Source organism: Oreochromis aureus, linkage group 14 (genome assembly GCF_013358895.1).
Source record: "Oreochromis aureus strain Israel breed Guangdong linkage group 14, ZZ_aureus, whole genome shotgun sequence".
NCBI classification, from domain to species: domain Eukaryota; kingdom Metazoa; phylum Chordata; class Actinopteri; order Cichliformes; family Cichlidae; genus Oreochromis; species Oreochromis aureus.
Window position 1 is genome coordinate 29,191,316 of NC_052955.1, and position 68,069 is coordinate 29,259,384.

The 68,069-nt window shown below is 41.3% G+C and overlaps 8 protein-coding genes across 13 annotated transcripts; 3 read left to right on the forward strand and 5 right to left on the reverse strand.

Moving 5' to 3' along the window:
• The first annotated feature begins 754 nt into the window (after positions 1-754).
• Positions 755-4,695, forward strand: phox2a (paired like homeobox 2A). Its single transcript, XM_031752618.2, has 3 exons — positions 755-1,426; positions 2,434-2,621; positions 2,759-4,695. The coding sequence occupies exons 1-3, from the start codon at positions 1,204-1,206 to the stop codon at positions 3,251-3,253; spliced, it is 906 nt and encodes a 301-aa protein (XP_031608478.1). The 5' UTR covers positions 755-1,203; the 3' UTR covers positions 3,254-4,695.
• A 1,268-nt stretch (positions 4,696-5,963) lies between these two features.
• On the reverse strand, positions 5,964-33,918 carry inppl1a (inositol polyphosphate phosphatase-like 1a). Of its 3 annotated transcripts, none has more exons than XM_031752670.2 (27): positions 33,392-33,918; positions 25,918-25,981; positions 25,298-25,445; positions 25,122-25,203; positions 23,118-23,264; positions 22,392-22,482; positions 21,389-21,478; positions 20,040-20,141; positions 18,470-18,620; positions 18,186-18,292; positions 17,377-17,479; positions 17,083-17,279; positions 16,249-16,366; positions 15,738-15,834; positions 14,915-15,053; positions 14,724-14,823; positions 13,782-13,870; positions 13,607-13,688; positions 13,420-13,509; positions 13,078-13,191; positions 12,510-12,686; positions 12,266-12,421; positions 11,987-12,071; positions 9,585-9,671; positions 8,751-9,462; positions 8,318-8,451; positions 5,964-8,202 (listed from the first exon to the last, which is right to left on the reverse strand). In XM_031752670.2, exons 1-27 carry the CDS (start codon positions 33,571-33,573, stop codon positions 8,103-8,105), a joined length of 3,744 nt encoding a protein of 1,247 aa, XP_031608530.1. In that variant the 5' UTR covers positions 33,574-33,918; the 3' UTR covers positions 5,964-8,102. The 3 variants fall into 3 exon arrangements, with proteins under 3 accessions (XP_031608530.1, XP_039453896.1, XP_031608529.1); XM_039597962.1 differs by having other exon boundaries at positions 11,996-12,071; positions 22,386-22,482; XM_031752669.2 differs by having other exon boundaries at positions 22,386-22,482.
• A 4,469-nt stretch (positions 33,919-38,387) lies between these two features.
• Positions 38,388-42,017, reverse strand: folr (folate receptor). Its single transcript, XM_031752759.2, has 5 exons — positions 41,759-42,017; positions 39,602-39,732; positions 39,281-39,469; positions 38,927-39,062; positions 38,388-38,720 (listed from the first exon to the last, which is right to left on the reverse strand). The coding sequence occupies exons 2-5, from the start codon at positions 39,728-39,730 to the stop codon at positions 38,446-38,448; spliced, it is 729 nt and encodes a 242-aa protein (XP_031608619.1). The 5' UTR covers positions 39,731-39,732; positions 41,759-42,017; the 3' UTR covers positions 38,388-38,445.
• A 2,284-nt stretch (positions 42,018-44,301) lies between these two features.
• Positions 44,302-46,605, forward strand: anapc15 (anaphase promoting complex subunit 15). The gene is made up of 5 exons (XM_031752697.2): positions 44,302-44,412; positions 44,634-44,755; positions 45,338-45,397; positions 45,502-45,642; positions 45,817-46,605. Exons 2-5 carry the CDS (start codon positions 44,636-44,638, stop codon positions 45,862-45,864), a joined length of 369 nt encoding a protein of 122 aa, XP_031608557.1. The 5' UTR covers positions 44,302-44,412; positions 44,634-44,635; the 3' UTR covers positions 45,865-46,605.
• A 272-nt stretch (positions 46,606-46,877) lies between these two features.
• On the reverse strand, positions 46,878-50,074 carry tomt (transmembrane O-methyltransferase). Its single transcript, XM_031752641.2, has 5 exons — positions 49,957-50,074; positions 48,240-48,509; positions 47,937-48,133; positions 47,648-47,770; positions 46,878-47,518 (listed from the first exon to the last, which is right to left on the reverse strand). Exons 2-5 carry the CDS (start codon positions 48,499-48,501, stop codon positions 47,321-47,323), a joined length of 780 nt encoding a protein of 259 aa, XP_031608501.1. The 5' UTR covers positions 48,502-48,509; positions 49,957-50,074; the 3' UTR covers positions 46,878-47,320.
• sfrp2l (secreted frizzled-related protein 2 like) lies at positions 49,683-54,441 on the reverse strand. The gene is made up of 3 exons (XM_031752748.2): positions 53,490-54,441; positions 51,561-51,641; positions 49,683-51,384 (listed from the first exon to the last, which is right to left on the reverse strand). Exons 1-3 carry the CDS (start codon positions 54,001-54,003, stop codon positions 50,969-50,971), a joined length of 1,011 nt encoding a protein of 336 aa, XP_031608608.1. The 5' UTR covers positions 54,004-54,441; the 3' UTR covers positions 49,683-50,968.
• A 3,055-nt stretch (positions 54,442-57,496) lies between these two features.
• lamtor1 (late endosomal/lysosomal adaptor, MAPK and MTOR activator 1) lies at positions 57,497-61,053 on the forward strand. 2 transcript variants are annotated; one of them, XM_031752700.2, is made up of 5 exons: positions 57,497-57,758; positions 58,538-58,677; positions 58,771-58,848; positions 59,066-59,189; positions 59,309-61,053. In XM_031752700.2, exons 1-5 carry the CDS (start codon positions 57,711-57,713, stop codon positions 59,399-59,401), a joined length of 483 nt encoding a protein of 160 aa, XP_031608560.1. In that variant the 5' UTR covers positions 57,497-57,710; the 3' UTR covers positions 59,402-61,053. The 2 variants fall into 2 exon arrangements, with proteins under 2 accessions (XP_031608560.1, XP_031608561.1); XM_031752701.2 differs by having other exon boundaries at positions 58,541-58,677.
• Positions 60,865-64,734, reverse strand: lrrc51 (leucine rich repeat containing 51). Of its 3 annotated transcripts, XM_031752607.2 has the most exons (6): positions 64,518-64,734; positions 64,170-64,262; positions 63,270-63,475; positions 63,039-63,187; positions 62,843-62,919; positions 62,395-62,490 (listed from the first exon to the last, which is right to left on the reverse strand). In XM_031752607.2, coding segments are annotated over exons 2-6 (486 nt in total). In that variant the 5' UTR covers positions 64,222-64,262; positions 64,518-64,734; the 3' UTR covers positions 62,395-62,488. The 3 variants fall into 3 exon arrangements, with proteins under 3 accessions (XP_031608466.1, XP_031608465.1, XP_031608467.1); XM_031752606.2 differs by lacking the exon at positions 62,843-62,919 and having other exon boundaries at positions 60,865-62,490; positions 64,170-64,281; positions 64,518-64,733; XM_031752605.2 differs by lacking the exon at positions 62,843-62,919 and having other exon boundaries at positions 60,865-62,490; positions 64,518-64,730.
• Between the last annotated feature and the right edge of the window lie 3,335 nt (positions 64,735-68,069).

Here is a 68,069-nt window from a genome sequence, read left to right on the forward strand (position 1 = left end):
CTTCACTAGAACCTCCCAGAACAGCAAGGATGTCTATCCCGAGGGTGTGTTTCTCAAGAACGGCACACATTTTCTTTATAAAATCAGCTTCTTTGTATTCACGTATTAAAAATAAAATGCTTCCAAGCTTGTAGGCCTGATGTGTCGTTTGACTACATTCGTGCTTTACTTTAGTTCCTAGAAGACCCATCCTAAATAAATAAATAAATAAAAATCACAGACTAGGTTTCCAAAGCGATCGTGCATATTCTGTATGGTCCAAGTTTTTTCAGAGCGAGTGAATGGTGGCTTCAAAATATAGCTAGGAGTAAAAAAGGAATAAAAATTCATTCATTTAGTTGTTCTAAAAATTTCCACCAGTAAACTTTATTCACCAGCTGAATTTTTCATTTAAACAGCTGGCATGAATTAAGCTAAGCACCTACATTAATTTCATTAGTAACACCTGTTTTCGCCCAGGCGACAGGTAGGCCATTACTATGACGTAAACACCGATTAGTGACGCGTCAGTAAAACTCTGAAACAGTGACGTTCGGTTTTGGTCACATTACAGCTGAAAGAAAAACTCTGAACTCACCGGAACCACAAACCTCCGATAAAGGATGCACGCGCGTTATAGCGGGTTGTAATTGTTTTTAGACGCGCGCGATTTAACTCCACTGACACCTGCTAGCTCGCGATGCTGTGGGCCGCGTGGGCGGTGCAGAGAGCGGTGGGAGGGGAGCAGAGGGGAGGGGGGCCGTCCGTGTCCGTGCTCGCTCACTGGTGGCATTGTCATGGAAACAAGACCACCGCCTTCGCTATTGTCTCGCGCTCTGCCAAGTTTATTATAAACAGCGCGCGAGCCGCTGCGCGCTGTCAAACGGAGCGCGAGCGCAGAGCGAACCTCAGTCCAGGGAGGGGAGCCGAAGAGACGGACAGAGAGAGGGGAGAGTCGGGAGAGAGAGCGGAGCTGCAGAGAAAACATCTGGATTACTTACCAGCCGCGTGACGGCGACATACAAACCTTAAAGCCCACAAAAGCCTGGAGAAACAAACCAACCGAGTCGGGAGATTCTGGAGAAAAAAGTCCAACTCTGACTGGTTTAAACGACTCACAGCAATCACAGAAACTAACAGCAGCCGCAGACCAGCCTGAAGCCGCCCTTACCCGAGTTTCCAGCGCACTTCTTCACAGACCGGTGTCTGCGCCGGCTGACCTCCATGTATAAGATGGATTACTCATACCTGAACTCCTATGACTCCTGCATGGCGGCCATGGAAGCGTCGGCCTACGCGGACTTCAGCTCCTGCAGTCAGGCCAGCTCCTTCCAGTACAACCCGATCCGGAGTGGCCCTTTCTCCAACCCTGGCTGCACTCCCCTCAGCACGACCAGCTGCACGCTGGGAGCCCTGCGAGAGCACCAGCCCACACCTTACTCCTCAGGTACAGGAACCTCTTCTTGTGTTCCCGTTTCAAGGTCTCCGCAAGATTTCATTAAGACACCAAAAGATCAGCAAGAGAGGGGCGAAATATATAATCATATTTAACTGTCAGCTATGTTTAAAAAATAATAATAATGATAATAAAAAAATTCTATGTGACACCAATTTTAAACCCGAGGCCTTTTTCCAAACTATCTTTATTTTAGTGGAAATGACTAAATTAAATATCATGCTTTTGAAGGAGATGATGATAATAATAATAGTAATAATAATGATAATAATAATAATAATAATAATGATAATAGAAAAGGCGAATCATTCTTTATTTTTAGCGGGGATAATTATATCATTATTTAAACAAGTAATTCATGTTTGTTGTTCCGCAGTGTCTGAGGATTTTAACTGAGTGAAGTGCTGGAGAATCTTATAGTTTCTTTTTGTATTAAACAAACAATCTTAGACGGCGAATTATTTTTGTGGCAAAACTCTGTATAAATTAATCCAATAACCCGGCTTAGTTAAGCTTATAACAAGGCGATTTTGAATTTTTTTTTAGTAAGGAGGAATGGTTAACAGTTAAAAATGGGTAATAATAAGTTGGGGTTTTTTTGTTTGTTTTTTTGTTTTGTTTTTTAAAGAGAGAATAAACAAACAGTTAATGGATTTTTCCCACTAAAAATTTGGCTGGTGTGGTCAGATGTCAGCTACGGATGGTTAAAACTATCAATTAACCCTCCTCATTCAGTAACCTTACAAGAGCTATTTATTTTTATTTTATTTTTAATAACTATTTTAAGAACAGAAAATTTCCCAAAAATATTTTATTAAAAAAAAAAATACATAAATGATTTTTTTTTTTTAAGTTAATAAAGAAATGCGGCGAGATGAGGCGTGAAATGTTTGGCGGCCTCTCCGCAACTCACTGCTCGGCCTCCGCAGTTTTACGCGCCAGTTTGGCCCTATTAAAAAATAATAATATTTCTTTTATTAACAATTATTCCCTTTCAGTCCCTTACAAGTTCTTCTCGGACCCATCTGGCCTGAACGAGAAGAGGAAGCAGCGGCGCATCAGGACCACGTTCACCAGCTCCCAGCTGAAGGAGCTGGAGCGCGTGTTCGCAGAGACGCACTACCCGGACATCTACACCCGGGAGGAGCTGGCGCTGAAGATAGACCTGACCGAGGCCCGAGTACAGGTGTGCCGATCAGGCTTTTAAATCTTCAGCACGACTGAAATGAAGTGAAAGTCAGGACGTCAGACACTTATATAACAAATAAAACTGTGTATCCGCCCAATGCCCTGTCTTCACCTGTGTGTGTGTGTTTCTGTCAGGTGTGGTTTCAGAACAGACGTGCCAAGTTCCGTAAGCAGGAGCGTGCAGCCAACGCCAAAGCCAACAGCTCTGCTGGCACCACAGGCAGCAGCACCAACAACAGCTCTGGAGGGAAAAAGGGCGGGGAGCCAAGATCTTCATCAGATGATGATGAGTCTAAAGAGTCCACCTGTAGCCCCACACCTGACAGCACGGCCTCCCTGCCTGGTTCAGCCAATGGAAACTTGGGGAGCCCTGCCAGTCTGAGCCCCAGTCCGGCTCCTGCCAACAGCAGCTACACCAACACCTCCAGCTCTCCGGTTCTCCAGGGGCTGAAGCCTCCCAGCTGGTCCAGTCTGGGGCCCTCCAACCCGGCTGTGGCGCAGCCCGCTGCCCAGACTCAGGAGATTCTGAAGGCCTGGCAGCCGGCGGACAGTATGACCGGGCCCTTTGCCGGAGTCCTGTCCTCCTTCCATAGAAAACCCAATCCCACCATCAAGACGAATCTGTTCTGAAGAACAGAGGAAGACAAATGAGAAACAAACTGTAAGCGAGAGGAGTTTCTAGCCTTTGTGGAGAGAGACAAGACTTGCCGATTAAAACACTGAATCTGCTGCTGTAGTCTGCTGCGGTCCAGCAAGGTTCTCAGTTCTTCTCTAACCGACTCACAAAATAAAATCACAGGTCTGCTCACCATCTGCCGTCCAAAAATATTATGCAACAGTGCACACTGTACCTGTAAAACCTACCTTGACACGGGCAGTTTCCTCCCTTTCCTGCAATGACTCCACTCTCACTCTCCAATAAAACAAAGAGAAATACTTTACTTAATAACGGTAAACCATACAGGCCCTTAAACTGTCCACATTTGCGTCGTCTTTTCGGTCTCTCTGGTGCACTTACATTCCCACACTCACTGCACTGCAGCAAACTCGGTGGTGCATGGCAGCAGCTCTGATGAGTATGGCGGTCAAGTACGAGTTTAAAGCAGAAATCTAAACATCACACTCCGAAATCTGCTGGGGAAGCAAACTTTCACCCTCAAGCACAACTTCCTCTAAGCCCCCCCCACACACAGGCTTTCACCAGTCGGAATAGGTTCCCCCCTAAATCTCTTTGCCAAGCAGAGCAGGGGCACCCAAAAATCCAATTAGACCTGCCGGGTCTAGACCAGACATCCCCAGTTCACCTCACACTCCCCCCTCCTTGTTTACTGTATCAGAATCCCACACTCTCGCCGTCCCATCATGCCTTTCTCTATCAAGCAGTTTGTCAGACTTTTGCAAGGCAAAGAGTTGGAGACTTTAAGGTGTTTTGACTCCATTTTTAGTTCACGTGCTGCTACTTCCTCCCCCGTTCTTTGTTCGGAGTAAAGCAGATTGTAGCCTGAATATTTATCTGATTATATCTGACGTCTCTGACCGGACTGAAGCGAACAAACGAGTTTGTACAGCAGGTCGCAGTCCGAGTTAGGGTCTTTAGCAGGCTTACGAGTCATACGTTTCTCTCTCATAGGTGACACATGTGGGGTAATCTGGCAATACACTGAGAGATGGAGTTTTGTACTGTATCCGCATTAATACTCAGATTTTGTTTCTTCTTTCCTTTTTTTTAGCTTGCGAGAGTTGCTTGTAAATCACCTCTATTGCATTTTGATGAAACTCACTGGTTTCTGAGGAAGAAAAAAAAAAGTATTTATTAATATTTTTATTATGTCAGTGAGAAACCTGCGCATTTATTTGAACTGCCCCATAAAGTTTTGTGACTGTAAATTCTGTAATTAGTAATATAAATATTAGGTAGGCTTTGTTTTTGGTTTTTTGCTTTACAGATCCATTTCATTGCAGAGCGCCTGTCTCACGGACCAACACGTCAACAACAACTACGGACTGACAGAAAGCTCGAGTGAATGAGATGTTATAGCACTACTCTGAATATTCTAATAAATCTACATTATGGAGGCATTACCTGGTGCGCGTGGTGGTCTGGCTTCTTGTGCGTGGCATCACCATAACGGTGTTGTGTTTTATGTGCAAACATATACAGGTTGTCATACAAATCCAATTCCAAAAAAGTCGGGATGTTGTGTAAAATCAGAATAAAAACAGAATAGAAAAAGGAAACAAACATATGAAATGTTTAAGTTGTGACTATTTTATAAAATATGAGCTCAATGAGAATTTGATGGCAGCGATGCATCGCAAAAAATTTGGGACGGGCAACAGAAGGCTAGAAGAGTCAGTGGTGCTAAAATAAACAGCTGAAGGAACATTTTGCAACTAATTGTGCTAATTGGCAACAGGTCAGTAATAAAAGATGATCAGGTATATTAAAAAAAGCATCTTGGAGAGGCAATTCTCCAGTCTACAAATTACAAAGTTTTTTTTATAATAATCTTCCTGAACATAACATTGTGAAGACTACTATTCATCTCATCATTCACAGCACATAATATTTCCAAAAGATTCAGAGAATCTGGAGAAACTTTGGATAGCACCACATTAAAAACAGGCCTTTTTCACTGATGGAGATCACAGCATGGGCTCAGAAACACATCCATGAGTCATTATCTGTGAGCACAGTTCACCGTGCCATCCACAAACGCAGGTTAAAGCTCTATCATGCAAAGAAGAAGCCACACGTGAAGACGATTCAGGGGAACAATGCACATTTAAAATGCACTCTCATCAGAAACTGAAATGTGAAATGCTGCACCCTCTGGATGAAAGAGAGGAAGATATTTTCCCATCTAAATGACATCCTTTTCTGAGAAGGCCTTGCATATTTCAGCTGGATGATGTTAAACCACATACTGCTGCAAGACTGCAGGTGCTGAACTGGCCTGCCAGCAGATGTTTCACCAAATATTAAAAGAAAAAACAAAAACAAACAAACATCAATGAAACAAAAACAATGAAACAAAAATTATGACAGAAGAGCCAGGACTGCTGATCAGCCAGAATCTGATATCAGACAAGAACGGGACAGCATTCCCCTCCCAGAAGTCCGTCAAGGTTTACAGACTGTTGTTAAAGGAAGAGGTACAGAGTGTTAAACGTGCTCCTGCCAAAAAATCAGAGTGATCTTTTTTGTTCTTAAAATGATGATTTTTTCCCCCCTCAGTTTAAATAGTTGATATGTTGCCTTTATGACATTTGTAAACCCAGGCTGAAGCAGGTCTACAGCTTCCAGCTTCCTCTGCTGACGACAAACCAAGAGAATGAGTTCATTTTTAAAATATGTAAGGGTATTACAATTTAATTGAATAAAAATACATGGGTGAACAACTTACATTAATTTAACACAACTGACGTAGACTGCATGAAGAAACAACATGAAATGGAGTGTCAGATAAAACAACAAGTCTCTTTTTTCCACTCTCTCTCACACACACACACACACACACACACACACACACACACACACACACACACACACACACACATCACTGAGAACACTGAAAAGGCTCAAAAAGACTTAAATTTAACACAACTGAACGACAGATCCAGATCCAGAGTCTCTGTGCTGTGACAGTTTGGCCGTTAAAGGATTAGACACATTGTAAAAAACAAACATAAGAGGCGAGTAGAGTCAAAGGTTATAATTCAACAGTGTATTTGGGTGGGAGGGGGCTCTCTTTGAGGCGTGAATGAAGGTCTCATTCACAGAGTTAGAGATGAATGCTTTACTATGTTGACAGCAGTAAACACACATGACATTCACATCTTAGTGTTGGTGATCCACCTTAGAAGGCGGCAGGTGTCAGGCATGTGGAGGTGAAGTCACATCTCTTTAAGGTCTTTTCTTTTTTAAATTGAAATTATGAACAAATAAAAGTATCCGACTTTTAACTGCTTGAAAACTAAATCTAAAAACAGATTTGACTAAGGAGTGTAACCGCTTTTACTGGCATATTCGTCCTGTGTTCTGCAAGTTTCCACGGTCAGATTTGTGGCGCAACAGCGCCATCTGCTGCTCACATCCAGAAACAGTCGCCCTCGCGTCGCACCTGACCTGCAGAAACCTGAGTTTTCTGTTTTCAATCAGTTGACAGCGTCTCCCATAAGACTAAAAGGTGCCATGATCCTAAAGCTAGGTAATGCGTTGAGTAATTTAAGAAAAAAACAAACTAAATGACATCAGTAAAATATCAGAGAGAAAACAAATGTTTTGGTAATGAATTAGTTCATGTATTTGGCTACGTTAACCAATTCCCTGAACACTGCTCCATTTATATATTTGAAAATGAAACGCAGAAAATGTGCTGACATGTTTTAAAGACAACAAACAACAACATAAATTTTCTTCTGTGAATTCAAATTCAGCATCTTCACAGTCAACATGTGAGAATGAGAAATGTACTTTGCTAAAATCATTTACATATTTCACCTTGGTACAGCATTAATTACACCATTTAGCCTCCTAATTTTATTGGCCTATACTGACTGTTTCAATAACAACCAGCTGCAACAGGCCACTTAAATAAAAGAAAGGGTGAGTTGACAAGTTGATGGCGAACACAGTCACCTAACATGCTGCACCCAGGTGGAATACACCTTTAGCTCTAACGGGGTTAATTTGGTTTGCTCGAGATTCCCTTTATCATTAAAAACATTCATAAAACCATAAATACAGACAGACACTCAGACAACACAGGCGTCCACTGAAACAACAGCGGCCTGCACATCATTAACTGAATACACAAACTGAAAAAAAAATGTGTTTATCTCACTTTAGCCTGACTTTCTAGTTTCCTTTCCATCACCACTTCCTGCTCTCCTCCATCACACAAGTGAAAAGGTTCCTCCGCCTGAGCTCTGGGGCGGATGTTACTCTCGACTGTTCTAATTATTCCCACTGATGTCTTGTTGTGACTACGAGTGGGAGGAAGAAAAATCTTAGACTTGGAAGAACCCAGTGTTGTTAAGAGTCCAAAGCGAGGGCGTGCAACACAGGTGGTGTTTTCAAAGCCCTCTTTTCTCTTTCTCAAAGTCATCCTCTGTTGGAGGATTCTCAGGCCGAATGGAAACAAGCTTTAAACGCCAGCTTGAAACTGCAGGTTGGGTCTGATCTGGTCTCCTCTCTGGATTCAAAAGCCAAAGTTATGTAGTGATGCTCGAAAGACTGAAATGATTATCATTAAATAAGGCCACGTGTATGACGACAACACACATACAGTACATGTGAAAATCAAAGGACGTTGGTTCAGAAAGTGTTTTTGAAAGTACAAATGGAGTGCAATTTCTCTCAGAAGGCACAGTCTGGCATCGATTGGTACGTTCCAGCTCAGTTCAGTTGAGCTGAGATTGAGCCCGGTGTGGTACCAGGCCGGTTTGGACTAATCATGGACCAGTTTGATGCAGTCTATTTCTGCTGCTGCTGCTGCCTGAGGCTCTCAAGCAGGATTCGCTTGTGGGCGGGGTCGTGCACTCCCGCCTCCTCCAGGTCCTCCTCAGTGATGTCACTGGAAAAAGGAGGAAAAGAAAAAAAAAAAAAAGGGAATCTAATGATGAAGAAGCACTTTCATTTTATTTATTGTTGCATTATCAGAGGAAATAAAAGTCTAGATCTCCATGTACCTGAGGAACTCCAAATCGTCCCAGCCGTTGTGTAGAAGACCCTGCTCATACCGCTCCAGGCCCAGCCTCTGCAGCCACTCGCCCACTGACGATTCCCCCACAGACAGAGATGAGCTACTGCTGCCCCAAAGTGCCTGCGGAGGAGAAATGCAATGCAGGAGCCACTAAATGCAGGAGCCACATCATTTATGCTAACAACATTACTAAGAGCTTAAGACTGCCTCTACTTTTCTTCACTCTAATAAGGTGACACATCTTACAGTAAAATGCTTTGATATTTAACATCAAAGTTGAAGATATCTGTGTTTTTGTGAGAAACTGTACAAAAACTGGAGTCACCTGAAAGAAAACTATGCAACAATCACAGCATTGCTTCGTCCAGCCCCCGAAACTGTTTTACACTGAACAGAATTACTTCCCATGAACCGCTTACCTCCTCAGGCATGTCCTCTGCTATACTTTCTGTGATGGGATTTCTCGGCGGGAAGGTGCGGCAGGCATCCAGACCCAAACCCATCGGCTGCCCTCTGAGATGAGGCGGTGCTGAGGGGGCACGAGGAGGCTGTCCAGGAAACTCACTGTCACTCAGTGTCTTTGCCATCTGGAGCACAGAGCACGACTGGTCGTCCAGTGCCCCTGCTCCAACTCCAACTCCTCCTCGCCTGAAAGCATCTCCGTGGGCAGCGGGGCCAGCTGCGGGGATCCTGACCTCAGCCAGGTCCGGGTAAAGGGTGCGAGGTTTGGTGAAGGGGGCCTCGGGAACCATCTCCAGGGCTCCCTTTGGTAGAGGAGGTGGGGGGAAGTCAGGAGGAGGTCGATTCAGTGTGCTTCCAACACCTCCTCCCTGTGCCCCAACAACACAAGCGCCTCCATCGTCTTCTGAGGAGCTCTCCTCGCTAATGGCACGAACCTGTCTGCGTGGGTGAGGGGGTCCTGAGGCTGCGCCGGGGGGTTTGGAACGCGCCCCGGCAGAGGGAGGAGGCGGTTTAGCTGCCTGGGGGTTGGCTGAGGTAGGAGAGGGCAGAAGCTCAGGTGAAACGGCTGCAGCTGACTGGTTGGGAACGCCCTCCAGGATGTAGTAGGCAGGATTATTGTAGCTGTTCTTGCTGATAGATGGATCGCTGTCTGATCCGTCCTGTTTAGGTCTTCATAATAAACACAAAAACAGTTGTAAAAACTCTTTTCATCTGCCCACATCAACAATGCATCAGACGATTTAACCTAACATGATAGTCAAGTGTTAAGTGAAAGTGTCTGTCATGAGTACCTTGCAGCCGTCTCCTCCTTGCTGTTCCTTTCTCCCTCTTCACTGAGCTTTCCCAGCTCTCCGAGTGGCTTACGAATCACAGATGGCCTGTTTTCAAAACACATCGTAACAAGTCAGCAGGCGGGACAAAAGAGAGAAGTCATGACAGTTTCAGGACATTCCTAACACGATGTTTGCAGGATGTTCGAGTAGATAAACGCACATATGGAGAGACTGCACCCTACAGGTGTGTTTAGTTGCCATTCTGACTCAATGTTATAGCGTGTGACACAGCGGACTATCAAAATGTGCGACGTCTGTTGACACAATCTTTTGTTGCTAAGGGCAAACTCTTCTAATAACTAATGTTCAATAACTAATGAATGTTGTTTAAAGATGCCATAGTGGTATTTCTGAAGACTGCATAAAGATTCAAAGAAAACATAAAAGACAAATTTTTATAGTAAACAAAACAAAAACATGAACATGTGGTTTAAAATGTGTTTTGTGTCGTTCTCATTAAGTCACACTGTGCAGGATAATCAAGCGTCATCTCTATCAGTGCTTTTTTTAATGCAGATATTCAATATAATGCATAAATACATCTAAATAGAGATAAATACTAGGCCACCTACACGCTGCATGTACAGGATTTGCTCAGGTGTGGAATCCCATGCACTGAAGCTCCTGGCGCATATTTTGTATTGTGATGGTAATGCCAGAGGAAGTGTAGAGTTCTGAGTCAGTAAAGTGTGTGTTTTACGCACTCTGTGCCTCAACACTTGGAGATGTGCTCTGTAACTCAGTCCCTGGTCTGAGTTGCTGTGGATTCTAAAAACATCCCCACTGCATTAACACCGCTTACAGGTGACTGTTTAATCTCTACAAGGGAAGAAATATCACAAACTCTGGTTTGTCTCTCATTTGACTCAGTCACCACATGCCCCTAGCTGGGGCACCTCGAAGCGCGTCCAAAGCGAACTGGTCGCACTTAAAAATATGCAATTTTCACGCGCGTGAAGCAGAAATGTGGGAGGAAGTAGTGCCAGACGGTATGTTTGCAAGACGGCAGCTGTTGATCTAGCGTTTGAAGAGAGTCTCCCTTCTCTATTCACTGTGGAGAGCAGAGCAGCGGTGTAAAGGACCCTTTACACATTAGTCATTACAAAAACTTATTTGAAATAATATTAAGATGCTCAAACAGAAAAACATTAAACATAAATATATAAAATATAACTATTTACAGAGAGACAGGAATAAAAAGGACCCAGCTTAAAGTGGAAGAGCCTTAGGGAGAAGGAGGAGAAAAATAAGAACATTGTTTCTGCCCTGGAGAGCCTGCTGCCTCATCAGAAAACTACTGATTGCTAGAATGAATGGCTTTGGCTGGACCTGCCCCTTTGAACTAGGTCAGAGCATCACGTCACCAGGCTCCTGATTGGTTGTCGCGGCGCGACTTGACGACTTGACGGAGTTCAGGTTTTTCCAACTCGAGCGGTAGACGCGATAAGCGCGAATGCACAAAATGCACCACACAAACTGCAGCACGTATTTTACTTCACGCTTCAAACGTGTCAGTCGCGCTACTTGGTTGCGCGAATCAGGCAGAAAAGTGTTTTCGCGACGCAAATCTGCTTCTGAAGTTTCATCGCACTCGTTCATTGACTTTACATGTAAACCTGAAGCTCTGGTCGCGTCTATCGTGTTCGGTGTGAACGCACTGTAAGTAAACCCAGGGTTTCCCGAGCTAGGTACCAGCACGTTCACATGAAAAGGTTGGTGTTGGCAACATCTGACCAATCACACTCATTATTGTATCAGCAGCTGAGTGGCTGATTTTGCAGAGTAAACCATAATATGATAAATCAGGAAAAGCACCAAATATGTGTGCATGCTATAAATCTTTTGGTCAGGAATGCTTTAAAAGAGCTACTGCGTTAATAAACATTAGCCTATTTGAAGGAAGGAAGAAAAGCCTCAATCATTAAGGAGAATCTGATGGGTTATAATCAAGTGTTTTTTAAAATAAGGTTCAAATTTGCATGAGACAGTTTTAGTTTTTAATCTTTCAGCTGCAGCCTTGACTTCAGACACTATTAAAAATCTTGATACCATCCTAGTATCTGCACACAGAGGTGTGAGAGATCTTTCAGGATTGGTGATGCAACTAGATCTGTCACCAAGTGGTGATTTCATACCTGTTGATCTCTAATCGGTGCAAGTTACCCACTCAAGAAGAAACCCACTCAAGGTTAGCCCTGAAGTTACCCGGCTCAGCTGTTCAAACACATTCATTAACAAACTCACAAAAAGACCTGACTGCTCCGACTCAATCCCTTAAGGGTTTTAAGCACTGATATTTAGGTACACGCCAGCACATCATCAACAAAAAATCAAGTGCAAAAAAAGTAGAGTGTACTGACTTCACATACTCATGCCCCGATCTGCATACCACAGCAGATTTCCCTTTAGGTCCACTCGTCTCATCCTTATCCACACTGATCCACTCTGAAACACAGCAACAAAATCAGTTTTAGAACTAAACGTGACATGCTTGTAACCTTAGATCCATCACTTGTACAGTTCCTGTCTGCAAATTTGAAAAAATGCAGACAGGAACTGTTCAAGTGATGGATGCGGCAAGCTTGAAAGACATTTAGTATCTTCTCTCTCTGCAGGTAACTGGTGTTAAGCTGTATTACCGTATAGTCGCTCCCTGGTTCCCATTCTTTCAGAGGGGACTCTGACCCTCATTGACCCTCGGATATTTCCTGTTTCCTCCCCACGGTGAGACAGGTAGGTGTGGAACTGTTGTGCTGTGCTGCCAATCATTGACTTCAGAGCCAACACGCACTCGCCTAAAAATAGCGGGGAGATTTGTTAGATTCCAGGAAACTAGATTGCCTTTAAACTTCAAAGAACCACAAGCACAGACAATCTTTATACCGTAGGACTCGTATCCATCCAGTGATTTCACTGTTAGCAAGAGATGCTGATCCTGCAGGTACTCGATCTCTGACAGAAGAGGTTTGAGTGTTGTTAACTGCTTGTTGGACCAGCCCACGCGCAGGAAGTTGACGTTATCGCTGCTCTGACTGTCGTTCTCGTAACTCTTCTTAAACTCTAAGGATGAGAGACAGAGAGAAAGACAAAGAGAGAGAGATGCAGGGACGAGAGGAAGGGGAAGAGGATAAAGGGAAGACGGTGGGGAAAAGAGCGGGGAGAGGTTTCAGGTACCCATTGCATTTTAATTTAAAAGTACATGGTGGACAGGTGGCAGGAGCACAACACAGGTGAAAAATGGATTTTATGGATTCTAGTTTAAAGGTAATACTGACTGCCTGAGACCAGGAGGGAGGGAGAAAGACACAAATAAGAAGAAGCAAACACAGTTTTATTGCATCCATTCTGGCTCACGTTGCTGTACTGCAACTCCTCCTGTCAGACTGCTCTTTATATTTATGTCTATGAGCATGAAAGAGTCACTGCAAAGGTGCATTCACATTCACCTCACCTTCCAGACAAGTGGAGTAAAACTCAATGAAGAACTTGGTCCTGCTCGCCGTCTTTACTATGGCCTCGATGCTCTCAAACTCGATGTAGGCCTGCTCTGAAGACTTTGGCAAACCTGCGCAGAAGGAAGATGGAAAGAGACAGAAAGATCTGTGTGGGTTGTGCAGACAGGCATGTATTTAATTACTCACTTTTAAATGTTACCTGTTGAACACGGTGCGCTTAAATAACATGAACAGTAATAATACGAATTCCAAAAAGATTGTGGGAGGAAGAAAAGTGAGATAAAGCAAGAACAGGAAGTAGAGGAAGTGACAGAAAAGAAACAAAATAAAATTTGTACCTTTTTTGGAGACAAACTGGGAGGTCACCCCCACCTCAAATGTAGCAAATACAGGGGAATGATCACTGGTCACAACATCGTCTGTACAGCCTGGCAAAAAAAAAAAAAAGAAGCTTTAATTTCTGTCCACTTAGCTTCATTATGAGGTGAAATTATGAAGAGATTTTCTTCTTCTGATGATCCTCACCATAGGAGTTGCAGACTATGTGTGTTTCTGGGTAAGACTTCCATAGAATCCTATCGCACCACGATGGAACATTAGTCCTCATCTGGGACAGACGGAAAAGCAGAATTATCAGGATGAGGCACAAGAACAGAAAGAATGTATCAGAGGCGGGTCCGATGTAAGAAAGGGAACGTACCCCTGTGGCCTTCTGCTTCTGCCAGACATACGTGTCTCTTGATCCTCGTTCGTAACGGTAGGTGGGCGGAAACGAGATCTCTTCCTCCGCTGCACGCAAAGAGACATCACCCACTTCAGCAAAGGTTCGAAGTGTAGCATTTCATAACAATATTTATAATTCTGATACAACAACAGGTGCGATTCGCAGTATTTATGACCCCGGGTTAGCAATCATGACCAAGTTCTCAGTAATCGGTTTGTATTTAAGGATTTATTACATGGCATTATGGATCACTGGATAGCATTGCAGGACAACAGCTGATTTTTAGTTACCTACGAAAACAAATAATCCCAGTGATATCACACACTGATCACAGTGTTAGTCCAGATGTCAGTGCTTTGAGTTAAGATGAAATAATGTTTAAAAGTAAAAAAAGGCTTCAGCAGTGAATGACTGAAATTACTCACTTCAGAAGATAAAACAACTCCACACACCCACTCTATCGTTTGGATTAATCATTAACATTAAAAAAAGGGTCCAAGTTCAATTCCAGTGTAGTAAATGTCAGCAAACAGCCAACGTCTGTTCACTTTCTCAGTAAAAATCATAATTATCCAACTTTGTTTAACTCCACATTCCCCCCCCCGGTTGTTTACACCCCCCTGCAGTGGCTCTGTGCCCCACCACGAGGGCACGGCCCACAGTTTAAGAACCACTGAAGTCTGGAAAGAAAAACCAGAGCTGATGTTGAACTATTCAGGGAACAACAAGAGTGCTGAGCAGGTGCTTTTGGTAAATGTGAGTCATCCCTTCAGTTGTGTTTATAAAACCACTGAAACTCTGCTTTAAGGACAGGAGTCTTTTGTCAGTGTTGATTTTTCACTGTTATTACTGTTATATTTCTGTACACTGAAACACATCCTCCTCTGACTCATGAGGATATTCATAACCAGCACTAACCAAAGCGTAAAAACACTTTATTCTTCTCTCTCTCCAGGTTGAGCTGGTCCACTTTCAGCAAGGGATCAAACTCCTTCCTGTTAATGTAGTTTAAAATCTCCTGCACACACAAACACACACGCAAAAAACAGGGTCAGACAGAAAAGTTTCATCCACGTTTTGGAGGCTGTCTGTGTTTATTTCTGCTTCACCTGTATGTCCATATCCAGCCTGTAGTTGAGGTCTCCCAGCCAAAAGAGGTGCGTGAAGCGCAGTGAAATGTCAAAGGAGCTCAGCTGTTTGTCTCCTAGTGAAAGCAGCCGCAGGATATCAAGGTAGTTCTGGTTCCTCCTGCAGAGGTCAAAGGTCACACATAAGAAGACGTTTAAACAAGCTTTCACTAAATTATAATGAAAAACCAAACCAAGTTCACACTTATGGCAAAAAGACACAGCCTCTTTCAATTATTATGATTGATTATTAGATTAAATATTGATTAATATTATGAATATTACCCAGTGTCACTATTGATTTGACAAGAAAGACAAAATGCAGAAAAAAACTAAACAAAAACTAAACGCATCTCTGATTCAGAAACTTGTGGATCCACTTTTAGCAGCAATAAACTTGCAGTAATTGTGTTTGTATGATTGTACACGTATACGCTCATCTCTTTAAGGTCCTGCCACAGTATTTAAGTTAGGTTGAGGTCTAGATCTTGACTGGGACATTGCAGCACCTTCATTCTTCTCTTTTTCAGCCATTCTGATGTAGATTTGCTGCTGTGTTTGGGATTTTATCTTGCGTTCCAAAATAAATAATCAGGGTGTAATATGTCATGTGCTGCTGTTCAACTAAGGTTGTATTTACCTGATTCTAAGATGTGCTAAGGACCGGATGATTTTTTTGAATTATTTCCTGATATGTAAAACCTTAGAATTTAAAGGGGGTGTGGTTTCTTTTGCTGTAGGAATTCTCTGTTGTTGATATTGAGAGGTTTAAAAAAGAATAAAAAAATAAGAGCGTGTTGGGCACCTGGCAATCTTTTCATTCCCTGATGTCAAGTGACAGTTGACAAAGCCAAACGACGTCCCATTGAACATGAAAGACACGCCCACTGCTCCTTTGTTTCCTAGAAACCATCAAAGCAAACATTAAATCAACATACAGCAAATTAAGTGCAATTACAAGCATTACTTAACAGAAACGTTTAAAGGGTCATCGGGGATCTGGCTGTGATCAGTTTTATATTAAAATACGAGAAACAATGAAAGGTTTCAGTTTGCTGAGCTGAAGTAAATCTGTATTTTTTTCTCTTACGAGTTCAAGATTTTTGTGAAAGTTTAGATTTTAATTCACATTTTCTTACTAAAACAAGTCACACAGTTTTTAATCCTAGTGCAACTAACAAGTGATGCAGTCATGAACACTGCTCAAGGAGGCCATTGTTTAGACAGGAAATCAGGGCTATTTCCTCCTACATTTGAAGCAGGAAGCAAGACATAGGAAGGAATAGCAAAGACTGAATACAGAGTAGAGCCGTTACCCAGAGTATTGGCGATGCCCGTCTTGACACTGGACATCCCAACGTGGCTTATCCGATTCTCGTGTTCAGGTTTCACCAACACAGCAAGTTTTATGTTCCACAGAGTCTGCACGGCGATCTACAGACGAGAACGAGACGCAATGAGGAACCTACAGTCATCATTTCTGCATTCGCATCATACAGAAATAGCTTTTTTCCCTCCTCATCTTCAGTTTTTTCCCCCTTCAAACGGGGTCATTTTTATGCAAACCGCAAAAACTTCTGCTTGTATAGAGACAGTCCTAGTTCTATGTTTGTTACAGGAACTAAAGTGTGGACAGGATAAAGCAAAGTTGTGTGGGGTCATTTGTAACCTCAAAAATAACTGTGTTTTTTTAAGGCTTTGAAGTTATTGTATTTTCTACAGCAATTCTTGTATAACTACGCTCACAATAAAATAATTTTCAGATATTTCAGTAATTGAAAAAGCTGAATCAGAAGCAGTCACCAGTTTTATATTTTGGTGATGAAGTCATACAAGCATACAGTTTTAAAAGTTTTAAAATGTTGCTTTTCTGATATTAGTGAAACATAAAAATGTAGTTCTGAAAAAAGGGTCAGAAGAGAACTGTCCCATGTGGGACATTTGTCTTTTTCTAAACATGACCACATTCGCATAATAAAACCAGCACTCAAATAAATAAATAAACTTTTTTCTCATCAAAAATTCAAGTACAACAACAGTCAGTTGAGCACCTAAAACAGCTTGGTCACCTGAGGGTTAAACCACAACACCTCCTTGTGTTCTTCATACACATTCATCAAGCCATAAATAAACTGGTTTTCTTTCCTTACCGGCTTATAATCCAGTTCTGTCTGTTCTTTCAGCAGCGCGCGCAGTGACTCCACCCACTCTCGATCGCACACTGAATTTTCCTGGCTGCCAAACACATACAGGTCATGAGGAATGGTGACGGTCATCTCGTCCAGTGTCTTCCCGAGACCACGACACAAAACCCATGAGGCCACGTTTTTGGGTGCAGGTACAGAGCCTAAACGACAGGAAAAAAGGTCAACCTGTTCACTTTCTCTTGGAACATTTTCAGATGTATTTGTAGCCATTAAGGCGAGTCATTCAGTGTGACTAACCCATATTCCAGGTGCCTATGAAGATGGAGATCATGTCTGGCTCGTCCTGGTTGGAATGCTTGTTCTTCATCAGCTGCAGCAGCTGGCAGAACGCCTCCCGTTTCTGATACAAACACACATCAGTGAGTTTATGATGCCACTGAAGTTCCTCTGAACACTTTTACATTCTATGTGCTTACCAACCACGTCACTGGTTACACTCTGCTAATAATACCAGCTCGGACCCCCTTTTGCTTACACAACTGACTTAATTCTTTGTTCTTCCCTTTTTCAAACCATTCTCTGTAAACCCTAGAGATGGGTTTGTAGGGAGAATCCCAGCAGATCATCAGTTTCTGAAACACCTAGATCAGCCCATCTGGCAACAATAATCACACCATGTTCAAACTTCCTTAAGTCAACTTTCTACCTTACTCTGATGCTCACTTTGAACTTCAGCAGGTTGTGATTATCATATCTACATGTATAAATACTATGAGTTTCTGCCACATGATTGGCTGATTGGATATTTGTATAAACGAACAGCTAAACAGGTGCACATTACAACATTAGCTCACTGATTAACAGCAGGTTGTTTAATTGTGTACAAAGCGTTTCAGTGGAGACTGAATTCATAGCAGAGAAATGCATATAAGCCTGTGCAATAAATCTGGCATTGTTACTGCAAATCTGATTACGTAGTCAGGCAGAAAAGGGATATGAGAGAGTATTTCTGCCTCAGTTTGAATGCTGCATGTTAACTGTAAGTCGTCTGCAAAAAAGCTGTAAAATGGCAGTTTTATGTGTCCATATGTTTCTTGTGTGCAGACCTTGGCACTAGCAAAGATGAAGTCTTTCCTCTGGCTCTTATCCTTCTCCTTCTCAAACACAATGCCCAGTTTATTTTGCACCCGCTGAGACTTGATCAGCTGACGTACTGAAAGACACAGAGGCGAACAGACAGCGGGTTAGAGATGGGAAGTTGCACATAAATTCAGGGAAGAAAAGGTCATGTAACAGATTTGGAGGGTTAAAGAAGGTTCAACTTGGACGGTGAGATTAAATCCTATAATGGACATCCTTTTTTCTGTGTGAGTGGTGCCCTAATCCTTACTTTTGTCATGCGTGTAGGTGATCCAGTCCTCTTGATTGTCCTTCACCTTCTTCATTACAACCAGCCTTCCTCCCTCCACGTCCACAGACAGCGTGTACTTCTGACTCTTTCCGATCTTTGTCAGCTCTGCCAGGTAAACGTCGAGCTTCACCTGCAACGAGGCACAGGAGAAAGTTTAAACTCACTTAAACGCATACTGAGCATGCTTCTGTAAACCGTATGTGTCTACTGAGATAATCTACCCTCCACCAGGGGTCTCCAAAACGAAGCACAAACGAAGCACAATACTACAGATGCTGCTTCATCTGTAGTATTAGATCTACGTTAGTCATACGCAGCCTCAAAGATGAGAAAACGCATGAATAAAATGTTGATGATCAAAGTAAAAATCCAAATTCTGTTTTTAGATTCATATCCACAAAGAGAGGTGATCTGATTCTATTCATAGAGAACCTTTCTTTCACACATCAGTTATCTGGGGCAATTTGAGGTTCAGTGTAATGCCCAAGGACACTTCAGCATACAGACTGGAGGAACTGAGAAAGACAGGCACCAAACTGCCAACCTCAGTTAGCAACCCACCAGCTTCTTTGCACGCGTATTTTGACAAAGTGCGCTTTTTTTTGATGTATAGGTCTTACTAAGAACCGCAAGACTGGAAAAAAGTTTAAACAGATGGCGTACACTCACTCTTACTCTGAGTCACTGAATGCCTCTGTGTTTGGGTGTCACAAGGCGGATCAGACACCGCATCTCCTTAGCGTAGCACTTGTGTGCAACAGGAAACTACTGAAAGGATGTCGCCACAGAGAATGCAGGCTTAGCCAACAGCCAATATTTCAATCACGCATCTTTCGACTCATCTCTCAACTCTGTGTCACCTCCTTCCCCCACGCCCTCCCTGACATTTTTTCCTTCTACCCTTTTCACACTTAGTTCACCCCTTTTCTCAAAGTGAAAGTCATTTATATCATCTTAACATGTTCCTTTTTTTCCTTTTCTCAGTCTTCCTTCAGCATTAACAATTGCATTTCATACAGCTGGTACTTTTCATAATAAAACTGTTCCAATCTTATACACAGCACATCATAACTGTGGGCTAGCCTCACTTAAATTCATGCTTTTACAAGGAAATGTGATAAAATGCTACGACAGTGATGACGTAAGCTGGAAATTCATTTCAAAAACATTCTTTTGGCCTCACATCACAGCTGCTGCTAAAATTCCTGTGCTGAGAAACGCATGCCTTTTTAGCCCACTTTACTTCAGTTTATGCCTGCCACTGCCTGACAATATCATTTCATAAATTAAATACAGAAAATAAATCTCAGGGTTTCCTACACACACAAAAAAGAAAGAAAAAAAAGAGCAGGAAATATGAAAGATTTAGGATTTTAAAAAAAGATGCTTACCCAAATTGGCAGAAGGGAGCTTTAATGTCCACAGAGCTATTTGACTTTAGGCGCAATACTTAATTTCATTTGCCATAATATTGACCTACATCACTTTGCAGTGAGGCAGCTGGTAATATGTATGTAGGCGTGCATGTTTGGTGGATGTCAGTGCGTACCTCGAAGGCCTGCACAGGAATGGATTTGCTGTGACGCATGGAGTGCAGAGGGGGGGGGGAGCATGGAGAGGTCAAACTCATGTCCTGTAGCGCTTTCAGGGCCTGAGGGGTATCAGAAAGAGGCAAACACGCAGGTGGAGAAACAATTCATATAAAGAACAGAATAAAAAGAGAGTCAGACGATAAGAATAAAAAAGAAGAAAACTAACATTTTCAGTCTCAGGGTTTGTGTCAGCAAAGAAAAGGTTTCCTATTTCCTGGATGTGATCTAACAGGAGCAGGGAAGGTGGAACCAGTATCATCATCCGGACATGCAGCCTTACTACACTGAGGCTATTTCCTCCCGAGGCAGTGAAAGCCCCCCACCCTCAAGTGAAGACAAAGTAGAAAACAGAGCACCCTATAAACAGGAGGTGAGGTTTAATGTGCAGCTGCATCTGAGACAATTGTGGACCTATGTGCTTTTCTTTATTTTCATTTATTATTAATATTATTATTCTCTTCTGGCTTTTTATAATGTGAAACAAAGGCATTATCTTTAATACAAGCATCTCAAACCTTGTGTTTTTAAATGTCTGCCAATCAGAAGAAACTTGGCTTAAAAGGGGGAGGAGATAAAGCACCTTGTTCTAGACAGAGGAGGAATTTAGTGGCTGCACCAAGGGCCTGTGTAATATAAATAAGGGTTATTTTGAACTGTGAATCATGGAAAGTTACTCTAGCCGACTCCAAGAATAAAAACAGTAACCTGAACATGAGCGTATTGGGTCCACCTTTCTACTTGTAAAGTCTCAGACTCTCATTAATACATCAGGTCTTTGCTGACTTGTAGGAGTGCTGAGGGAAGTCAATATATCCCAACCCTGTCTTTCTTTCTGGGTGGTTTACATGTGCTGTGTGTAAAAGCCTCAAAAGGAGAGAACGTCACATGCTGCGCTACAAGCACACCCTGCAGGGCTTCTAGACAGATGATCCATCATATGGAGAGGGTTATCTAAACAAACCATCTCCAAACTACTAGACTAAGTACATAGAGAAAAAAGAAAGTAAGGTGATACGAGATCAGATCAGACCACACCGATCTTCACACTCAACACTCACTTTTTCATTTATATTTTTTACTCTGATCTCAACTACAAAGCAATAAACTTTCATGACTTTATCTGGCCCCACTGAACTCTACTGTGCTGACAAACTCTTGTTTACAGACTGTAGAAACACCTATCAGAGGACTCAGAGCCGTGGCAGATCCTGCTTCTGTACCACATTTTTTCCTGATGACTCACAAAGTGAAAACAATAGCCGCCATGTTGTCCATCACAGCTGTTAAATGTGCCGTCTGTGCGTACCTTCTTTTCTATGGAGGACAGCAGGTCTTTGAGAATTGCCAACTTGGTCACAAGGTTCTCCAGTTCCTGGTCTCCACCCTGATTCACTGACTGATGGAGACAAAAAAAAGACAATTAGAGTCCATGTAATCTGTAAAAAGAGTGAATGTAAAAAGAGCAGCCTTAAAACTGCACAGCAAACACACTTACTTATATACAGAGTAGTCTTAAGGCTATTCAGTCTAAACCAGTCTAAAATCTGTTTTTATTCAAATTTTAGTCAAACTCATTGTCAGTCCTTACTTGATGACTAAAGTGACTCCGGAACTTCAAATCAAGGATTTTGCTGGGCCACTAATCGGCCCTACTCTCTGTCCAACCACACGAAAATGTTTTTAATTACAAAAAGTAACACATGCATGCAAAATATTAGAAGAACAGCATGTGTGATTCAAGTGTGTTAAAGTTAGGTGCGCGAAACCAGATTATATATTTTATTTGCCTGTTCTGTATACAGAAGCTTTTCCTAATACCAAGTTTCTAGCAGAAGCGCTTCCAGGATATTTAAAGGACATCATGACTCGCACTCTATCTTCTCTGAAATGAAGCGTAAAGCACACCACAAGCGAGCAATCCTCAACTTTACGGGTTGTCGAATATAATAATTTTGGCTATGGTCTGGAAGAAGCTGGATAATCAGGGCTTTAATAACAACACTGTTAAGTGTTAAGAAGTTACCAAGGCTCTAGAATTGGGAGTATGTCAGGAGGGAGTGCTGCATTTTAAATTGTTGTTTTTGTGTGTGTGTGTGTGTGTGTGTGTGTGTGTGTGTGTGTGTGTGTGTGTGTGTGTGTGTGTGTGTGTGTGTGTGTGTGTGAAAGTAAGGGAAAAAATAATAAAATCACAGCGTGTAACAGTTTGTTACTGGTTATAGGATAATAAAAAAGAGTGTAAGGTTATGTGATTGTGCAAACAAAGACACACACAACCACACACTTAAGAAAAAAGCGAAGAGTACCTGTACCTGTTGGATCATTTTGGAGACCATGAAAGCGCTTTGCTGATCAAACACTTTAGACAGGATCTCCAGGCCTGACAGAACTTTATCCACCTCTCTATTTGAGGGAGCAGAGAGAGATTCACATATTTATCTCACAGCTTCTTTCTGCACTTATGTCTCATACAGTAACATTTCTGAAATCAAGCTGATTTCCTGCAGATCGTCACAGTGTTTAAACGTGCAACAACAACAACAACAAAAATAGAGCTGATTTAAGGAAGCAGACAGCTCTGTGGGCCGAGAGGTGTGAATCTTTGGAAGACAGTCATCAAGGAAACAGAACATCACACTACATAATGTACAGTGCTTTACAAATGCCACAGATGCCCTAAATTAATGGCACTCATAACTGCCAAAATCCTTTTTATGTGTCTTTTAATCCACAACCCACCAGTCTGTACAAGCTCTTTAATTATAATGATATTTTTAAATAACAAAATGTAAAACAAAACAAAGACAGGAACAAATATTAAGCAAATTATTACATTTAATGCCAAATTACAGATAAAGGTGTTTTTTAAAGTTTTCAATGTTATATCTGATAAATTTCTGACTTCTTGGAGAAGTCCGCTGTGATAGGTCAAATTCAGTGTGTTACTTGCCTAATAAATACCAGTATGATTTGCAGTTTTAAATTTGTTTTGACAGCTTTCTAAAATATTGCACATGTGCAGATGTGCTGCTGCTTACCCATTAAGGCGTTTGCAGGAGGCCACTAGTGTCTTGTTGAGATGAGGCAGAGATGAGGCCCCCTGTTTGACTGCTTCGAGGTCCAAAGCGTAGCTGCCCTTCAGATACTCGTGGGAGATGGTGCTCAGGCCATTAGCTGCAGGAGTACTAAAACATATTCAAAGAAACCATTTATAACCACCACATGAACATGATTTCTAAATGCTGGTATGTGTATGAAAATACAAGAAAGCTTCAAATAATACACAAATGGTTTTGGTGTGTTCAGGGAAAAAACAACAACAACAAAAAAAAGTTTTAGTGCTGTTTATTTCAAGTGATTGAGAGAAAGCTAGACTCTTTGACGTGTCTCCTCTGGGCTCCATTTTCTGTTTTTTTTTAACAATATATTAGGTGAGAGGTATAAAGTAGCAGTGAAAGAGCAGTAATACAAACAGGAAACCAATGTAGGACGCAAGCTGCAGTGGAAGAATGACTTATTTTTATCCATACCTGTGGGTAGGAGGGAGAGCTTTAAGACAGGCCTGTATATTTCCACATTATCTTATCTTATTTTGCCTTTTATAAACTAACACCTACTACAGCTTTGACGATGGGCTGCACATTTTATACACACGTTCTCCGCTGCCTTCGGCAAAGTTGCACCATAGTAATTCTGTAACAGCATGACATGAGCATGAAAACATGTCACGTACTTCACATGTTGGGGCTTACTTTGACCTTTTTACCGTTCATTTTTTCGTCTGCCATATTTCTTGATTTTGTTTATTTGCTCTGTAGTATTACATTGACGCATTTACTGCTAGAAGTCACACGGAGCTATTTAAAGTTCCAGGTGATACTTTAAAAAAAGAATTGTTGCTAAATCTGCAGATGCTCCAGACTCCTTATAAAGGAAAATAAAGATGGACGTCACAGTTTGCCAGAAGTAGGATGAGTGTGTGTGCCCGTCAGCGAGAGAGTAGGCATCTGTGCAGTCGTGACTTTTTTTTTTTTTTATAAAGAGTCACATACTTCCTCTGAGCTAAATTATGCCCGCCTGAACACTCATAGACACCCTGGACCACGTGAACTGGCAAAGAGCCAACCTATAAAAAAAATAAAACACCTTTTACAGACTAATTTTCTGCATTTACAACCCTTTCATACGATCCACACCGTGGCTTCCATGTAAGCTATATTTTGCTGTACCACGCAAAATCTGCAAACCTGAGGATTTTTAAAGGACATGCATGTGTGCTCCCTTCACTTCCTCTAAACTGTAATGCATTTTATGCTCATTTTGCATTGTTGATTTCCTTCTATGGCAGCTCGACAGATGACAACTAAAATAACTGAAAGGAAGATACTGTTTCACTGGCTGACACTTTAACCAAGGTTAGGTAATGCATAATTTTCTGTTACTTCACCAAATGTTGTGTGAAGTGGTTTGGTCCCCACTGAAAAAAATTGTAAAAGTGTATTTATGTATCACACGAGGGAAATGTCAAAAATAGTGCGCATTAGTATTAGTATAGTATTAGTAACTGACAGGGATTTGAAATGTATGCATGTGTGTGCGCCCGACAACTACAGCCCGCACCTCATCAAAGCCGCACACCATCTGTGAACAGCGTGGTTTCTAGCAGGATGTGGTTTACCTTCGTAATGCAGACAGAGGGAAGAAATATGTGTAAATGAGCGTGCATGAAGTCGTGTGAACGAGTGCTTTTAATAGTTGATAATCTTTGTGCGTGTGCGTGTGTAGGCATATAAACTGGAACAAAGAAAGTCACTGAGTTACGTGTGTGTTCATATCACCATAATAACGTTTCCTTATTATTTGTGTGAGCATGTGTGAGATTATGAGATTTTTTGCAATACATAACTCACAATGAAGCGACATACTTCCTCTGTGTCTGCTTAAAAGAGCGACGCGGTTGGTGGTTGCAGGTAGTTTGTGATTAAGCTCCCTACAGCTGTAAACAGGACACAATCAGATGCTTCTCTCTGTGGACTTTGTACCTGTCTGTGGGTGTGTCTGGTCCAGGGGGAGTGGAGGTGGAGGAGGAGCGAGGGGGGAGGGGCGGCTTCTCATCCTCTCCATCTACCAGTCAGAAGTACACAGAAGGTCACAGTTAACATGCGATGACGAGGACACCCCATCTGGGCACGTGTGTCTGCATTTGCTCTGAAATTACCGGAATAGTCCCTGTCGTCACTGACAGCTGTCTCCTCTCTCTCCACGGGGTAAAGCAGGGTGGTGACCAGGCCCTGGCTGGGCTGCAGGTACAATGACACCAGCTCTGGCAGAGTCTTAAACCGCTTAGGCTGCACGCCCTGAGAGGTCTGAGAGTGAGAGGAAGGAAGGGAAAGAAGAGACAGATGCATTAAGTTCATCCAAACACCGTGGCTACAAGAAGTCACATTGCCCAGCCTTCTGGTGGCCTCCATTGTTCCACAATGAATGTTCTGTAAGCAATTGCAGCCCTGTAGGCTAAATATAATTCAAACCAAGAAGAAGCCACAAATTCAATCGCATGAATTAAAATGAGACTTTTCAGCGTCACAGCTGAAGACCCTAAAACTCATACAAACGTGAGACAAGACAGCTGTGCTGTGGCCACATGATCTGAAGCCCCATGTTGTGTTTCGTGTGTGTGAGGTTGCTGGTAGCCGGTACTTCACAGCTGCTGAGCACAAGGCACAAAGACCCTGCTGTTGGTGTGTGTGTATGAGAGAGGGAGCTCAGAGCCAACAAAAGCATCTCTGCCTGCCAGCTGCTGCTGAAAGCACGAGTGTGAGAGCGTCTTTACTATACCTGCACTGCCAGAAAACCTTCGTCATCTGGTAATATCCTGTATGTGTGGACGTGCTTCTGAAACCTACAGACAAAGAAAGAGAGTAAAAAGAAGTCAGGGGAGCAGAATCAAAGACAGGACAGGGGCAGAAAGTGGCAGCAAATGAAGTGGAAATAAAACACAGGCGGACGCAGAAGAACAGAGAATCTTTTCTATTTTTTATGACTCTACGTAAATATGAACACACACACACACACACACACACACACACACACACACCACTGTACTCGACCTTAGTGGACAGTATGTGTGATTGTATGCATGGGAGTGAGGAGGGTTTAGACAGCGTAGCTTAAACCTGTTGCTGTCTGTCACAGTCAACATGCTTTATACTTACAGTAGGATGGTACAGTAAAGCAGAGCTGAGTGTTTGTACATCATAAAGTATTGACAACAGTTAAAAAACACAACTAAAATGGAGTAGACGCCAGAATCTAAATAATAAATTAAAGTACGTCTCTGTTGCATTAAACCACTGCAAATCAGACTGATTTGACTGAACCCCAGGCTCCTTTTTCTCCCCCATCAACCAATCACAGATCAATGTTCTGACACTGCGGCTGGCCCAGGCGTGACTCCACGCCCACAGCCACAAGCTAGAGCTTAATGATTTTCATGCCTGCGCTTCTGCCGGTTCAGTGGACCGACCGCAAAACTTTGCCAAGCAAACATTGTGGTTTTTGGTTCATTAGTGTTCTCAGTTCAGAAGTTTGGAAAAGTTTCTATCCTAACACCAAAGTCTTTTTTTCCTAACTTCTGCTTCAACGCCATGCTTATTTACAGTATGCCTGTGTGTATAAATGGAGGGAGGGATAAATCCATGTCGGGAATTCAACACCCAGCTGCTTTTCCGGCTTTTCCAGGTCAGTGTCCTGCAGGAGCTAAAACACGGACTGGAATAAAATATAAAATGATCTCAACAACAATGTAGAGGAAAGTTTTCAAAAACAAACAAACAACAAAACTAAACACACATGCTATCCCAGTTTACATATCTGTGCAAAGATGTCAGTGAACTTTGTATTTGGTGATGCTTCTCACATCCCTCTCAGACCACCACGGAAATGTGTCCAACTCGGCCACCACAGGTCATCGACCGATTCACAGTTTTGATCATGACCAGATCCCAACGTGGGTCACAGTCTGCTTTAGCTGTTGGGTGTTTAACTTGGTTTTTAAATAGCATTTGTAGGAAAACGATTGGGCCCGTATTGAACTTTTAATGGCATCTTAAAACAAATCATTTTGGGAGCTTCATCGTTGACATGCTGCAGAATTAACTAATGATTTTTGATTTGCACTTGCAAAATCACTATTAATTCAAACTTATGGACTTGGTTGTTAAATAAGCGATTTAACTTTTGTCTCACAGCAAGAGAGTCCTGGTTTGAACCTGGCAGGACCGTCCTGTGTGGATTTTGCATGTTTGCATGCTTGTGCAGGTGTTCACTAGGACATTCATTTTCTCCTGTTTATAAAAAACAAAAAAAACATACTAGGTTAATGCTGCTTATCACGGAGCAGGAAGCTCTTGTAAAAGAAATTCTTTATCTCACTTCCTGATCAAAAAATAAAAAATTATATAAGCACTCCATTTAAGATAGACTTTAGTAAAACAGATTATTTTACACCCAAGCGGAAAAATGCAGAGCTATTCTAGTAATGCCCAAGAATTTTTAAATTTAGGAGCTGAAAATGAGCAAAATGTTGAACCGAGCACAAGTTCCCACGTTGACTGCATTCATAAACAGCGCATTTGTTTGCAAATTGTTGCAAATAATAGCTCCATATCAGCTCAAACTAACAGGACCAGATAAATGTTTGCTCCTCTAAAATCAAACCCACATTCAATCCTTTCACATTATAAACACAATAGCACGAAGACCGAGTGGCACAAAATCCATATGCAAGCGTCACTGCAGTGTACAATATGTTTGTGTGCCTCTGTGTGTTTGTTTTCCTGTTGGCAGCTGATGAGATTCTCTGCAGGTCTGTGAAGTAAATACTATTGTTTCAGCGGCCGCAAAGTTAACAGAGGGGAAGGGGGTCAGAGAAAGAGAGTGAGGGTTGTCGTGAGCCAGAGATAGGCTCGCAGTATACAGCTTATGAGTGTTGTCAACAATGGCCTGTGTGAAAGGATAAGGACTACCCTACTGGCTCCCTCTGTTCTGTTAGTTTAGAGGGAAACCTCTTCTAAGAATATACACAGCATGAAACTGTCTTCAAAGCTCAAACAGAAGCCTATCTTGGCAAAACCCAACTAGGTTTTCCTTGAAATGCAACAATCAAAAGCTAAGATTACTCCTTACAGCCTACTCCGTCCTTGTCGTCATGTACTGCCATCAGTGCAAGAGGCCATTCCTGAACAAGCACAGTAAATACTGTGTGTATTACTGCACTACAGTGTGACTTACAATGACAATTCTTTTCCTGATATCACTGCATTGCTAACAATAGCACTATGGAGAGGTTGTTTTTTGATTAAGACACTTCATGGAGAATGTGATTAACAGAGAAAAAAGAATATTTGCATAGAAATATTTGGTATGAGCACAAACAATGCTCTCCCGGATATATGCATACTGCTTTTTTCCCCCTTTCATGTATTTGGCAGGCATGTTGCTACAGCCAACTTGGGAAATTACCATCGCTCTTCTGGATTTAGAAGAGCAATGAATTTAGATTTAGGATTTAGCCTCGGTCTCTTCTGTCTATTCACGTGACCGCTAAATACATAATTAATACCCATTCATGCACCGCAGCCCTGAACTACCAAACAGAGACGTATGTGAGAATGCAAATGTCCTACTCATTCACTTTGGACATTAAATGGCCTTTAAATTGCCGGCTAGCTACTGGAAAGTCTGTGTCATGTCCAGTTGCCTCCATGTGAGAAAAGTGGAAGTAATACTGCGGTCAATTCACAGCTAGCGAGAGGGAAACATTCAATTCAATTCTGTTTTATTTATATGGCACCAATTCACAAAAGCCACTTCAAAGGACTTTACAGTGTGAGGTGAAGAGCCTACAGCAGCGGTCCCCAACCCCTGGGCCCCGGACCGGTACCGGTCCGTGAGTCGTTTGGTACCGGGCCGCGAGAGTTGAGGCTCAGGTGTGAAATGTATGGTTTTCAGGGTTTTTATCGGTTTTCAGCGTTATTTTGTTATCGTTTTTATCGTTAACTCAGTTTTCCTGGGTCTTTTCACGTGTGTTATGAATAAATCTTCTTTTTTTCGGTACCGGTACTAGTTTTATTTTGTTGTATTTATCCGCGACACCTTAAAGGCCGGTCCGTGAAAATATTGTCGGGCATAAACTGGTCCGTGGCGCAAAAAAGGTTGGGGACCGCTGGCCTACAGGATTGAGAGAGAAACCCCAACAATCAGACGACCACCGATGAGCGAGCGCTAATCAACAGTGGAAACTCCCTTTTAACAGGAAGAAACCTCTGGCAGAATCTGGCTAAGGGAGGCTTCTCTCCTGAGAAGTGTCTGAAGCAGACCATCTCCTTTCCATTCCACTGTTGCCAAGTGCTCACTCAAAGGACGCCGTATGATTGTTGGGGTTGGGGTTTTCCTATTATTCTAGGGTCACTACCTTACAATATAAAGGCTTGAGGCAACTGCTGTTGCATGCATGACATGCATGTTAGGCTACCTGTAGGTGTGAATGGCTGTCTCTCTGTGACACCAGTGTTAAAGACTGGGGTATACCCCACATCTCGCCGCATGACAGCTGGGATTTGGGACCCACACTTTTTTTTTTAACTGGCTTAGCAGGAGAAAATTAATGGATAGATGAATGTGCGCAGCCATAGTCGGTAGTAATAGTAATGATGGTTCACTTGGCAGGCAACAGCAAGTACAAACTGATGAACATAGCAAAACAGAAAATACATGTGAAAGTGAACTTGAGTCTTGTTTTCTGAAGAAACTGACAAGCTAAATACATTTTATAAAAGAAGAAGATGTGGTTAAGGAGAAACGAGCCTCTTTCAGAGAGATTTTTCACTCAATGACAACTGACATAAGGACAGTAAAAACGAAACAGCAGATATTGTTTCAAAGTACTTAGATAGGCAATATCAGACTAAATGGAGAGGCATTTTCTGTGTACTGGAAAGAAGTTTAGAAAAAAAAAGGAGAGATTTGAAAAGTCTACAAAGAGCAAAACACAGACTTTGTACGTGAGGAATGTCTTCACACAAACCTGTACGTTTCAAATGCACACACACACACACACACACACACACACACACACACACACACACACACACACACACACACACACACACACACACACACACACACACACACACAGAGGCATCCCGAACCCTGGCAAGTTAAGACGTGTTGAACTGATAGTAAAGGCCATATTCCTGACAGCAAAAACAGAAAACAGCTGACAGACAGGGACAAGCATACACTCAAAACTATTAGCATATAAGCTCATCTCACTGCTGGCACCTTTCCTGTCTTACACAGAGTCTTAAAATGTGTAAGCCAATAATTTTACTGAACTGTGTGCAAATCATTGACAGCATCAACATGCTACATTGGACTCATACTGCATCCATGCAAATTAAAACACTTATAGCTCACAAATACTAAACACGAGTATTAAACTTGCATGCAGACACACAAAATCCAAAGTCTGTGACTTTGACACTATAAGAGGAAGTGAAAGGCTAATGCTTGGCTAATGACAGTATCAAGAGTCAGCCAGTCGAAACAAGTGGAAACACTTCCTAAATGCACCGGGGTCTCCTAAGACCTCAAAAAGGAAGTGTGTGTGTCCCTGTCTAGAAGTCACACGTCCGAGTTTGAAAAGACTTGAACATGTCGGGTAAAAAACACAAATCTGTGGCTTGTGCATTTCGTGGGTGTCCACTGTGTTTTCCACTGAAAGAAGTCACATTCGTACTCATAGGACTTTATTTTTAATTCTGTAAAACAGAATTAAAAGCAGCATTTCAGTGGATTAAGTGGGGGGTATAGTGATCAGGTGGATGTGAGATAAAGAAAACATCGAGGGGATGTGCTTCACTCACAACAGCCCTCTGAGTGTCCAAAGTGGCACGCTGGCCCTGTGACAAAAAAAAAAAAAGTGTGCCGTTCGATGGTTAAACCTTTACACACATCTGCTGATTCACATTTTACTTCCTGGAAACGCTGGTTTACACAGCAGAAAGTACAAAACTTGACAAAGGTGACAAATAAATGTCTTGTCTGACCATCGAATCGTTTTCTCTTTAGCTGCAGGCATTACTGGGAAACATCAAGTCATCCGTGTTCTCAAAAAGTGTACCCACAAAGCCACTTCTTTCTGGTTTCCTAGCAGCACTGGTTCATCTCTGTGAGTGGCCTACAAGGGTGCTTTGCAAATAATGTTTGATTAATCAGTGCGATTCCCACTCACAATAAAATTCACACAGAAAATGCTTTAGAGCAAATATGCTCCACCTTTATTTTAAATCGCACATTCATCCTCTTCTTTGTGGGTAATATATGCACATAATTAATGCTCAAGCTTGGGTTTCTTGGCGAGTAATGAATCGCACACACGCCACTATGAAAGTGTAATTATTGAAAAGATATGTATGTACATTTTGTCAAACTGTTTCTGACATTCCCTATTTGCACTCAGAATCAAATTACTTCTCTTTTTTTTGTTGCTCATGTGAGTCATTGTATTCAAATACAAGGATTTTTTATTCCCGGATCGTCATCCGTCAGAGGCCTTCCTCTAAGCTGGAAAAAACTCTCCAACTTACCACTTGCTCTAATTAGAGCCAACGTGGGAAACGACGGGCGTACAATGTCAACAATGAAAAGCTCACCTTTGAAGATTATAGCAGTTTCTGTTCGTGTTAGTGCCAATTCTTGCAGTTAGTGTCATTTGTCTCAACGGTACGGTAAACAGTGAAACTCTGTCATCTTATTTTTGTGTATGTGAAACCAAAACTTCTGGATTTTAAAACAACATTCGTATTGTTTGTCTGTAATTTGCCTGGAAGATGTTTTTCCTTTCAGAGATGAAACAAAGTCAGTACTGTGAAAGGTGAAAGGGGAGAGGAAGGGAGAGGTGGAGGCAGGAATAAATCCGGAAACTAATGATGCATGGATGCAAGGAATGCTGTTGGTCACAGAGTGACCCACTGAATGACGAGCATGATCAGCGGTGAATGCAAAACGGACTGCTTGTCCTTGACTCCACGTTTCTAAAAGGCCAGCGGTCAAGGACATATCTGACCTACTATATGCTTTTAAAAGAGATGTGAGAATGCGTGACCAGAGCAGCAATCAGTTTACATAACTAAAAAATATTGCATTATATAGCTGCACTTTCCAAAAGCCCAAAAAGATATCTGATATTTTTGGTTGACATAACAGAGGAAGCACTATAAGTTGTGATTATCTGACTTGCTTGCTTTAAAAGAAGTTAGTATTCAAATTTTTGTGTATTGAATAAGGTCACCGTTTCAATTCTTTTGCAGTCCACCAGCAGGTGATATATATGAGCTGTATACTACATCTGTAAACACTACACACACAGGGGATTCAGCATGGGGTAAACTTATCAGATAGGGGATGTAGGTGAAGTGAATGTCAGGGGCCTGTTATTTCTCTGAACCTGAACAGTATGTATTCTATGTGTGTGGCTGCAAGTCGTTTTGGTAATTTGTAGTTAAACACCCCTTTCCCATGGTTCATTTAACATTGCCTCAACCACTGTCGACACTGACAGCACTGTTCCTGCATCAGTTCCTCAGGTGAACACATGTTACACATGTAGGTGTTTGGTGGAAAAGTCCCCATTGTGTAATGAATGGGCAGTCTTTCATCATTTGTTTAACACGGTGGATGCCCTAACTCCCTCTAAGTACAGACGGTCTTAACTTTCCTATGATATTGTGTCATTTTATGATATACTATGTACAACTCCTCGGATAGGCCTATTCTTTCACCACATCTTCGACCTCAAATTAAAGCAAAGCTTCACCAGCCCATGCATGCTTATATTTACCTCCACGACCATTCAGTTTAATGTCACTGCTCACAGCCCGCAGGCTGATTGCAGCAGAGAGTCCTGTAAAAAGGGCGCTGCAGGCGACCACATCAGACACAAGACAGACAGGGACAGCCCTAAAGTTGTGTGCCATGCTGGGGTTTCACTGCAGGGCAGAAAGACAGTCTCTCTCTCCCTGTCTTTGGCTTCCAGAAGAAAGTAAACAAATTACTTAACACTTTGCTAGGCAAGCTTCAGCTACAGTTTGATCACGTCTACTGTAGAAAAGTTAATGTCGGAGTAAAAAAAAAAAGGAGCTTATAAAGTTTGCAGAATTACAGAGAACACACCAGGACCCCTTTTGGTCATGTGTGCTAGCTAAAACCAAGGTAAACAAAGCACAACGAGGCCGACGAAGTTACTTACAGTACACACAAAGCGTAAGCCCCGTTGACACTCTCACTGTCCCGCACCAGGAAGCTCCCGTCTCTACCGGCTCGGGCAAGCAGCTCCTCGGCCGCCGCTCGACTCAGGTCCCGGTGATACCACATCGGCGGTGCGGGGCCCAACGGAGAAGCCCCACTGCCGCCGCCACCACCCCCGGCCATGGCCACAGCCCTTCCAACCGGGTTAAACTCAAGCTGCTTCCCGTCTCCTCCGAAAAAACTCCCAACCCTCCTCCAGTATAGGAAAATGATCCAGCGAGAGAAGCGAAGAGAGCCAGAAGAGCAGAAAAGCAGCCGTTATTCCGACAGAAGGCAGGAGGCGCCACAGAAGCGACGGCGGGCACACAAGTTGTTAATTTGTTAAGTTACGCCGTTTGCGGCTGCTTCCTCAAAGGCTCACCGCCCTCCCCCTTCCCTTCTCTTCCCAGTCCCACGGAAATCAGGGTATGTAAATCCACAGTGGAGACCGGGGAGCAACAGCAGGACGAACTCGGTCAAGTCACCACGAGGTCGAAAAAAAGCATTTCCTTTTGGGCGTTTCAAAATAAAACAGATTGTGGGCGAATTTCCACTGCGTCATTTTATTGTAAAGGGGAAAGCACGTAAAGTGGGTTTCACGTCATGTCTATCACTAATGAACTTGACAAAAAAGAACAGATGAAGATTTAATGTGATGGATAAACAGAAAGAGAAAGGAGGAAAGAAGATAGAGAATAAGTGAGCACAAGTGCAAGGTAAATTCATTTTAAGCTTCTTTACCCCTCTCTCCACTTCAAAAGAAATATTTGGCTTTACTCCTCTACATAGCTTTATGCAGATATTAGTGTTATGCACAGCAATACATAGTATATAATGCATTAATACAGTATATTATGGCTCAAATAATCTGCACCTTAACAATCTGCAATCTTAAAGTGCTTTGTAGACATTGGTTGTATCAGTTGTACTTGGATGAGTTTTTCCTGTGAGATTACTAACATTTAAAATGTGGTTTAGTTGTTTTTTTCCAAAGTGACGAGTTTTAGTTTTTCATCCAAATGAATAAAAAGTTTCCAGTAACTGAAAGACACACTCCTACTCTTGTGTCCCCGTCACGTAGCCTACATAGTCAAAGCCTTGACTAATGCCACAGGGCTTTCCTCTTTGAATATCAGTGTGACCTACAGCCACTGAGGAGGCCCAGCTGCAGTCATTTCTCAGCCCAAGCTTCAATCCAGTTATGCAATCCTTTTCTTTTCCAGACCACACACATTCACATGCACTCCCACAAGGTGTAACTGCCCACCTAAGGGCCAGTCTCACAAACCACAGGATGCAAGTAACCCAGCATTTTGAAATCTTTCCTCATTACACTGATTTAGCCTTTTTCCCCTGCCCAGAATCAAGTCTGACTCTTGAAGGGTGTTATAGAAAAAGCAAGAATATAGACATAAAGCAAGAGAGAGAGAGAGAGTGAAAGCTGGGCAGTCGACGTGTGTTGTCAATGACCTCAGAAAAGCTGAGTATTAATAGCCACAGGGACAGCAGCCATCCCAGTGTTATTTCTGGTTATGGCATCACACTGTGTGTGTGAGATGAATGTGAAACTGTAAAAGTATGTGGCTTAACAATGTGTCTGCATGCGGAGATCATAAAAGCATATTGCAAGATGTCTCATGAGTTTAAAACTACACTGTCAGCAAAACGTAGCGTAAATAACTCATTCATGTCTCTTTCGGCTAACCATAATTGTCTGCTGCAGTTGTTACAGCAGTCAAAACTATAACCACTCTAACAGCACACCAGTAATGCCCATTGCTGGGCAACACAAGGAAGACAACTTCATAGACACTTGATTCTTGAGATTTTGAGCCTGATGTGGAGGCCAAATTATAGGCTATTTTTTAGTACTCCACAATGTTAGCGTCATTTGTTATTGTGATGCATTGATGCCACACTTTTAGTTTCAGTTTCTATGTTTACTCTTTGATATTCACATGCAGAATTCGCTGACATTTAGAGAAATGTGTCTCCTTTATTATCTGTAAAACATTTTGTCTTCCAGTGACTGTAACTCTGCTGCTTCGTAAGCATTAATTAGCCCAGTTTAGTTGCTTAGAGTAGCTAATGGTTGCTGGTGTCAGGGGAATGTTGCAATTGGTATTATTTTTAACATGATGAAATGCAAAAAGTCCATTGATATTTCAAGAATGGCTTTTTAAATTCTTACTTGCTGGACCAATTGTCTTTATACTGTCTTTATACTCACCAGCAGTCACTTTATGTACACCTGTTCAACTTCTTGTGAACAAAATGATCTAATAAGCCCATCATGTGACAGAAGCTCAGTGTGTTTAGGCATGTAGGCATGATCAAGTGGAGTTCAAGATGAACATCAGAACGAGGAAGCAAGGTGATTTAAATGACTTTGAATGTGGCATGATTTTTAGTGCCAGCTAATCTGAATATTTCAGAAACTGTTTTCCCCACATAAATATATCTAGGGTTTACAAATCACGGTCTGTAAAATAAGAAATATCCAGTCAGCGGCAGTTCTCTGAGTGAATGTCAGAGGTCAAAGGAGAATGGCCACACTGTTTTGTGCTGAAGGAAAAACAATAACCAAATAACCATTCGTTACACATCGGACCTTGACACGGATCTGCTGCAGTAGCCAAAGAACACGCCGGGTGTCACTCCTGTCTGTTAAGAACCAGAAACTGAGGCTGCATCTGAGGCTTTGCACAGGGTCACCAAAATTGGAGAAAAGATATTTGGAAAAACATTCCGATCATGGGATGGATCAGAATTTGGTGTAAACAGCATTAAAGCATGGATCCATCTGTCATGGTCCAACACTGGGTTGTTTGGTGTTTATCAGTCTCATCAGTCACTCTGTTTAAAAGTAGCTGTTTCTGCTCCCAGCCTCCACCAGATTGACAGCCTCCTCATCAGGCTGTTTTGCAACAACTTTGTTAACTTACCCTCTCAGTGTGTTAATGTTCTTTCGCCACATTTCCAGTTCCTCCTGGCTACATATGTATACATAATTTTCTCAGGGATAAATAAAAGTCTGATTCTGGCTGAAGAAGTGGTTTTCTCACCTGCAGAATGAAACTGTTTCCTTTCAGCTGGTCACCTTCTACTGTAAAGCTGTTTTGGAGCCCTCACCTCATTTCCCCATATACCTGTTCGCCCCCATCAATCAATGTCCACCACTCCTGGAAAAAAAACAATGGGCAGACTCCCAAGGGTCCCCTCAGTGGTACCCCTCAGTTACAGATTTCCTCCGAGTGGTCAATAATCTTTTGAGTCCCTGTATAACTATTGGCCTGACCAGCCCTTGACACCATCCCGCCTCACATCAAAGGTTCAGGGTGCTGGTGATAGCTTAATGGTGTGGGGGATAATTCCTTGGCACACTTTGGCATCCTTAGTACGAACTGAGCACAATTTAAACACCACACCCTACCTGACTTATGTTGCTGACAATGCCATGTCCCTTTATGACCATGGTGTACCCATCTTCTGATGACTGCTTCCAGCAGGACAATGCTCCATGTCACAAAACTCAAGTCATCTCAAACTGATTTGTATAACATGACAAAGAGTTCACTGTGCTCAGAGTCCCTCCACTGTCACCACTAAATCCAATAAAGTACTTTTAGGATGTGGGATGTGGTGGCACAAATCTGCAGCATCTGCATGATGATGTCATGGCAATATGTACCAAAATCTCTCAGCAATGTTTCTTTAAAGTAGTTGTGATTGAGCGGGCACTGAGTGTACCTTGTTTACTATAAATAACCAACAAAATTTGGCAAAAATTTGGCAACCCGTCTTCTGTAATTCAAACTCTTTTATACAGAAGTTCTGTGGGTGTTGTTTATGCTGTCAGAAGAAACAGGAAAGACTAGGGTGAGATACACAGACTAAACTCGATATGCTAAATTAACAGTGGTATCACGAGGAAGGGTGTTGTTATCAGTATGAAAAACACAGCAACAGTTTATCATATCTGATGTCTGCATTTTGAAAACATTTACAGTGGTTTCATATGAGTTACAGCTTTTTCAAGTACTTATATGAAGTCTTGATTAAGTACAGGGTACATAAAATATGTATCTCAGTTTAATCCTTAAGCCTCCAAAGGGATCTGTGGTTACAATCAAAAGCCTTAATCAGAGACCTGATGGAGCACATTCACATGTGGCATTGACAGGCACACATCAAACACGTGTACACATGGAGGGAGTTAGGCTCTCACTCTTTTTCTCTCTCTGTCACAAACACACACACTCAGGGGACTGGAACCCCGTAATTACCGAGCAGCAGAGCCCACTAACCACTGGCTGGCCCTGGACTGATCATGTGATGGTGCGATCACTGGGGCCCAGCACGGAGAAACATTTTCCCACACTGCAGATCCAGGGTCAGTTTTACAGTTTCCCTCCTGGTCATTGAGGTTGTGAAGGGGTTATTAAGCTGATCCATAGACTGCACTTAAGAGAAATATCATTCCAGAGCTGTGCAGTAATACAGAATTTGGCATGTGTCTCTTCATGGCTTCTCCAGGAGCACGAGTTTATTTTTGTTTTATTTCCTCTGTCCGCGCAGATCTTTGATTGTACAGTACTTGTCTGGACACAAAATTGCTGTGTTGGCTGATGAAATTATAATCTTGTGTGCTTTATGTCAGTTTTCTCTTTTTATCCTCAAGAGGAAGACGAAAAAGGAGAACTGCCAGCTGCTCCCCACAGTAATGAGAGTAGATGAAACAACTTTTATGTATTGAGGATTATTAACTGATTTGGATTTCTGATGGTGATTATGCTGCTGTTTTAACTAATTACCCAGTATATTTCCAATCAGGTAACTTTTGTTATCAGAATATTTTTTGCATCATCAATACCTGACATTTTCTAGTTGCTATTTTTTACTAGAATGCCAGCCAAAGGGGTCTTACTGTATACGAAGTGGCTCAGGGACAGACAGAAAGATGTAAGAAATCCGTTTTAATTTAAGGTGATACAGCAATGCTGAGAAACATTAATTTTAATGAATCATTACAGAGAGAGATGTGACAGCCAGGAAGAGCAGTGTTGGCAGAGCAGAGCTTTGCTGTTGCTGCCCATTGTTGAGGTAGTACTCAGCAACCTTCTTGTTGGGGTTTGTGCCGGTGAACCAGAGCTGCATGCATTTCTCAGAGGTTTTGGTGTACGTGGTATAGATATAAGAGTTGGACCAGATTTCTTCACACATGGATTTGGGTGTGGGGAAAACATCAGTCCACTTACTGCACTTGCTGCCTTCAGGGCATTTGTTGATACCTGTGACAGAATTGAAGACATTTGATTAATTTTAATAGTGTTGTTTCTGCATAGATGTAAATGTAAAACCAAAAACAACAACAAAAAAAACAAACTCTGTGTGAAAATGCTTTTGCAAAACTCTAAATATGCTTGCTGTGGTTTATAAGAGTAATGCAAGCACAAACACGCATGTCTGCTTTGTGTTTTCCAAGTATGGGCCCCACCTGAGCTCCAGTCCCAGCCCTTGTGCCAGTTAGTTTTGCAGGTGTAATCGTTCTTGCAGTCTTCCCACCAGGTTTCACAGTCCTCCTTACACAAAGGCACATCTAAGATGCGCTCCTTACGCCAGCTCTGATCCACCTACACACATGCACACCATTGGCTGGTTAGTATAATCAGTAATGAACTAAATAAGCCCCTTTCTCTCATAGCTGTAACTACTGCGTATATATAAAAATTCTGTTTCAGTTTGAACAACAGACCGTTTCAGTCCTTTCAACTTCCCGTGCTGCCATCTAGTGACAAAAATATAGACAAACATTAGACACTCAAATGCACACATGGATGAGAATACTCACTGGTTGTATCCAGGGTCCCAAGTGTGGTGAGCACTCATAAAAACAAGTGTCCTGGATGAAATGTTTCTTGCACTCCTTGCTCATAATACCACAGTGATTCCAGTTGAAGTTGTAGAGATAGGAAGCATCGTCATGGGCTTCTGCAGAGGTGTTGGCTGTGCAGCATGCATTATCTCGCCATGGAGAGCACTGGAAAAAGGAAACCAGAATCACTTTATGGATTTAGAACTAAAAAAATGCTTTTTCCCACCAAGCTCCTTGGGGTTTAAATCAAGATAAGAAGGGAAACCTTAGTGACAGTGCCATGTTTGCAGTTATCACCTGCTGGTACAGTTGTCCCTCAGGGCCAGGCTCTGTTTTGTGATGTTTTGCATCCATACACATGTTCAGTTTGTCCAGAGACATGGCTCCACTGGAGAGGGCAAGCAGCAAGGCCAGGACGGACCACATGACTGTAGGGGAAGGAAGCATCAACAGCAAGTTGTGGGAAAAATCTTAATATTGCTTATTAAGAGGCCAATAGTGGGAAGAAGGAAATAGTATGGGATAGCAGCCAACTCCCTGTGACCTCTAACCCGAGTCTGACAAACAGAATTTTGCTGACCTTAGTTAACTTTCTACCATCAGCAGGCAGGTGTCTGGATTGTTTGGTCATAGGTACTAATTGAATATTTTAACAGTATTTACAGTATTTAACAGCCCTGGTGTAGATCTCTTTCAGTAACAGAACTAGTGCCAAAGTTTAGAGTTTATGGTAATCCGGACAGTCCTTTTCTTTTCTTTTTTTCTCTTCTTTTTTTTGTAAGAAGACTGATTTTAGCACAGTGGTCAGCACTGTTGCCAGACAGCAAGAAGGTCCTGAGTTCAATTCCACCATCAGGCCGGGGCCTTTCTGTGTGGTGTTTGCATGTTCTCCTCGTGTTTGCGTGGGTTCCCTCCGGGTACTCCAGCTTCCTCCCACCATCCAAAGACATGCAGTTTGTGGGGATAGGTTAATTGATTAGTCTAAATTGCCCATAGGTGTGAATGTGAGTGCGAATGATTGTCTGTCTCTGTGTGTTAGCCCTGCGACAGACAGGCGACCTGTCCAGGGTGTACCCCACCTCTCGCCCTATGGGAGCTGGGATAAGCTCCAGCCTCCCCGCGACCCTGAAAAGGAGAAGCGGAAGCGAATGGATGGATGGCATTCGGTCCCGATTCGATTCAATTTTGACTCAGGGAGAAATATTGTAATTCTCATCATTTATCAGTACATATCCACATTTTTATATCTATGTATAAAAACAAAGCTGACACTTGTGAGACTTTATCATAGGTGTAAGCATCACAGGAGATGCCTTTGTGTTAAGGTAAGTGAGGATAAAACTCAGAAAAACATGAAGGAGATTTTCTTGGCCTGGCTTTTTATAGCAGATAACCTTTAAAAATATTCTGCAGTAGGCAAAAAGCAGAAGAAAACCATGAATCAGCAGATGAACATTACCTGATGCTGAACAAAGCAGAGCAAAGTTACAGAGGTTTTATTAGAGAGCGTTTTGCAATTCGGGATAATTTTAAAAAGTTTACATTTTTTTCATTGAACAACAGAAATTAGGCTTTCTTGTCGCAGGTCATTTTTGAAAAAACAAACAAACAAAAAACAGCAGCCGACAGCACTGAACACAACGGTAGACTGGTGCGTAATAAGCAGGCGAATAATGCAGAAAACAGAGATATTTCATGGTAAACTGGTCTCTTGAGTGCGCTGAGAGAGAGAAATAGCTGTGCAGGAAGTTTGATTTTATCGTGGTGGAAGCAAAACAGCAAAAGTCAGAGGGAATTCATGACGATGTTTATCAAATGCGAAGCATAGTTTTGATCTTCTTTTGCAGCTGGTTCAGTGAATTGTGGCCAGAGAGTAATGAAACCTCCAGCTTCATAATCTTTCAGGATGTCGGTTTTCAGCACCGACGGCACGCACGTGGACATGATCCGCGCTTTGTGTTCACTTCTTTTTGCGGAATCCGTTTACCTGCACTTTGTGAACCTTTTATCTAGAAAGGTGCTATATAAATAAATCTTTACTTACTCTTTTTTACTTTGTCCCACGTGTGATTTTTCTCTCTGCTAATCTGACTTTCGGATTCTTTTAAATACTAAACAGAAAGGTTTACCCACAATGCCACAACAATTAAATTGTGGCCCCTGAATGCAGTATAAAAATGCAAAAGGACACAACGTAAAGTATAAAGTGAACTCTGTCAGAGAGCAAATGTGCCTCTACACCTTTTTGTGTTTAAAAGCCAAACATTATAAACATGAAAGATAAACTCGCCAACGATTTTGTAAAGCTCTAATCATCATATATAGACGAAGTAATCCATATGCATGTAAATAGAAGTAGCTGTGTATTATCGTATAGTTTAGAAACAAAAAGTAGATGCAGCTGTGGTGAAAATTCATTTAGAGACCAAGTAATAATGAACAAATTCCCTTTACCTTTGGATTTGGTGATGACTCCTTTTTGAAGGGATGATCCTACAAAGCAGTATCTGCAGATCCCCTTTAACACTCTTCTCAAGACCAAACAAGAATTTCCAAACACTGATTTGTGCCCGACTGCGTGTTTGTGTGTGTGCGTGTGTCGGACTGTGTGGGCAAAGTGTGAGCGAATGAATGTGAAAACTTGCTGTGCTTTTGACTAATTAGTTTTCAAAGTCCAAAGTCCATATCACGTGTGTGTGTGTGTGTGTGTCTCTGTGTGTGTGTGTTTAAGATGAAAGATGTAAGGAGTAGACATGTGACAAATTCAAAGACACCCCCACCTCCAATGATACGGGTATCCAGTAGCTCTGATTTGCTGTGAACTTCAGGTCTGGGTCCCCTGGTCCCCTTCAGAGTGGTGGGTCACTTTAAATGACTATAATTACCATGTTCTAAGTTATCTCCATTACCCTATGATGAAATACTTCTAACCTGATTGGACTAGTATTCTCCAGGTGATTGTGCCTGCATCTGCAAGGTACAAGAGGTCACTGAACTGCTCTGATAATTATGAAAATGAAGTCAGTTATATTTTATGGCTTTCACAGTCACATGCACTCAATTAACATCTATGGGAGATTTTGGACCACCATGTAAGACCGTCCTCTCCACCGCCATCATAAACACCAAATGCAGGACTATCTTATAGAAGAGCGTTATTGCATATGGTCAGATAACTGTAGAACCAGTACCAGGCTATCTTTAAGCTACTTTAACACTCTTGATGTTGGATTTTTCTCTAATTTGTTACCAGTCAGTAGTTCCTGTGAGCATGTGATTTTCTAGTTTTATAACATCTGGCCATGAAGAATATCAGTGTTATCTCAAGGTCTAACTTGCTCACCACCACCCCCCCACACAGACACAGACACACACACACACACACACACACACACACACACACACACACACACACACACACACACACACACACACACACACACACACACACACACACACACACACAAGCTGTCGTGACATGGCAGCGTGACCTGGAATGACAATAAGAAGATCAAAAGGATGGTAAGTAAGATCTTTTTAGTGCTCTCATCATGACAAAGAAAAATTAAACATTACAAGCACCCTCAAGAGAGTAATTTCTTTGCATGTGCATAAATGTGCTTATGCTTGAGGTTAACGTTTTAAACTTACTGATAAGAATGTTCAGCTTCAGCAGCATTTACAGAAACCAGCCATGAACTACGACAGAAATTCTGTTATCTCAGCAGCTTCCTATAGTTTGAAAGAGAGATTGTGTTAGGGGTTGCTTAAAGCTGATATACACTAATGACATAATACATACATAATACATACTGTGCAAAAGTCATGACTCACCTCTCATTTCTTTATATTTTGCTTCCAAGAAATCAGAGTATAAAGTGATCTTGAGCTATAGTTCTCCAGCCTCTTCGAAGGTCTTTCAATGTGTTTTGAAAACTATTTTTTTCACTCATCTTCAATCCAGTCCTGGTTCCTTACAGTTTAAAGAGAAAACTTTTCTTTGTTTGTTAAGCCACTTAGCACTGACCTATGAATTCATCAAGCATATCAATCATTCACTTAACTCAAGGGATAAACAAATGTTGTGGCTACATGTAGTGGACAACTTAGCAAACATCCAAGTTGAAATTGTATCTTTAGGGACTTTGTTACCAGCAGCATGCCACAAAAATGGATTATTTATTCCCATTTATTCAGTCGAATCTATTTCACTGGGACAAAGTAATATTTTTGCACCAGCAAAATAATTCATCTTTGAGCTGTTAGCTGAAAACGTGGCATATCTCAGCTTGGTGTGCAAAAAATCTGATACAGGATGTGAAAGATGGTTCAGTTGATCCATCTACCGTTCATCAAAGCTTCATCAGAAATGGTCTTAGTGGAAGGGTGGCTGTCGAGAAACCATTCTTAAAGAAGAGCAACAGGGAGAAAAGACAAATTACACAAGCACTGGACTGAAAACCAGTGGAAACAGGTCTGATGGAGTGATGATTTCAAATTTGAAATTCTTAGTTTAAATCATTATGCATTTGTACACAAGAGGTCAGGAGAGGTAAAGCAGTGAGTGTCTAAAGCTATCTGTAAAACATGGTGGTGGCTATGCAAAAGGGAGCCAACATGCCGAGAGGAGCTTTGAATGTCTTTCAAGAAGCCTGGCGAACTATTCCTGAAGTCTACTTAAAGAAAGGACAAGAACACTTGACTAGACTAAGGGATCTCTTTATCCTCTTTTTATATTCAGCTTCTGTGTTGGTCTTCCAGTTCAACCTGTTGTTGATGATGATGACATCCCAGTTCTCCTTCAGCTTGTCAACACCATTTTCAGGATAGTCATAAAATGAAATGAAATAAAGACAAATAACATGTTTTATTGCATATACGGATCATTAATATCGCTGTAACACATTTTAGTTAAAGCTCATTAGTGTTTCTACTTTATTTAGAACCTCTCGTGCCACAGACGTGGCTCATGCTCCGAAAAGGGAACCTTTATCGAGAGCCGCTGGAGAAAAGAGGACTCTTTATGGGTGAACACCAGCAGTTTCCGGTAAAATTTGTTTTGAATTTTTTGTCGAGCCGCTGACAGGGACTCAGACTGTGGATTTCGGGTAAGGTTAAGCACGATGTTATTTTATTGTTTGATTATATGACATCATTTTCAATCCACAATATCAGGGGAGTGTTAGATTTTAGAGTCTGTGAGTCTGGAGGACTTTTAAATCGACCGTTAATGACGTATTAGCTGTTCCTCTGTCGTTTGTTGTCTTAACGCAAACTCCGGCTTCAGTTTTCTTTCTGTTTTGTGGGATTTATTTCTGTTGTGTGACAGAAATGTCCACGCTGTTTCCGTCGTTGCTGCCCCGGATAACGGAGTCTCTGTGGTTTAATCTGGACCGACCGTGTGTGGATGAGACCGAGCTGCACCAGCAAGAGCAGCAACACCAGACCTGGGTAAAGGCTCCCCAGAGCAATTATAGACTTGTATTTTCCATCTTTATGCTATTTTGTTGCTTGCAGTTCACTTACGATGCGTTTATATATTGATTTTGCGCATGTTAGTTTGTAATTTATTAGTTTGAGTATTTGCGAAAGGCTAAAAGTCATATAGAAGTCATGTAGTCTGCTATAATTACTTGTGGCTTTTTTCTTTTTCTTTTATCAGAATCAAAATAATAAATAAACTTATAAATAAATCTTAATCCCAGGAGGAAATCATTCTAACTTGAAATATAAATAAGAGAAACAGAAAGTGTAAACACTATATATAAAAAAGAGTCAAACTAAGGCACTCAAAGTGCAATTTTTAGTCAAAATTAAATGTTCCAACGTTAAAACAATACAATACAATACTATACACAGTACGGTGTGAAAGATTGTTCAGTACTTAGCATAACTTGGACAGTATTTTCCTTTCTGAAACCTCAGATCAGTCAAGCTCCACAGCTGCAACATCTCTGGCCATGCATGATCAGTCTATGCATCCTATTATGAGACTTCATACACTTTAATATGTGCAAACTGTCTCTACCGTAGCTGCAGAGTATTGCTGAGAAAGACAACAACCTGATGCCCATTGGAAAACCAATTTTTGAGGTAACGGAAAAAGAATTTTAAACACAAAATAGACAAAGTGTGAAACAGAGTGGCTACATACTTTGTTCCCCTCCATTCATGCTCTCTGCATTTACTGGGTGCAGGCAGGCTACGAAGAGGAGGAGGAAGAAGATGATGAAGATGAAGAAGACAGCGAGGAAGACTCAGAAGATGAAGAGGACATGCAGGACATGGATGAGATGAACGACTACAACGAGTCACCTGATGATGGCGAGATCAATGAGGTGCTTTTCTTTATGATTTGAATAATTTTTTTTCCCAGGCGACAGTGTCACAAACCCAATGGTCATGAGGTGTTTTAGTGTTAAGACTTGATAAAAATACATGTATCTAAATTTAATTCCATTTCTTTCTTTTACCAAAAATGCCTCTAATCTAGCTTGGTTTCTTTCTGTCAGGTGGATATGGAAGGACCAGACCAAGACCAAGACCAGTGGATGATTTAAGATGATACTGGTTTTCATCAGGCCAGCCCTGGGTTTCCACTCCATGCTTAAAATATGACTACTGCTCTTCAGTCTCTGACATGTTTTTATGTGTGAAATTATGGAAAGAATAATGCTGAAGAATCACCATAAGATACTTTGAGAAATCAGTGCATTTTTCTAACTTAAATTTAATTACAATTGACAGTGTGTGATGGTGGAAAATACTCAATCAAAGTGGCTCCAAGTGTGTGGTGCTCTTAAGTAGGTGTTGTTTTTGTATCAGGAAAATCTTCACGCAGTGGTAGCAGCAGGCCCAGTGATCCATTATGTAAACCTTGAACTTTTGCTATCTACAGTTATGCAGAGCAGCGTCTGTAACCAGCAGACTAAGCATGACCATAACGTCAAGTCAGCAAAATAACTTATTGAACTATGCAAGAGTCACCCAGTTGCTTTACCATATAGTCCTGTTCTGTTTCCCAGCAGTGTTTTGTATGTTACAGAAATACCTTCAGCAGAGGATTCATAAAACCCCAGGACATGTATTCTGTTCAGACACTTTTTATATTTTGAACTATGTCGGAAGCAAAAGATGCTAACAAATATTTAAATGTGAGACACAGAGTTCTGTCATGGTCATGTTGTAGAATATTTAACCATGGCATTCCCTACTTCTACTGAAGTTGTAAATGATTTTAACTGAACCATGTTTCTGTTTTTGTGTATTTGAATTTATTAATAAAATATAACAAAATGTGACGCGCCACTTGTAGTTCAATAACAATTTTGAGAATTTTGGTGGTGGGATGTCCAAGGTTTATATAATTAGACTTTAACTGCAGGAAAGATAAGAATTAATGCTGGCAGTTATCATCTGAAGGAAGACGGGCGGTTAATATTAACATAAACTTTAATAAAAATGTAATTTTAATTTAGGTTTAATTTGCATTTAGATTTGCATTAAATTTTGGAGTGTGAGTCTTTCAAATTTGGGAGTTAGAAAAAAAAGAAGCCTTAAAAAAGTTGTTTATTTGAGTCTTTAAACAAAAAGAAGACATGAGATGCTGAGAAGTCACAACAAAGTCCCAGTAGAATAAAAGGTGATTGGAGCTTATAAGACACCTAAACTGGAGATTGTTTATATTTCTATATATAGAAAGTGTCAGCCTTTTGTTTTAAGATTTAATTTAGCTTTTTTTTGTTTTTGTGGGTAAATGTTGCAGTAACTGATCTCTTGTGAAATCGGTAGGGCACTAGGTCAAGCTCCTTTACCCAGAATGCACTAGTGAGTTATTTTGCAATGTATTTCTTCACAGGTTGAGCTGTATTACACAGACTAGAAATTGAAACGATACCCCTTTAGATGAAGTAATACAGAAGAGAATCATCACAACTTTCCCTAAGAATTTGGACATTTCTGTTTCTGAAGTGTGTGTTTGAGTAACAATATGAAATCTTATCATGATGTCATGATCTACTTGATTCCCTGGTACACCAGCTCAGCCATCCCATCCCTGATGCCCTTACTATACTCTAGCGTGGCCCGGTGGATCCTCCATTCATACAGGCCACTCTTGCGAATATATCTAAGGAACTTTGGAGCACCAGGAAACAGCACATTATCTGCCAGGATAATAGATCCTTTTCCCAGCAGACCAGAGCCCTCGAGCATCTGTAACACACAGAGGCAGCGAGTGAGGCAGCTGGATGGGTAATAGTAAGAAAGAGCAAACTTTTAAGTCAAATATCATATATATAATATAATATACAAATATCCTCTCTAATAATCTATTCTCATTACTTGCAGGTCAGGGAGGTAGCATTTCTTCCAGTGGTCCATGAAGACAAAATCCAGTCTTTCCAAATTGTAGTCAGAGCGCAGCTGAGGGATCACTTCATCAGATGGATTGACAATGAGCTCCACCTGAGGAAAACACAGCATGATTATCAAAAGTATAAAACTCACATTGTTTAATAAAATTAGGATAATAATGCCCCAAATGTTTTTGGTCTTTCAGACAGCCTGCGGCACATGAAGTGTACTGAACAAAGAACATTTTTTAAATTGTTTAGATGCTTCTCTATCTCACCGTGTCATCATCAAACCCTGCCAGGCGGATGACTTTCTCAGCGATAGCGGCATTCCTCTGGTCCATCTCGATGCTGTAGAGCCTGGCGCCCAGAGGCAGAGAACGGGCAATCCGCACAGTGCTGTATCCACAGTGGGCACCCAGCTCCAGCACTGTCAGAGGGCTGTGCTCCATCAGCAGCCGGTCCAGGATCTTCCCTAAAAATCAAGGAAACCATATATGCAAATACACACCTAAAGGTGCTTTTTACTTTTTTAAAAAAAAACAAACAAAGATTACGTTTGCTGTGTTCAAACTCTGCACCTTTTTTAGGTCCAATGTTGCTGATGAACTCCACCTTGCTGCACCAGACATCAAAGGTGTCCAGGATGCTGTCAGGGTCTCCGGGGGTGGCATGAGTGAGGACGTACTGAAAGGCACGCTCCTCTCGGCTCAGACCAGTAACGCAGTCCTTCCACATCCTGATGAGGACTGCCCGATAGAACAGCACAAAGAAGTAACGGTACCTGATAATCAGCGTCAGCAGGAGTGGAAGGAAGGCCAGAGCAATAGCAGGAGACACCATCCTAGCATCTACAGACAGAAACACACATGCACAGGTAGGTTATTTGTCAGATATGTTTTAACAAAGTGAGCCTTGTGTTATTTATTGCAAGAAGTATAAGTAAACCTCCTCCTGTGCTTTTACACTCATCATACTGACTACAAGGATTTTTGAAAGATGTTTTGATAGAATGGCTCTGGAACCCTAAAAGAGGAGACCTTTGGGAACAAATAGTCTACACACACACACATTTACAGCATGTCATTAAATGATGTCTTCTCTCTCTGTGCTCCTCTTTTCTCTTCTTTAACCTCACCCACCAATCGGTCGTGGCTGATGGCTGCGCCTGCTCGAGCCAAATTCTGCTGGAGGTTTCTATCTTTGGCCTGGTGTTTGCCATAGGGGATCATTTAATTAGTGCTTTTGTGAATTGGCAAATCTTCTAATACCTTTAGTATACCTGTCTGCGAGTTTGTTTCTTTGTCCGCCAACTCCTCCCACAAAATCAGAAAGAGAGCAACAAAACTTGGCGCACAGGTAGATCCTAGCTCCATGAATGTTCTTATCTATGTCACATATGCCACCAGATCCCTGGAAACCACCTAACAGTGTAAAAGTACCTATTTTTGCATTTGTGCACCCGAAACACCTTATAAAAGCACTGAATCATTTTGATTTCATGATCCACAGCATAAACAGGTAAAATATTACTATTCAATTTCAATTTAACGTTGATAGCTGTCTTAGACAACACTGGGCGTGCTTTCTTTTAAAATTTAGAAATTCTATGATTGGCACAAGGGAATTTGGTTTGTATTATTGCATTTTTTCTTAGCTCAGGTTCATTGAGGAAAGCAGTTGTCTTTTTTAAATAAAGATCAACTGATGTACTCATAAAAAAAAATCATAATTCAGGGGCAGTGGTACCAATCCCCAAACTACAAAACCATTTACTTATTCCATTTATGCACTATGTGCTTAAACTATGATGTGCTGGCATGTAAAACAGCAGCAGAAGGTAATAGTGCACTGGATAAAGAAAAACTTGTTTCCCAAAGTGTGTCTCTGTTGTGCATTTTTCAGTAACATAGTCTGGTTCAGCTTTTACGTGTGACCTAAGCTGTAAGTAAGGACAACAAAGATACAGAAAAGCCACAATTTTCATTTCATCATTATTTCTTTACAGCAAGGAAATAAATGTACATACATGTGACAAGAAACTGTTAATAATTAAAACACTGTGATCTTTATTTGTAATCACAAAACATTTCTGAGCTGAATGAACTTCTAATACTCATGTATGCAAAACGACATCTGCACAGAAACAGGTGTAGCCGCTAGTCTCATGCTAAATGTGAAAGAAAGTGCTGTGCCGCTCTAGATGTTTCTACTGCCCCACATAACTGTGGACTCCACAGACTTTCTGCATCACACTGAACAGAATCCATGTTACTCTGAAAGAAAAGACAAACTTACCTGTTTAATAAAAAGCAGAGTAGACTTTGAAAGGTGGCACTTGAGCTGAGGGAGGTGCAGAGACACAGGGAGAAGAGCGTGTGTTTAAGAGAAGCTCAGAGACACAAGGCTATGAATACTTTATGTATCACGTGCATGACAGGATATATATCCATATTCCCATTTAACGGAAAAAAAACTACAGCTGTTTAACATCAGGTTTTGCCATTGTTCATGTGACATGAAGAAACCAGTATATTTAAAAAAATAAAATACAAATAAAATGAGCAGCAGGAGAAACAGAAGGGCAGCGTGAAACGGACATTTGATATCTCAAGTTAACGTCAACAGGTGTGCGTCTCTGTGCGGAGTCCAATTTCTTTCTTTACTAAGTCATGATGGAAGGATCAAGAAAAAGCTTATTGATGTATCAAGTAAAATACAAGATTAAAAAAATAAATTGAAGTAAACAGATAAATATATTGCTTGTGTGTGCATGGACATGTCACCACAGAGAGGGGAGATCGGTCTCCACCACAGCAATCATTACAAAAAGATCTCTTAATTCAGTGAATAATTTGATAAAGGAGACAAAATGTAACTCATTTATGTACAAAAAAAAAATATATATAAAAAATATAATGCAATGTTCCTGCCAGTATGATTTTGGATGGTTCAGTAGTGTACACAAACACCAGCTCTCTTAATTTTGTTGATGAGGTGATGATCATTGTTTGCAAAGTCCCGGCTTCTCATTTTGGTAAAAATAATTCTCCGTTTTAATGGAGGCAACTCAGTGACAATAATAATGCAAGGATACATTTTGTAACAAATCAAGATGACGCCTTGGTTTAATTGAAGATTTTACTGATTTTTGATCGTAGCTATCTGAAACTGTCTGAACTATCAGCTGTTCACCAGTTAGCAGCTGGGTCCTTTGCTGGACTTTGTGTACATTACTGTGAAGCGCTGGTATTAACGCAGCACAATGAAAGCATCATCTGCAGGAATGTAGATGTGGATGACTCGCTGTTTAAAGCTCTGCACACGGCTGCTTGAGGAGAGCTCGGATGAACTTCTTCAGCTCTTTGTCCCCTCTGCTCCACCTCACCAGTCGAGTCAGCACCAGTCTTCCCTCTTCAGCCTGAGCAAGGGAAAGGTACCATCCACCTTTCCCCACCTTTTTTCCTCTTTTTGTCACTTTCTTATCCATCTGCACCGCCTCTTGACTTTTCTCCTCATTCTCGTCACTCTCTGCAGAGTCCAAACCAGGACAGGTACACGTGCCTCCTTCTTGGAGCCACAAAGCGCTGTGGGCCATGGCGCCTCCGACTCCTTCTGCTTTCTCAGCCCCTCCCCCCGCCCACCTCAGGATGCGACTGCGGGCCGTAGGCACCAGCTGAAGGTCACCCCCCACTGTCATCATGCTGCCCAGACGCATCTTAAATGCTGTGACAGACACGGAGAACACTATTCAACAGGTGTCGCTTCATGCACGTTGTAAATCAACCAGTCTCTGTGACTAGATAAGCTGTCCTGTTTTTGCAAGAGAAATTGCATGCTACAAAAGAAAGCAAAAAGAAATGCGTTTGGAGCCCACGTTATCTATAACACTTTGTTCTCACCATATGGACTGTGGCAGAAGTTTTCCTGGATGTCAATCTCTCCTTCTGCAGCCAGACTGCAGGCTTCACAAATAACACTCCCTGGGGGGATGGAAAAGAAAAAATGGTTAGGTGATTGCAGCAGTCTGCAGTGGGGATATAAAAAATAAATGAATATGGTGGAACTTTTCTCTTTTGTTTTCTTTCTTCCATTAAACTCCAGAGTCAAAGCAGGTCAAACACCTTAAAGCTTCAGTAACCACCTTAAGTAAAAGTGGATTAAATACAACTTTACACATATCCAGAAGGTAAATTGAGTTGCTGCTCCCTGAACCCGCTTCTGCTTGAGGTTTCTTCCTGTTAAAAGGGAGTTTTTCCTTGCCTCTGTTGTCAGGTGCTTGCTCATAGAGGGTTGCTTTATTGTTTGGGTTTTCTCCAAATACTGTAAGATTTGAAAGGTTTTTACAGTCTAAAGTGTCTTGAGGTGGCTGTTGTTGTGATTTGTTGCTATATAAATAAACCTGAGTTAAAACTGAATTGAATTTTTTTAAATGGCTGCTGTCAAAGAGGTGTGATTGCAGTACTGTAAAAATTACATTCAGTAATATGAGAAAAATGCACTTTAAGTATCAAAAAGCAGAAAAATGGCTTCAGAAAATGTAAACTACATTTATAAAAATGAAATAAAACTACAGCACTCCAAGTGCAATGTTATTTATTAAAATGAAATATCATTTGAAAAGTTAAAACATTGCCATGTACAGTACAGAGAGTATATTATAAGTGAAGTGTAATTAGTACAGTTTACATATGACTGGAGTATTATTGATGCAGCAAAGTGGAAGTGGAAGCACTTTAATGTACAACCTTGTCAAAATGGATGACGTCACAATACAATCGTGTAGTTGAATTTAGTTTTCTTAAAAATTATTATTATTATTATTGTTGGACAATTGTACTTGTCTGAGGCTTCAACAGTTACTCCATTAAAGTTAAATGTGTTAATTAAATTTCAGTTCAATTACATTTATATAGGAGCAAATCAGAAAAATAGTGCTTCGCAGTGCTTTATATTGTACGGTAAAGACCCTACAATAACAGAGAGAAAACCCCAATGATCAGACAACGTCCTATGAGCAAGTATTTGATGAGAGTGGGAAGAAAAAAAAACAGAACAAAACACCCTTTTAACAGGAAAAGACCTCTGTCACAACCAGGCTCAGGGAGGGGCCCTGACTGGTTCGGGGTGAGGAGAGGAAGACAGGACAAAAGAGAAGAGAGCCAGAGATGAATAATAACTAATGATTAAATGCAGAGAGGTGTAAACTATGTGTAAAAGCATTGTGAGTAAAAGCCCCCCAGCAGTCTAGGTCTATTGCAGTCTGACTAAGGGAGGATTCAGGGTCGCCTGATCCTAACCTAAGTATAAGCTTTATCAAAAAGGAAATTTTCAAGCCTAATCTTAAAAGTAGACAGGGTGTCTGTCTTCTGAATCCAAACTGGGAGATTGTTCCACAGAGAGGGGCCTGAAAGCTTAAAGGCTCTGCCTCCCATTCTACTTAACTGTCCTAGGAACCACAAGTATGCCTGCAGTCTGAGAGAAAAGTGCTCTATCGGGTTGATACGCTACTATGAGGATTATGATTATGGGAGAAACACTTGCATTTTAAAGGCTTATTAAAATCTTACATGAAACACTAGAAGAGCTTATGAACATTTGCAATGAAAAAGAAAACATGAGAAATCTCTGCAGTTCAGTGTTTATGAGAAGCTTTTCTGGAGTGAGTGAGCAACATTTCCTTAATGAATGCAGTGGAAATAAAGGAAAAGGATAAACTAGAAGAAAAACACAGTCTAGCAAACCGCATCCTCAGAGCTGTACTTGAGTACTTGAGAACTTCCCAACACGAAATTGTTTTGGTGGAGTATGACACAACTCTGTGCACTGACCTTTGGGCACCTCCTCGTGCTTCGCCTCCTCGGTTTCCCGCCCATCCTGCTCCTCGGATACGGGGATGCAGAGCTCGGTTCCGTGTGGGAACCGGGTGCAGTTAAACATATAAGGCCAGGGGAAGCCGAAGGCGCTCATCACCGGCACGCAGCCATCCCGTACGGCCTCGCACAGGTTCCTGCAGGGGCTGACCGGCCCGCTGACCTCCGGGAGACACACCGGAGCGAAGAGCGAGCATAGAAACTTCTTGGTGTCCCGGTGGCAGTGCTTGGAGATGAGTGGCAGCCAGGCTGCAGACTGCTGCTGGACCTCCCTCAGTGAATCATGGCCGAGCATGTTTGGGATCCACATGCTCCTGTAACCGATCCCGTGGCACAGAGACATAGTGCTCGGTATGGGTTTGCACACGGAGCGGAAAGTGGGTTTGAACCAGAGCGACGGTTCCGGAGGCGCGCTGTCAGAAGCGTGAGAAACTCCAAAGAGCGCAATGAAAGAGAGCAGAAAAACAGGCATCGTTTTGTCTTCAGTCTAGCGCTCCTGCTCTTCTGTCTGGACTTGACCGGCATGTAGGTGTAAACGGAGAGGTGTGGAGGAAACAGGGGGTTAATGAGAGGCCAGGCGCCTCCCAGTCACCATCCCACCCCATCAGACCGCTGCTGTCTGCCTCCACGGCAGTGTCAGTGGGGGCGTACGGATTGTTTCCTTAGTTTGGGTTGTCAGTAATGTTGAAAACATTTGTGTGCAGCGCCATAAGACAGAAAAAATAAACTTGTGCAATATTATTTGAACTTATAAGAAATATTCACCAGCCTCCAAACTATGTGTACTGACAATAATGCACTAAAAAGAATGGAAAGTCTATCCAAATGGTGACTTTTGTGGTATGTAGACCATGAAAAGTGCACACCGGAATCAGATGATGCTCCCAGATTACCATTTTATTTCTGTTCCTGGTAAAACTGAAGTAAAAATTTCATCAGCAATGTGTCTGTGACACTCAAATAAGAGTAAGAACAACTGTGTAAATATGACTGGAATCCAGGCCATTTTCTTGCACTGTGTTTATTTATTCATTTATTTATATAATTTAAACTGTTGCTTTTTATGCCATTCTGCTATTTGTTTGAGTCTTTTTTAATTGCTCTTATTTTATACTTTTTTTGTTTTTACAGAATATAAAAAATTGGAAATGTATGTCTAAGTAACAAACAAACAAAATAAGGTGACAGTGACAGTGCAGCAGTTTTTCATGTCTGCTCTAAAAGACATGAGCTTTCCTTATTGTGAAATGAATTGCTGGAAATAAAATGTAACTATCGTGCGTTTGAGAAGCTGTATGTGTGTGGTACCCTGTCATCGCACACAACCCGAGGGTATATCAGAGAGCCTTTAATCTTTCCCAGCGAGTCTGCCACATGTACAATGACATGTCTTATCCTGCCCCATCCTCCTGGACTTTGCTACAGTAGCCTATTGTAAACGCAGGAGCAGTTCATACTTGCTTAAATATTTGTAGTTTGGTTTATCCTAATTTCCTATCTTACTTCAAAGCAAAAAGAAAGAAATGCAGTGTTCAGACAAGTTAGAGTCACTCAATACAGAGTAGAGAATTAATGACAGAGGCACAGCGCTTTGTTACTTCGCCTATAGATTATTATGGACATTAAAAAAGTACTCTTCAGGGCAATACAGAACAACAAAGTGGGATACTTGTAAGATGATTCATAAGATAAGATAAGATAAGATAAGATAAGATAAGATAAGATAAGATGACCTTTATTAGTCCCACACGTGGGAAATTTGTTTTGTCACAGCAGGAAGTGGACAGTGCAAAAGTTATGAAGCAAAAATTAGAATACAATAAGAATAAATACAGTACACAACTGTACAGAATAGAATAAAATAAAATACTATATACAGTAGAATAAAATATACAATAAGATAAAAATAGAATACAAATGCTATATACAACTGAGTAAAAATACAATGATGCCAGAAAAGATTATTGCACTTAGTGTTATTGCACATGTGTGGATGTGTGTGTTTGATCAGTTAAAGTCTTTGTTGTGGAGTCTGACAGCAGTGGGGAGGAAAGACCTGTGAAATCTCTCCGTCCCACACTGTGGGTGCCGCAGCCTGCCACTGAAGGAGCTGCTCAGTGCTCTCAGAGTCTCCTGCATAGGGTGGGAGATGTTGTCCAACAGGGATGACAGCTTAGCCGCCATTCTCCTGTCACTCACCACCTCCACTGGGTCCAGAGGGCATCCTAGATCAGAGCTGGCCCTTCGGATCAGCCTGTTCAGTCTCTTCCTGTCCCCAGCAGAGATGCTGCCGCCCCAGCAGACCGCACCATAAAAGATGGCAGAGGCCACCACAGAGTCATAGAAGGTCTTCAGGAGTGGGCCCTCCACTCCAAACGACCTGGGTCTCCGCAGCAGGTACAGCCTGCTCTGCCCTTTCCTGTAGAGGGCGTCTGAGTTATGAGTCCAGTCCAGTTTGTTGTTCAGATGAACACCAAGGTACCTGTAGCTGTCCACAGTCTCAATGTCCATACCTTGGATGTTCAGTGGTTGCAGTGGAGAATGCTTGTGCCTGCGGAAGTCTACCACCAGCTCAGTAATGTAATACTCTATAATCAAGTCCAACTTAACATGCTTGGATCCAGGGAAGTCCCTTTATTGACCCCAACCTATACTGTCTCCTGTTGGTTCTGTGTGTTACATGAACTTCCTAATTACTGTCCACATATACAGAACTGGGTAATAGTCTTCAGCAAACCCATATTTCTAAAGTTCTATTTCCAAAGAGCCCAACTTCTTCATGTTTATTGTAGGCCTTTAGAGCAAAATTCTTCAGTCTTTCTGAACGTGTTCCAGAGTTTTTCTTTGTATATATGCTGCTTTTTCACTCACTTCCTTCGCTTTTAAATTTTTTTTATTTATCATTTATTTATCCAGGTAAAAATCTCACTGAGATTCAATTGTCATTTCCAAGAGAGACCTGTTATTTCTTCAGTACAGTCCTTGTACCTGACCATTGTCAGAGGAATGTTCTGTTTCTTAAGCCACTTAATACTGACGTAGGAATCATTCAAACATAAAAAAGCCACCTATAGCTTAAGAGATGAACCAGTGTTGTGTCTACACTTAACAGGCAATTTAGCAAAGAGTCATTAGACATCTAATCACTGCCAGCTGGTTGCAAAAACAAATAATTTGTTCCCATTTAATAACTTAAATCTACTGACACAGTTTGATGGGCTTAAATTATGATTTTTGCAGGTGATTCCGAAAGAGATATTAGCTTAAAACTTGGTGTCCAGCGAGTCCTTAACAACTTTAAGGAAACTGCACAAGTGGAGGATAAAAGAAGGCAGGTCTAAAAAAAAAAATTAAAGCAGAGAAACAGTATCTGAAAAGAACAAAACAATGGATGAACCTTTTGCTTCATAATATTGTCAGTGTGTATCAGCAGGTCAGGAAGCAGGTACAGCACGAACTGTTTATAAAATATGGTGGCGACTCTGTAAGGTTTTTGGCTGCATTGCAGCCAGTGTTCAACCTGAGGTTTCTTTCTGATATGCGCATTTCTAATCCTGCCCATCCTGTTCACTTCCAATCAAAAAAATAATAACATCTGCAGCTCTGCCACCTCCAGCTCCCTACTCAATAGCAGGTCTCACTACCATCTGGCACAAATCACTCAGGACACTCGTCTTCACCCACTCCATCCTGGCTCCACTCTCTTCTTCACCTCTTTTGTGCACTGTCCATTGATTTGGATGGTTGACCACAGGTATTTAAACTTATCTACCTTTATTGAATCTTCATTGTTACAAAAAACAGTACGTAAACAATGAATAAATAATGAAACCATCAAAAAGCCATATACTAAAAATGTCTTATATCAGTATTAATATATTACTTATTTATTTATCTATTTATCATTCATTCCGCTCACATTCAAAGCTTCCTCTTCACGTGACGAGGGCCAACGCCGCTTCTCAAAAACCGGAAGTGGTTCTTGTGTTGTTGGGCTAGAGCTGCTGTCATGTGATAGCTCGCTGCTGCTTCTGACAGTAGCTCCTTACCTTTAGATGAGGTTATAATACAACCACGCTGGAGACAAGTTTTATGTTTGCTGGAGAAGAACAGCACGACTGGTTTCTGACGGAGAGAAGGGACGCCGGGGTTGTGTAGTGTCGGCCGTCGGACGTTGCCATGGGTTGCTGTTACAGCAGCGACAACAAGAGCGAGGACGGGAACAAGGTAGTTAGCTGTTAGCAGGCTAAACCCGATATGTGAAAGCTGGACAATTTTAGAAGTGGAGTACCTAATAGTATATTATCCCTTTGGGCATATTTCCCCGCAGACGGTACACGTGAGTAATGCGTGACGACGTTACCATGTGGTCGTTTTCTAGCGGTTAGCAGCTTGCTATTGTAAGTTAGCCTTTGGGTAGGCCTTTTATGAAGTACAAGCCAGTTAACTTATCAAGATGAAAGCTTTAACAGATCCACAGGCAAAGAGATGTGTTTTAAGGCTTTGTTTATGTTCTTTTCTTATATAAAGTGGTTTTTAAGCGAGGTGAAAAGTAAAGTGTTGCGAAATGTGTTAGGACAAACAGCAAGGTGAGGGACATTTGGGATTTTATTTTCATGTAGTCATATGACCCTCAAGATTCCCAGCTATTTTTAGTTTCGAGAAATAAGTCAGTTCTTCCTTCATGCATCTTTCCTCATAGCAGTTTAAAGGAACAATGGGGACAGAGTGAAGATCTATAGTTTTCTCTGCCTGCCTGTGTTGTGCTCATATATTTCTTTTAGACTGAAGAAATGACTTTTGGAGTATTTGTAAGAGCACCACAAGTTCCAGAAGTCATACTGTGTGCGTTGTTGCATTACTATAATGAAATTTAATGTATATTTTTGGCTTTCTACCCCCCCCCCCCCAAAAAAAAGGGTTAGCTAAATTTAAAGTGGTCTCAACTGTCATAATTATCTTTGATTTAGAAGGAAAAAGAAGTAAAATTTCATGACTTTTTTAAGCAGGAGAGAGAGCCGCTGATCTCCCCAAACCCTCCCAGCAAACCACTAAATGGCGGGACCAGCTGGAACCCTGGCCCTGGCTCGTCAGCACTGTCAAATGAACAGGCCCTCCTTTCATCCATCCTGACAAAGACGGCACAGTAAGACGCTCCTTAATGCAAACGTAGACATGCCACTGACAATAACGCAGGAGTGTCTGTGTAATAAACATGCCGTTATCCCCTGTACATCAGGAACATCATTGATGTCTCAGCAGCAGATGCCATCATGGTGGAGCCGCACGAGTACATGGACAGAGCTCGACAATACAGGTATGCAAAAACACGGTTTATAGCTTGATGGGTTTTCTTTACTGGCTGATAATAATTTTGGTTGGTGCTTCAGCATGTTGTTTGATTTCTACCAAATAGAGCGGCCTTGTTTAGACTAAAACACAGGCTAAACTCTAGCTCCTCAAAGCACAGTCTACTGGTTTAAGAGAACTTAAATAGCAGCACGGCTAATTTCTCTATGTTTTTCTCTCTTCAGTGCAAAGCTGACTGTATTGAGCACCAGTCTGCCTCAAAACAAAGCCCTCGCTCTCCCCTCCCTCACCAGCCAGCCCCACCAAGTACTTGCGAGTGACCTGGTGCCATACTCAGATGTTCAGCAGGTATCCATATGTGTAACATACTCTGAATGGGGCTGTGTGATTCCTGCCCAGAATCCCCAGTCGTGTCATTTTAAAGACAGCTGAGCAGTTAGAATTTGACTTATCTTTTTTCTTTGCAGGTGTCTAAGATAGCAGCCTATGCTTACAGTGCAATCTCTCAAATCAAAGTGGATGCTAAAGAAGACTTGGTGGTCCAGTTTGCCATTCCCTGATTCTGCAACTGTGGCCTGCATATCGTTGCTCCAGTCCCACTTTCTTCGTGTCACTCCTGCATCCTCAAACTCCAGCCCCACCCGTCATTAAAACATTTTGGTCCTCCTGCTTTCTGCTCTAAACTGCTTCAAAGACAGAGACAATGTAGGGTCGTACCCTGTGGCTGTCCTCGAGTGTAATTAATTCAGTGACAAATGGAAGATGGGTTTGAGCTCATATGTGCATCAGCGAGGCCTCCAGCTGTGGAAATCAACCTTTTTGATGATCTCTTAAAAAAAAAAAAAAAGAAAAAGTTTTCCAGGGGTGTTTTTAGTTTCTTTGTTTTCTAAGAATCAGAGCTAGCTTGTCACCTTGCTGATATCTATGTTGGACTCACCTGGGATAAAGCTGTTGGATTTTTGGCACAAAGCTGTTGGCTGTTGGTTAATACAATACATTTGATAAAATCTCCACTGAAAATAAGGGATCACTGTGGCGTGGAATATTGCAAATAATCATTGCACCACATGTCTAATATTTTATTTACCAGGGTAAAAAAAAGCAAAACAAACCCCCAAACATGATTTAATCTTTACGCTTCATATATGTTTAGCTCTGTTTAACATCCTTGATGTCACCAGACATTCTTCAGTCTTTATCCCTGAGCAGCAAGAAGTATGTTAAAATTAGCACCAGAAAAAAGGAATGACACACTTTTTCTGCCAAAATTAAAACGTTATCATTTAGTGGAGTATGCTGGCAACCATACACAACTCACACTAACCAGGCTAGAGGGAATTTCAATGACATTTGACAGTGACAGTGGAGTAACCTGTTATTCCAGTCAAGGCCAAACCTTAAATAACCTTTCCTTGGCTGGCGGGTGAGGATGCAGCTTTTCTTGGGTCACAATTCTGGAGTTTACAGGCGGCGCCGTGTCCTCTGCGCTTATCTAGCATTAAATAAACGAGCAGGCCAGAAGTTCAAGTGTAATATTCAAAGATGAAAGTGAGTGGTTGGGTGTGTGCGAGTGTGTGTAGGGACAGATATTGTGTCTTCATGCCTTTGTACAGAATTTTCTGCTTGAATATAAAAAAACAAAACATGATGGATTGTATGAAGTCCCTCCTTTTTGTAGAGACTTCACTGGTCAGAATTGGCTAAGATCTTGTGGCGATAAGTTTTTATGAAACACAAGAACACTTTTAAGGCCTGCATTTGTTAAGCTTTTAAACAAAGAGGTTTCCCCTGCAATATGATTGGATTTGTTCATAATCAGAAACTAACCGTTATAGCAGTGCAGCAGGGGAGAGGGTGTTAACAATCAGTCTACAGCAGCAGACAAAATGAATTGATCCCTTTTTGTGATTATTTATTTCTGTTTCTCGAGTATATATTTGCTCCTTGGAGGAGAGCACGACTGTATGTGTGGGCAGGGAGCACGGTGAAGTGCTCTAGACTCTAAAGGGATAATCTGCTAGGCTTTGATTATTTAAACCACGCGACTGATCTGAGCTTTTTGCAATGGGTTCTTGGCATTTAGTTTTCCTTTTACGTTTGTTACTCAACTGTGTAATACTACCTGAAATATGTTTGTAATGTCTTAGGCTAGTACCAAAAAGTTTTAGTTTTGTTTTTTGTTTTGTTTAATTCATTAAAGACTTTTAACAAACTGTTCCTGTCCTGACCTCAGTGTGCTCTAATGTCAGATGTAATTATTCAGTGATGCTACAGAGATGGTCAGCAGCACTATCTTTAATTTAACTTTGTCGCAAACAGTATTAAAATATTTCCAAAACCCACATGAATGATCAGATATCTGGATGTGAATGAGAACATTTAGCGATCTATGGATAAAGAACAGTAATGTACTACAACACTACTAATTCTGAAGTACAGTTACTATCAGTGGCCTCATCAGTCAGCCACGCTTGAGTTAATTGATTTAAAGAAAAGTCAGGTGTCTCTCTTTTTTATGCTTTTTTTGTATACTGACTTTAGTATATTTAATAAAGCCATGCAAAATTACTATTAAACTTAGTTCTGAGTTATAGGCCCTGCTAGTAAACAGAAGTAGGCTGAATTTTGTCACTTTTTGGCCTTTTTCTGAGCTCTCATACCTGCTCAGTACAAGAGATGACTATACAAAATGCAACACATGTAAGCTCTTTTTAAAAAAATTGGAGAGAGATTAAATCGGTGCAGATTTGCTGCTGCAATTGTGACATATTCCATGATATTAATGCTCAAAGGGTCGCTGTTTCCCAGAGCCTCTCCCTCTTCTTTTATTTTTCTCTCTATGACCCTCCTGCTTTCTCTGCAGCTCTCAGTCACCTTCTTATCCATCCTTAGTATTTAAGGACTGACTTGCCATCCATTCAATGCCAGATCGTACAGCTAGTTTTTTAATGGTAATGTCAGCCTCTTTATTCAATGTTTGGATTAATCCCTTCGTGTGTGCTTCATTCACACACACACAACAATCCTTGTCAACAACAGGCTGTCTCCCCATGATCTGCAGTGAGTTTGGTTCAGAGACTTAGAATGCATGAAATTTTGACTCACCCCTCAATGGAAGCTTGTTTCTGTCACAGAAAAACACATATTTTGCCTTCCATAAGTCTAAATTTCAATTTTTTCCCTCAATTTCAAGTTATTTTCGGATTAGTTTTAGTTAGTAAATACAAATTTTGATATAATAATGCTACATTTTGATTTGTGGGTGTACTTTAGGGACATGTAAATCTGAAAATGTTCAGCATCAGTGTCTGGGTAAAGCTTTCCATGGCTTCATCAAATATATTAATACATTAATGCCATTGTACCAGAAAAACCCAGACAAACCCTGAGTGGGTCATCTGAGAGGCACTCTGATTTTTCATACACTGATCCTACATCCATCTAAACCACCTTAATAAAGTGTGCACTGGACAAACAGGTAAAGAATATCAGTTTATGGATGGAGAGAGCCAGCAGTCACTGGTTAACCTTGCTGCTCCTGCAGCGGCTGTTGCTCTGGTGCCAGATCTTTGCCAAGACTCGCTCCTGTCGCGTTATGGCGCTGAAGTCCATCGTCTTTAACCGAGGCAGGACGGATATCACGCGATTCCTACATACAGAAAGACGCCCAATAAATATCTTGGGCACATTTTGTAGACATTTATACAGAAATAACACTGAATACTAAAGAGGCCTCATCTTTGTAAACTCATCCAAAATTTATCTTGTGTAACCAGCGCTGCAAATATGCTCTAAATGAATGAAGAAGCTGCTGTCACTCATTAGAAATCGGTTTTAAACTCTGCAGAAGGACATGAGCCTGCAGTCACTGCACTGTATGTGTTTTTGTAACCGGTGTTGCTATGCAGACTAGGACAAGTAATATGAACCCGATCTGCATTTAAGCACCTGTTACAGTGTTATGCACTTAGATGCTTGCCAAGCACTCATGTCTCACTTACAGACATCTGCAGAACGAGAGCAATCCCTCATTCTACACCTCTGAGGTGTCTGAGCTGCTGATTGTCTGGACTTGGTTCTGTAAACAGCAAACTACCATCAGCTTCTATAAAATATCTCACATTTAAAACACATTAAAGCTCCCTGGGACGTGTGACGAGTGTGTTTAGTGTAAAATACAGCTGAGAAAGTCTCCACCTGTATGCCTTGTTGGTTTCTATGACATTTCCATGCAGAGTGATGGTGTGCAGATGTGGCAGCACTCCCAGCCTGTCCACCTCTGACAGAATAAAAATGCTGTTTCCATGAAGGTACAACACACGCAGTTCACGCAACTCACACAAGACCTGGAACACACATGTGTACACCAGCTTCAGATGTACTTCAGATGTAAAACAAAGATAAGCAGCTGTTGATAACGACACTCACGTGGTCTATATGTGCGATTTTGTTGAAGGAAAGATCCAACCAGGTTAGATGTGCCGGCTGAGCCAGGAAATGGTTAACAGTCTTCTGGAGGTCATGAAGGTCGGTGATGTTGTTGTTGTTGAGGCGCAGGGAACAGCTGAGATATTTCATCTCTGAATTTCTCTTTAAAGGCCGCAGACCGCTGTTGGGCTCCTCTATCCATGTGTCTGAAACCCCAAATAAAATAAAACAAAGTGGATATTGTGTGGCCTGTGATTGTGTTTGACTTTGTGTGCTGTTGTATTAGTGTTGCCATCTTTTTCATTAATATAAAGGACTGGAGGCTTAACGAATCCCTCCAACGTAACATAAAATTCTCATTAAAAATGGTCAGAAATTAAATTAAAATTCTCAATCGATACTCACAAATATATTTAACATTTCTCTCTGAGGGGTGCTTGTATTGAAATAAAGATAGATGAGAAATCTAAAGCGCAAATGTTCCAGACTTCAGACTGCCATTGTCCAGTCTGAAAGGTGATAATCTTCTGAGCCCCACCCAAACCCACTGTCAGAGCTCTGATCATCACTTCTTTAACTTAAATTTCCAACAACAGCTTTTTCCCTCAACTAATGTAAATTATGTATACATTTTAAAGCTCCATGGCCCTGTTTTATTAGTTCAGTTTCTTTTCAAAACATAAATATTTCACAGTGATTTTAAATCCTATATTTTAAATGGACTTTGAGTTACACCAAAAGGATTATCATTTAATTTGGCCTATATAAATGCATCTTATCCTAATAGGTTCATCCTATAGCATTAAGTCAGAGAGAACTAATAATTTATTTATTTATTGTAAATGACCTCTTGCAGCCCTCAAGATCCTACATAAAGAAGGATATGGCGAAGAGTATTACCTGTTAAACTGCTGATGTTTTTAAAAGATAAATCCACCGGAGCTCCATACATAGTCACCCGCCAGCAGGGGGAGATGATGTTACGGTGAAGTACTGCTTTTAACAAGAACGTCTTTAAACACAGCATGAACATAAACACAAACAGCACGAACAAAACGTTTGTGATATGAGTGAATAACACACGCTCACTGCAGATAATGAATGAAAGCGTCTGTAAAAGCACCATAAACTTGTCATGATCTGTCAAGTCATGCTTCAGTGTGCTAAGCAGCACATTTGAGCCATAAACGCTATTTCTAACCATACTGATCAGTTTTAATTATTTATATGTATATTTCTTACACTTACCCAGAGTGTTAGGTATATTATACAGCTACCAAACGTCACGGTGGCACATTAGCTTCCTGTAATGAGACAACAACCCGTTTCTATAGAAACGACCGAGTGCAATATGGAACTTGTAGTCCAAGTCAGTCTTGCCAATCGGCAGACATCTTGAAACACTTTCCTGTTCTGCAAAATGCAATGAAATGAACTAAATCTGTTTGAATAATATCTACCACTTTGGATCTGTTTCGTCTGAATGTGGATCTGTCCTTTTCAGCTTCCTTACAGGAAGTTAGCAACGCCAAAGGAATGCTAGAAATGTGGACTCTGCTTGGATAAAAATTGGTAGATAAGGTGGGCAATAGAAAATGTCAGAGACTTTAATGAACAAATTTAAATAATATGATAAGTAAAATATTTTTTTAAAAGCCAATGATCAGAACATCTTCTAAAAACATACCATTTACAAAGAAATGAACACTGTTCTGATCATTTATTTGTGTTTATATGATACATTTAATTTAATTGCATGATATTAATGCAAAAGTCATTTAGATGTATGTATGAACATAAGCGTTACATATGAGCTTTATGTTTTTGCCATATAAAAATATGCTTGTAAATTGTAAAAGGTGGAATGCCAAAGGGTCAGTATATAATTTTGATTAAAAAAACAAAAACAAAAAAAACAAACCCCCCCAGTGAACATTCATTGTTGTTACCATCATGTGCTGTTGTTACGTCATTATGTACTCGAGGAAAAAAACATGATATCTTAAAAAAAAAAAAAAAAAATGTGAGGGGAGACTTAACACAGTCCAGTATGATGGCCGGAAATGGTCTATTTGTGTGTGGTGTTATTTCTGTGCCTCTATTCTGAGCGCACGTAAAAAAAAAGGAAGTGCATGTGTTGCATTTTGAGGAGAAAATTACTTTGAGCGAAGAAAAGTTTAACCCTTTCATGCATGAATTATGACAATCTCAATCAGGATTTTTTTTCTTAAGTATTTTTATTTATCTTTAGGCACGAAATGATGAATAAAAATACTCAAGAAAAAAATCCTGATTGAGGTTGTCATTATTCATGCATGACAGGTTTAAATAACAATAATTACAATGAAACACGTCATACATCTATAGTAACATTAAACGACCAGTGGGTGGCAGGGTATGGAGTGACACGTCAGTGTCAGTGTGTTATTGCCATGACTGGAATAACAGTGTCCAATGTGCAAGTATAACATCAACACTGACACAAATACAAGAAAACAGCCTTTGAATAGCTGTCCACTGTAGTGACCACTATATGTGAAAAGGTGAGCGAACAAAATTCATTGCTGCGTGTTTGCTATTATCCATATACACACACAATAACAGCCCCTCTCGCTCAGATCTCTGCTCTATGTGCTGACGGACATCTGTAGACCTGCTCTCAGTGTGTCGCTCCTGCTCTCGACATCTCTGCACCTTGCGCTCAACTCTTTCTGTACACGTTATAAATGTGCCACAAAACCAACCAATCACAGACTTGGGTGCAAAAATTCTGATTGGCTGTTTTGGTCTCCAATCAGCTCGCTAGCTACTGCAAACACTGTCCAAAATGTTGCTAAACCCATTTTCGGTTAGTATGTTATTTTATTTTAAAATATATAATTTTTAAACCATTGTTGGTTTTAACCACTCCACTGGATTTAGCTACACTTTGTGAATACTTGATGTGGTACAGATGGAGAAGGCAGTGAGTCATTACAACAGCAAGAAGCAACATCTCCAGAAAAGCCACGAGCAGGTGGATCCACTCAAATGTTCTCTGAGGTCAAAGAGCGGGAAATGCAGGCTATTATCATGGAAAAACTGCTACTTCAGCTCAGGTTGGACAACGCCCAAACCAACGATAAGATGCTTGCAAACAGGGTGGCCAGCTTGGTGGCAAAGGTTGGTATTGTAGTTTGAAGCTTACACTTCTTTTGCATTCTAACATGTTTTCTGTCACTATATCTTTACCTTTAGTTGGGCTCTGCTGACCATACCTTTAAAGTACACAATGAAACTGTTCACTGGAGGCAATGCATCAGGCTCATGTTTCTTTGAGGTCCTAAGCACAAACTCGGCTGTTTGCAAGAGAGCACAAGAGAAGAGAGCCATGAACTCTGACAGCCTGGACCAGAGCTCAGTGGAAGGCACCATGAACTGTAAAGGGTAGGGACAGAAATTATGGCCTCTCAGAACTTTTTTTTTTTTGTACCAGTGATCGGGGAAATGGGTGGGATTAAAATCATGGCCACCCTGAAGGAGGGCTGGGCGATGAGAGAAATCTAGTTTTATTTATGACAATATAGAAAGGCAAAATACAGAACATTGTATCAAAGTTTGCAGTTTGTAAGCCAGTTCAAATTTGTGAAGGTGCCAGCAGGTTTATTGCGCAATAGGAGTCGCACACCATGAATATACCCCTTTACTTTGCTGAGTTCCTAGGCTGAAACACACAAGTTTTTCAAACTTGTCTTTATTTCAGTGTCAGTGACACATGTTAAGTTTCATGACTGACTCCTGTGTGCTTGTGATGTTATTGCAGTGACAAAAAAGACCACAAACAGCTGCTAAACTACCTTAAGCCACCTTTGTGGTAGTTGTAGTAGTTACCAGTGACCAGGGCCATGACGAGCACAACACAGAGGACAACTTAGAAAAAGTTAAAGAATAACTCATCCAGGAAACCTTCAGTGCCCAGTGAATTTTTCTTTTTTAGATCTATGTTGGAAATCTTTCCCTTTTTTCTCTCCCTGCCTTCCTGTCTGTCTATACTGTCTCTATCAAATAAAGGCTAAAAAATGCCCCCTAAAAAACTTCACTCAGACCACAGTGGATGAAACTGACACTCTTGCTGCATCTTGACAATAACACACTGAAGCGGGTATATTTTAGATTCATTGTACTTTGATTTAAAAATTTTAAAAATTTTATCACAGTCACTCTCTATATTAATTTTGTCATGTCACTGATAAAGAGTTCATTTTTTTTCTTTTAAACTGTTCTTAATTTCTGTAATACATTTATCTGAATAGGACACTGCATTCTCAGTTTTTAACAATCATACTAAAAGAATATTTGATTCTTGAACCTTTTCTTCCTCTCAGGTTGTCAGCACCAAGTTTTTTGATCACACCTACAGTACTTTAGCAGCACACTGAAATGGTTGTGATCAGTGTTTGAAATTTGCATCTCTAAACATCTCTGTGCTCCCATTAAAGTATTACTGTTGTGACCTTAAAGGTTTTCTGATCTGTAGAAGACTCCTGGCTTTCTACAGCCTGGCTTCAGATCGCTCTCATTTAATCCTGCCCAGTGTGAACTCTTCCCAGCCTGTGTGCATGGAGCCGTTTGACACACCTGCAAGAAGCTGTGCCAGTGACCAAATCACTGGTCTTCCAGGTTACAGACGCCTATGCCGAGCCTAAGTAAACACCTGGTGTGCCCACATGAGTACAGCATCGGTTTCCCACATTTAGCAAAAAACTTGTCTGAAAAGTCCTGAGCTCTTGTTCAAATCTTCAGTGCAGCACTGGGGTCACT

Excerpts from the sequence above, each read along its gene's own strand:
- phox2a (XM_031752618.2), top strand. The coding sequence starts at position 1,204 with ATGTATAAGATGGATTACTCATACCTGAACTCCTATGACTCCTGCATG. Across the intron at positions 1,427-2,433 it reads GCCCACACCTTACTCCTCAG|TCCCTTACAAGTTCTTCTCG; the intron begins GTACAGGAACCT and ends ATTCCCTTTCAG. Across the intron at positions 2,622-2,758 it reads TGACCGAGGCCCGAGTACAG|GTGTGGTTTCAGAACAGACG; the intron begins GTGTGCCGATCA and ends TGTTTCTGTCAG.
- inppl1a (XM_031752669.2), bottom strand. The coding sequence starts at position 33,573 with ATGGCCGGGGGTGGTGGCGGCGGCAGTGGGGCTTCTCCGTTGGGCCCC. Across the intron at positions 25,204-25,297 it reads TGACGACAGGGACTATTCCG|ATGGAGAGGATGAGAAGCCG; the intron begins GTAATTTCAGAG and ends TCTGACTGGTAG. Across the intron at positions 8,203-8,317 it reads GACGATTTGGAGTTCCTCAG|TGACATCACTGAGGAGGACC; the intron begins GTACATGGAGAT and ends TCCTTTTTCCAG.
- sfrp2l (XM_031752748.2), bottom strand. The coding sequence starts at position 54,003 with ATGCCTGTTTTTCTGCTCTCTTTCATTGCGCTCTTTGGAGTTTCTCAC. Across the intron at positions 51,642-53,489 it reads GCACGAGGAGGTGCCCAAAG|GGAGTGTTATTTGTGAAGCC; the intron begins GTCAGTGCACAG and ends CCATCCCCCCAG. Across the intron at positions 51,385-51,560 it reads CTTCTGCCACAGTCCATATG|CATTTAAGATGCGTCTGGGC; the intron begins GTGAGAACAAAG and ends TGTCTGTCACAG.
- lrrc51 (XM_031752606.2), bottom strand. The coding sequence starts at position 64,221 with ATGTATGGAGCTCCGGTGGATTTATCTTTTAAAAACATCAGCAGTTTA. Across the intron at positions 63,188-63,269 it reads AAATCGCACATATAGACCAC|GTCTTGTGTGAGTTGCGTGA; the intron begins GTGAGTGTCGTT and ends TGTGTGTTCCAG. Across the intron at positions 62,491-63,038 it reads GAAACCAACAAGGCATACAG|GAATCGCGTGATATCCGTCC; the intron begins GTGGAGACTTTC and ends TTCTGTATGTAG.
- tomt (XM_031752641.2), bottom strand. The coding sequence starts at position 48,501 with ATGGTGTCTCCTGCTATTGCTCTGGCCTTCCTTCCACTCCTGCTGACG. Across the intron at positions 48,134-48,239 it reads CAACATTGGACCTAAAAAAG|GGAAGATCCTGGACCGGCTG; the intron begins GTGCAGAGTTTG and ends CTTGATTTTTAG. Across the intron at positions 47,519-47,647 it reads GCTACCTCCCTGACCTGCAA|ATGCTCGAGGGCTCTGGTCT; the intron begins GTAATGAGAATA and ends TGTGTGTTACAG.
- anapc15 (XM_031752697.2), top strand. The coding sequence starts at position 44,636 with ATGTCCACGCTGTTTCCGTCGTTGCTGCCCCGGATAACGGAGTCTCTG. Across the intron at positions 44,756-45,337 it reads AGCAGCAACACCAGACCTGG|CTGCAGAGTATTGCTGAGAA; the intron begins GTAAAGGCTCCC and ends TCTCTACCGTAG. Across the intron at positions 45,643-45,816 it reads ATGATGGCGAGATCAATGAG|GTGGATATGGAAGGACCAGA; the intron begins GTGCTTTTCTTT and ends TCTTTCTGTCAG.
- lamtor1 (XM_031752700.2), top strand. The coding sequence starts at position 57,711 with ATGGGTTGCTGTTACAGCAGCGACAACAAGAGCGAGGACGGGAACAAG. Across the intron at positions 58,849-59,065 it reads GACAGAGCTCGACAATACAG|TGCAAAGCTGACTGTATTGA; the intron begins GTATGCAAAAAC and ends TTCTCTCTTCAG. Across the intron at positions 59,190-59,308 it reads CATACTCAGATGTTCAGCAG|GTGTCTAAGATAGCAGCCTA; the intron begins GTATCCATATGT and ends TTTTCTTTGCAG.
- folr (XM_031752759.2), bottom strand. The coding sequence starts at position 39,730 with ATGTGGTCCGTCCTGGCCTTGCTGCTTGCCCTCTCCAGTGGAGCCATG. Across the intron at positions 39,063-39,280 it reads TGGGACCCTGGATACAACCA|GTGGATCAGAGCTGGCGTAA; the intron begins GTGAGTATTCTC and ends GCATGTGTGTAG. Across the intron at positions 38,721-38,926 it reads GGGCTGGGACTGGAGCTCAG|GTATCAACAAATGCCCTGAA; the intron begins GTGGGGCCCATA and ends ATTCTGTCACAG.